At 36.7% G+C, this 62,888-nt stretch overlaps 1 protein-coding gene across 1 annotated transcript; it reads left to right on the top strand.

The window, feature by feature from the left end:
* Positions 1 to 3,367: 3,367 nt before the first annotated feature.
* On the top strand, positions 3,368 to 57,852 carry NUAK1 (NUAK family kinase 1). The gene is made up of 7 exons (XM_063309548.1): positions 3,368 to 4,389; positions 25,694 to 25,814; positions 40,439 to 40,590; positions 42,978 to 43,043; positions 49,941 to 50,060; positions 50,400 to 50,532; positions 52,990 to 57,852. The coding sequence occupies exons 1-7, from the start codon at positions 4,051 to 4,053 to the stop codon at positions 54,129 to 54,131; spliced, it is 2,073 nt and encodes a 690-aa protein (XP_063165618.1). The 5' UTR covers positions 3,368 to 4,050; the 3' UTR covers positions 54,132 to 57,852.
* The last annotated feature ends 5,036 nt before the right edge of the window (positions 57,853 to 62,888 follow it).

The following is a 62,888-nucleotide window of genomic DNA, read 5'->3' as shown; positions in this document are numbered from 1 at the left end:
CCCCCCCCCCCTTCTGATGCTCCACCACTCCCTAATGCAGTGTTTCTCAACATTAGCAACTTTAAGATGTATGGACTTCTACTCCCAGAATTCCCCAGCCATCTTCAAGTTGCCAAGGTTGCAAAATACAGCTCTAATGTATTATTTAAAGCTTTAAAGCAACAATTGTTTGAACTTTCCAGAATAATAAATAGTTCAAACCAGAATTTTTTAAGATCCGTTTTGCCTTTCTTTGGGATCAGCACAATCTCCAGTTAATAAACTCAAGTAGTTTAGCTGGCTAAAAGAGTAGCTTTGTCACATAAACAGCATATAAAATATGAAAAAAAGGTTTACATTTCAGCCTTGCACAAAAATAAAATCCCTAAAATGTAATCTATCATGTAACTATTTTCAGCCTCTTTCCAAGAAATGCATGCAAATTCTTTGCCCGTTTCACTCTTTCTTCTGTATCTTTTTTTGTATAAATCGCCCATCATAGAATGCTTTCAATGCTGTTATCATGTTTTATGGACAGTCTATTTACAAGCTGCATGCACCTGCCTCTAGAAATCGCTGAAGGCATCTGACTTACAGAAAGATTTTTCCTGACCTATAGTTGTATTATGAAATAATGCTATTATTAGATGCACTACTTCATGACTCACCTATTTGAAAAGTGACATGACAAGGCCACATATAATCTTACTGATCATCAATATTATTGCCATTTTCACTGTGATGCCCTGTGGGATAAATTCTCCAGCTTTCCAAAATATCTAATATGGTCAAGAAATCCTTTTTTTCCCCTTAATCCTTTTGTTAAAACCTTCCTGCTGTGGCTAGAGATAAGCAGATCAGTTTAAATCCAATCCATTTTGTGGGGCAGATTTCTATTCAAGCAGATTCCTGTCTGGGTTTTTAATAAAAACCTTCACACAGAAAGATGTGGATAAATTTGTAGGGGTGGAGGAAGTACTTTTGAAAATGTACAAGTGGGCGAGGTCCTTGGCTTTTCCTTTTTGTCGGCAAAAAGGTTCTGTTTGCTATAGCAGTGCAAGGCTGTTGGCGGATGTTGTTGTTCTGTGCAGCATCTCTCTGGGTATCCATGCAGCCACACAAAGCTCTGCCTTGGAGACCCATTTCATGTAACTCCCTCTGTTGAGATCAAATTCATATGCAGCTCTCCCACAGAATCACTTCTCACTGAACCTGGGTTCCATATATGGGGAAATGGCTCAAACATAGCCCATGCTAATGGAGAACCCTTCAGGGTACAGAGTATGCTTGCTAAAAAAAAGTCAACCTTGCACAAAATAAAAGAATTGAAATATTGAGCCACATGTTACAGGTTAGGTTTCTTTAGAGCATGGGGGCAAATTTGTTCCTCTTCTGGGAAGGCAGTTAAAGCAGGAAAAGAGAATGATATATGGAGTGCAAAAAGAGTGCTGAAGAAAATGTGTATTTCCTGAAGATTTAGAATATATATTGGTAAGAGTGAAAGCCTGGTAGCTCCAATTCATAGCTAATGATGTGTTGGTGAGAAAAATATATTACTGAAGCAAATCAGGAGCAAAAATGTAATGTTCTAAAACTTACAGCCTGCTGATATATATGGCTAATATTTTAAAGCTTAATGATCTGCTAGATTGTTCCTTATTCAGAGACTCATTAATCTATAACCGGAATTGAAAACAGATAGCCAAGGGAGGGGAGTACATAACCTAATTTAGGAATTCTAAAGAGGTCTCTCCTTAAATATATTTGATAGAAAAAGATGGTTTGGGTTTAATTCACAAAATCCTTCAATAGGAGCATAAGTGACCTGAAAGAAAGGTGGACAGGGGGGGGGGAGGGGGGCAGATACTGAGAGAAAGTGCTGATGATTAAACAGAAAAGAAAACCACAGAATGAGGGGGCAAACAGGGTCTGCCTCACAGCATTCAGGTTTGAAGGCTGCAACAAATGGTGGTATCAAGAAATGGAAAGTGATAATGATATGACTAGAAAGTCCATATTTTGGCTTCTCAGAAAGTGACTTTTCTTCCGAGTTAACTTGTTTTCCCCTCCATGCAAACCTACTAAACTAAACTAAATTGGGGAAAGTCTCTCAAGCAATTCCAAAACTTGGGAAGACTTCAAAACTGCAAGGGACAAACTTCTTCCCAAACCGACCTGTTTCTGAAAGCTAAAGCAAAGGGCCTCTGTAGTGGCATCCCTGATTGTCCAGTTAGGTATAAGTGGCTACCTGTCCTAACTGGAAATCCACACATTCAGTATGATGGGAAGGCCCATAGAACCATCACAGTTCCAATAATTAGAATATTTGAGAACTCTTCTTAGGGCTAAGATTTTATTTATTTATTTAGCAAACTTAAATACCTCTTCAATCCCAATAAACTCTAAGCAGCGTGCAATATATTTAAATAAAAACAGAATAATAAATTAATTATAATAAATTAAGATAAGACAAGATTCCAGTGCATTGCAGGGCAATAATATAATAGATGGCACATAGATTGCCGCTACCTTGTTCTCTTGCATGGCAAGCCTGAGGCAACATTATCTCTATTAATGGACTGTCCCATGCATCACCTGTGACACCTTTTCTAAAATATGCAACAAAACAATTGTTAGTTCCCACAAATAAAAGTGGATCCTTTTCATGTTATATAATTTTTCATAGTGGATAACCTCTCACCTCACCTAATCCAATGTGCCTTAACATAATGAAGTATACAAATGTATGAATCCAACCATTTTGGACCCCTCTGGATGCAAAGATATGGATCTGAGGTATAAATGCGGATGGAGGGTTCTTTTCTTTAACTGGGAAGGAACAAAAAAAGTACCCCTCTGGTGGGCTTGTCTGCGCACATGTGGGGGTGATACACCCTTCTGTACTGGGAGTCCCCCAAAATCTGTCATCAAATGACTGCTTCCATCTGCGTTCTCCATAACTATCTACAAATACAGAGCCGAGAGGCTCTATTAGGACACGGATGAGCACCCGCAAAGGCGGGGAGGTCCCTCCCCGCCCCCGATTTAGGCACGCAATCACTGCGTCCTTCGTTGCGAAGGGAAGCCAGACTATTCTGAAGAAAAGCTCCTAAATTATCTGTGGGTCCGGGCGGAATAATGCAACATCCTTTGGCACAAAGGCCAGCTAGATCTCCCATCCCCTAATCGTTTCGCGTCTCCGCCTTCTCCGCGCGGCGGCGGGGGTTGTCCGAAAGAGCCCGCCCAGATCGGAGGCAAGGCTCGGAAGGGGAGGTCCCCGGCTCCTGCCCGGCCCGTTAGTTTCCGAGAGCGATTTCTCTCCACGCCACGCCCGGCTCGTTCCCAGCCCAGGCACCGCGCGGGGCGGCCCCATCCGGCTCGCCCGCCCCCAGACGCTCGCAGGGAGTCGCCGAGGCGTGGCGAGCTCTCCCAAGCGCCTCTCATGGCCAAATCAGCCGCCGCCTCGCTGACAGCACGGGCGGAGAGAGGCGGCTCTGCGGCGCTTCAGGTCGCCTCGGGGGTCTCACATCGCCGTCCCTGCCCCCAGCCCCCACCGCTAAATTTCCTCTAAGAAGGAGCCGCGGAACAAGCGCCGAGGAAGCTGGGCTCTTAAGACCGCAGCCCGGGCGCGTTTAGGCTTCGCTCCGCATCCTTTTTTGAGGCAGCTGCGTAAAGACACACGGGACCGGAGGAAGGAAAGAGGGAGCGAGGAAGAAAGGAAGAGAAAGAAAGAAAGAAAGAAAGACGGAGGAGGGGGGTGCTGCCGCTTCTCCTTCCCCTCTCCAGCTGAAAAGAGCCTTCCACCAAAGAACCGGCTGTAGCCGAGACCCCTCCGGCCCGACCGCCTTCAGCGTCCCCAACTTCCCGCCTTAGTAATCGCCGAATGCCTTTCGGGCACCCCAGCAGGGGGTGAGAGGACGGCGCTGTGGCCTCCCGTTTCTCGGCCTCCCTCCCTTCCCGCCCCGAAAAAATGGGGGCAGCCCTTGCGGAACACGCCTGAAGGGAGGGACCCCGAGGCTCCTCCCGCGCTGCGCGAAGTGCCCTCTCGGCGCACGCCTGCCCGAGCGGGAGATGGATGGGACGGAGCTGGATGGCAGCAGCACAGAAGCTCCCGAGCGATGCTCTCAAGAGGCTGCGCGGGCTGTCGGTGAAGCAGCAGGAGCAGCTATGGAAGAGTCCGCAGCGGAGGCTCCTTCTTTGGGGGACTCCGCTGCTTCGGCCCCCAAGGCCGTCGGCCTCAGCGCTGCCCAACAGGAGCTGAAGCAGCAGCAACAGCAGCAGCAGCAGCAAGGGGTCAAGAGGCACCATCACAAGCACAACCTGAAACATCGCTACGAGTTGCAAGAAACGCTGGGCAAGGGTACCTATGGCAAAGTCAAGAGGGCCATCGAGAGGTTTTCAGGCAGAGTGGTAAGGGCTGAGGAGGCTGACCCGGGAGGGGGCTGCTGACACCTGCTCCAGGTAGAGAGCTGGTGGCACTACTGAAGCATCGAAGCGTGACACTCCTTGGGTAGGGCTTTTATTTATGGCAGCCTTTCCTAAGATGATGCTCTCTGGAAATTTTGGGACAACAATTGCTTTGTACACTGCCTCTGGAGCGATGGGGTTTAAACATCTTACAAATCAAAAAGAAATAAAATGAACTCCCAGAATTCCCAGCCATTAACCACAAAACCTGAGAGTTATGGGAGTTGTGGTTCTAACACATCTGGAGGGCACCAGCTTGGGGAAGACAACTTTGTGATATACTCAAAATTTCAAAGCTTGAAGGTGGCTGTAGTCCTGCTTTTGCTTTTGCTTTCTTTATCTGAAGTTATAGTCTTCTCTTAGCCTCCAGGAATTTTTTATGTTCTTCTTCCTCCCCACTTTCTGAGGTCCAGGATTCACTGGAGGAGCGTTTATCGAACACTCCAGAAGTGTTTGATCTTGGGATATTATTTTGAGCCTTTCTCTCCAAATGCCAACGGAGTTCATTTATAGAAATCAGAGGTGGTTCTTTGAATAAGGAGAACTGGATCACCTGTAAATTGGCACCATTTATATCTCTTCCCTGCCAGCAATCAGATATTGCTCTGCTGTTCAAAGTGTGGACATGACATCCATTGAAATACATGCCATAGTTTGCTAACTGGAGATGCCTTTGAGCTTAAATAAATTTTAAAGCCCAACAGTGTGTTGCGGGTGGTTATGACATGCACTTCATTGACCTCTATAACAAACACATCTATGCAGTTGCTCCTATCAAAGTGAAGTTTAGAGTCCACTTTATGTAGCAAACTTAATGTTGCAGTGTACTATAACTGTCTCCAGCTCAACTTTTGTGCTCTTTGCCACAAGATGCCTGCACGTCATAGAATTCAGGCACATGAGCGAAGGATTCATGTAGTAAGCTAAAAGTACTGCTGTTTTCTTCTGATGCTGTCTGGCTACATATGAGGGTTCTGCATTTCAACCAGGCACGCGTGTACCAATGCTTTCCCCGAGATTGTGCAATTGTTTGATCAAGTACTTTGCAGTAGATTTGGTATAGCTCCATGTTTTGTTCGTATTTACAATTTTTTCCCTGTTGCTTGCTCAACCAATATTTTGAACAAGAGACTGAAGTAAACAAGTAAGTGCATGCAATAGTAAAAAGCACCTTAGCTACATGTGGTGTGATTATGTATGTGACAGCCCCCTCTATTTAAGAACATTTAACCTTTTCCGTGGTGTGGTTTGTAGTAAAAACCCTAAATCCTAGTGCAGTGGTCAAAACAAATAATTAAATAATATCCCAGTGCTGTGTAGCATGAAAAGACTCTTTAAAGACCTGGTACAGATAAGTCTTAATGTTATATTATGCTCTCTGTCATTTTACTAAACCATTAAGATAGTTAATCAAAAGCAGAAGTGAATGCTCGTGTTCACTTTGACTGCCTGTTTTTTCTTTGAAAAAGAACATTGCCTGGAGTGTATCATATTGCAGGGTTTTAAAATTAGCAAAACATCCAGCTCAAAAAATGTACAAGCCCAAGTATCATTTCCTGATTGTATTGGTATGCTCCTTTCAATAACTTCACGTTTATTCATTTTAAGACAGCACTGGTAGTTTTTTTAAGATTTGTTTTACAGCAATATAACATTTGCAGCTAAAGAGACAAAACTGAGGAAGATGGATATTTATAATCTATTTACTTGTTTCTAGATTAAAGATTCTTGGCTTTGGCTTTGGCATCAGAATATGTGTTCCATGCCTCAGGATGATGCTTACTTATGTTAAAAATGGGAATGTGCTTTACTGAAAAACACATAAACATCTTTATCTGTCGACATGTGAAATATACTCTCTTCACATATAGGAGTGTTATGAAAAGTATTTGGCCCAGAATTGACACTGGGAACCCATTTAGCCCGTTCTTCTCTATCTGTGCTATGTTTCCTTTCTCCTTAGTCATAATCATTTATGGAATCATTAAAGAGCTTTGATTAGAGTGGCTCAGTAGTGTGGCCAGCAGAGGGGGTCCTCAGAGCAATGTAACCAGCTTAATTCCCATCATCACTTCATGTAGAAAAAAGCTTAGTACAGCATTAGAAATCTCAAGGTCATGTTCCCACCTATGTCATTTGTTCGCTGTCGTATTAGTAGGTCAGGTAGCATTTTCCTACACAGTAGTATGTAAATATTTGGAAACATAGGGCAACGTCTAGAAATATCCTTGGTAGCTTACTCTTACCGAGTTACCTAAACAAAAATATTTCCATTAACCTTTTATTAGTTAATTGTGATTTTGGTTTGAAGCATATCGTCATGGACTTTTTGCATAAAAATCAGACACCGCCAAATAAAATGTCAGGTGCTGGTTTTCCATTGGCTTCTGGGAGAAATCCTATGAAATCTGCAGGAAGTTCTCTTTTAGGTAAACATCCCCAAATGAGAGAAAAATGTGCTTCAAATTTGCATGTAATGCAAAAAAGATTGTATACTAACAATTATAATATAATATATGTGTATTTTTTCTTCTGCTTTCCTACATACACTCCCAAACTCCTACAAGCTACATATCAGTATCTAGGAATTTGATTATTATTTTTTTTACTTTGAAAAATGCTTAAAAGTTTGACATTTGTTTTGAGAAGTGCATAATACTTTTCCAGCTATAGCTTATATGATGGCTGTTGAACTGTGAGTTGGATTATAGATATGTTATATTTAGTTTGTTGTCAGCAGCAACTTGTTATTTACCCTTGTTTACTTAATAATGTAACAGAGATTAGGTTGCATGCTGAATGAAATGCAGGAATACAGCCCACTTGTACTTAGCCTTCCAAACATTCACTGGGCTTCTGAAGTCCAAGTATGATTTATATAAACATTTAACAGAAGTAATCTGTAAAGGAATCTGCATGGTAGGCTTGAATTTAAGGGTTTGTTATTTGCCATGGATGACATAGAAATATGCAAGGAAGAAACAGTCTTTGATATCGGCTATAGAATCATGTCTGGCCACCTAATTCCTCATTCTCTTTCAGTGATATTGCCTAGTCATGCCAGATTTTGAGTGCAGTTTTGCTCTTATCTTCCCAGTAAAGTGCTAATTGTTTCTAATAAACCAGGCATAGGATTAATTCTGCTGAAGAATAAATTGTGCCTTCTTGCAATTCTACCTGTTCTTACACAGACCAATACGTTTTTGTGGGCATACTTTCAAGGCTACTACTGTATACTGAAAAAACATGGACATTTTCTTAATTCACTCAGATGCAGTCCAACAAAATGTTGTGTATCATGCAGCCTTTTGGATTCTAAATATATCCATACATCATGAATTCTATACAGTATCTAATAATTAGAGAAGTAATGAACAGAATATGTCTAAACTGTTCCAAGGTCATTGTGAAATTATATTTGTTCCTGAATGATTAACCATTTCTCTTTACAACTTTGAAGCTTGTCAAGCAAAACATGATAGTTAGAATTGGAATTGCTATATACCTTTATAACAATAAGGAACTTTTTTTGCAATTTCCTCAATACCATTTTAAATTGGAATACAGGTAGTCCTCGTGTAGTGATCATAACTGGGGCCAGCAACTTGGTCATTAAGCAAAGCAGTTGCTAAGTAAAACTGTGACTGTGCTTATGATCTTATTCAGCTTTCCTTTGCTTACAGACCTGTGAAGATTATAAATGCGAGGATTGGTTGCAAAGTTATTTTTTCATCACTGTCGTAACTTCAAACAGTGGCTAAACGAGGCAGATGCTAAATGAGGACTACCTGTACTTCAGTTAATATGAACATTGATCATATTAATCTGTGGCTTAATTGTTGGAGGAATGTTTTGTAGAAATCATAAACAGAATAGAACACAGTAGTCTGATTCCTATAAAAACTAAGCAGATCTATATCTATATCTATATCTATATCTATATCTATATCTATATCTATATCTATATCTATATCTATATCTATATCTATATCTATCTATATCTATGATTATCAACTTTATACTACAGAAAGCTGAGCAGGTAGGATTGGATGGGAGGCTATAGGAGTTCTCAGAGCTTCATACTAGAGTGGAAAGTTTAAAAAGCATCCCGTTAGAGGGCCTTGGCAAATCACTTCTGCACTGTTGCCCGGAAACTACATGGACATATCTATGAAGTTACCAGGAGTTGAACTCAACTTGAGATATATTTTATTATTTGAAACCCAGACTAAGTAAGCAAGAATATTCAGGGAAGAAAATGGCATTCTAACACCTAAATTAGGCTATCAGAAAATAAAGAAACAAATGCATGAGCAAAAATGTTCTCTCATTGTGGTGGCACTGGGAATTCTCTTCCTTTCCTCCCATTTTCTTTTCCAAGAATTCTGCACATCAGATTGGTTGCTTGGCAGTATAATATTCAGTCTCTTTCTGATACTACTAAGGATTGTGTTTTAGTGTCTATTCCTCTTCCATGTGAAAAACTGTTTCCCTTATACAACATTGTTGTTCCTTTACTCCCATCTCCACCCATCACCCTGAGAATATATTCCTCCTAAAAACTGTACCTGTCAGTGAACCGCAACTTAAGTTTGGTTTCAAGTACAGATTATTAAAGAAAAAAGGAGGAAAGATGTTTTTTTAAATCGATGGACTAATTAGATGGGAACAATTTCAGGTCTCCTGTTTATTCAACATGCCTAGTTCTGCAGCTTTTATGAAGACCCAGCGAATTTGCAGCTGGCTTCTCTCTGTCACTTAGAATTTCTAGGAAAGAAAAGTCTGATTAAAAAAAGAAAAATAAATGGTTTGTGAATGGGAGCTGCTAAAGGGACAGAATGAAAATCTGGGAGATATTTCTTCAGAATAGATCAGTGTTTCTCAACTTTGGCAACTTGAAGATGTGTGGCCTTCAATTCCCAGGATTCCCCAGCCAGGAGTTGAAGTCCACACATCTTCAGGTTGCCAAGGTTGAGAAACACTGAAATAGATGAAACTATCTCCTAACTTTTCTAAACATGGTTTTCAATACAGATGCTTGCTGTGCTTTGTTGGGACCATGCTTGGCTTTCAGAAAAAGACTCAGACTTTATGGAAATAAGTATCACCTGTGCTGTTAACCATTATGTAAGAGAGGCAGGCTGCTATTTGCTAAGTGCAAAGGAAGGGCAGTCTGCACATGTTTAGGGGCAAATTTATAATATCCTTGCCATCAAGAAAAAAAAAATTGGCTGCTAACTCCAAGCATAATTTGTGGACTGTAGTCAAAATAATTCATATGATACCAATTTTACCTATTTATACCAATTTTATGTCTTAAAATCCACATGAATACATTCTTGATTCACTTGCATGTTACAATTAAGGCATGGAGACCAGGCAATGGTTGATGAGCTATATGGAGTAACCCAAGGCTTTCAATTCCAATTCCAATTCATTATGGTCCTGGATCAGTACAAGCAGAGTGCTCAGTCAATATATATAAATCTATCTTAGTAGATAATAAATGAAATAAAATTTAACACAAAATTAAAATACATTTATAAAACAACCTAACTAACATCTATGAGTGAGGTCCAGGGTGCAGTGTATATTTAAATTATAGAATAGACACTAAAATTATATGAAGTGTAATAACACCTAATATTACAAAAAAGTGATAATATCTAAACTTTAAATAAATTACAGTTACATAGAATGTGCTTGGCTAGTGGAAAACCCAAGGCATTTTAAAGAAAAATCTGAATTGCATAACAATAAAATTCGCATACAAGGCCATGCTGCAACAGCACACCTATGGATGCATAAAAGCTTTTGTTCTTGCAGTTATTATACTGAAAAAGCTACATATAGTAGGGATAATTCCCAAAAGGAAAGTTAGCAGCCGTAATATAGAATTATACTCAAGTATCATGCAAGGGTTAACAAAAGGATAGCCAGTCTCAGCTATTTTGTTTAAAAGAAAAATTAGTTTTATTTATTTTTAAACCAAAGTCAGTCTAGCTAACTTTTGGCTTGTCATATGTAGAAAGATGGAGAGCATGTTTCCATCCAAAGTGAAAAAGATTCCTGGGAATGCTGAAATACATATTTCTCAAATAACTCTTTGAGGACAATGTGTGACTGATTTCTTGCTTCAGTGACAGGAAGTTCTCTCATCTTGGAGCTTAGTCATTTTATTGAATGGAATCTTTAAGAGCTATTTTTTAAATTGGGAATCGGATCAGCTGTAATATAGATACAAATTTCTGAGGTAACTTTATCCCAAGAGGCGTTCTCTTAAGACTGTCATATTAGATCCTTTCTGACATTACCATTATTGACAACTTCAACTGACTTCTTAAGAAAGCATCCCTAGTGTTCTAAAGTTATTTCCGTCACCTATGAAAAATTGATGACCATTTGTCAGAAAGTACCAGTAGCATGAATTTGACAGCAGGAGATAAAATGAGTCTTTATGATCAGAGACTGGGGTTCAAAGAAACTAGGCTATGCACTGACATTAAAACCAGTCACACTTTTCATCAGTTAACAATTGTTTTTGCATCACTGAATGTAGCAATTTCTTTTAATGCTGAACCATCGGTATTGAGTTTGGCATTGGGAATTATGGGAATTGAAGTAATTGATCCGAAGGTTATCAGGTCGGATAAGGCTGGTATAGGTCTCTGGTTTGAAATCTTTGGATGTGTATGAAGGTGAGCAGTTTGGTTTATCAGTAGTGTGGGAAGAATAGATGACTTTTGGACTCTATTTTCATGGCTTTTAGAGTTAGAAACTTTGGCCAAAGTTTAGTTGAATGAAATGAATTCACAGTGGAATCTATTTGCCAAGTAGCTCTTAACTAAAAGCACTATTGCATTATAATAGATTGTTGCTAACAATTTCAAAACAACAGTTGAGAAAAAAAGATCATCATAAAATTGATAAGTAACATTAATGTACTTTGTGAGTGGGTTTCTTACATAATTAAATTTAAGGTTAGGAAATTATGCGACATATGGAAGAAATTTTATCTGAAAAGATATATAAAATTATGTTTTGTTATATTCACTTTGGGTGAATCACTTCGGATGAAATGGGTGGCCATAAAAATCTGACAAACAAACAAACAAACAAATAAAATATTTGTTGAATAAAGCTATTTGTAACAAGCAGTTCTTGCAGGGCAGTATTTATTCTTCACAGAATTCCACTCACACATTCTTTAATTGGTATACATTATATATAGCAAACACTGATTCTTTTTAACAGATGCTTTGTGAGTTCCTTTGGCAAGATTAAAAATGCATAGTTCTGTTGCTGGATATTTTCATAGGAAGAACAGTGAGATACAAGCATCTGTGCAATATTTGATGACTAGTTCATTAAAGCCACAAGTGTGCTTAGGCTTTCATCTGTGGTCTCCTGCTATTGTTTCCTGGGCTCAGCCTGTGCTCTCATTTGTCTTGCCCACATGAAAGTCCTCAACATCTGTAGGTTATAGTTTGTGAAGTATAGTTTCAAACAGCACCATGTTTATCACCATGTCTACACAGACAACACTGTACATTGTATAAATTAGGAGATTTCAGACGCAGAACACCAGGGGGCTGTGTGAGATATTGCATGGGAGTTTAGTGGTTGCCCATGCTGATCAAATATCTTGGATTCCTATCAGAAATTCCAGATGATTAATATACATAAAATCCCCTCAGTAATGTTCAGTTTTAAATGAAGAGGAATGCCTGTGTTCACTAGTTAAATGTAAAGTTATTTGATATTCAAATTGTAGCTGTAAAATGTATAAAAGAAACCAGCATGTATACAAATGAGTTATGTTTCCTTTACATTCAACTACATTAGGTAATAGTTATATGTCAATTGACTTTAGGATGAAAATTGGTTACTAGCTTTGATATTTGATAAAATAAGAGACCTTCCTTAAAAAGGAAACTGGTCTAATGTTGTAAAACTAGTGCAACTATCCTTACAGTATTCAGATCTTACACATTTGAGGGATATGAATAAGATCTGTTTGTGAGTAACTTTATTTGAAAAAAAAATAATGGCTATGGAAAAAGCTTCCAGGATTAGAATGATATGGGATCTGGTTATTGTCAAACAATATTTATACATTTATTAGATTCATATACCACCTTTACTTTGTACAACTCAAGGTTGTAGTTGGGCTACTAGTCCTAGTCTTATACCCCACACTACAGTAATGCTACACATTGAGCTAAACTTTAATGATGATTTGTTTAGTTGGCTCAGTGGGGCTTAGCATATTGTGGGAACCAAGTCAATTCTGATAGTATTAAACATTTTTAAAGTTGATCATGGCTTAGTAAAGCTTATTATTCTGCATTAGATGGACCAGGCTTTCAATAGCATTTCACTGTTTAATGAATTTTAAAGGCTTCCTCTGGTTTTAGGTTGTTCACACATATTCCCCAAATGTGATTCCCACTTATAAAATAGGGACTTATGTTAAGAGACAAAATCTGAATAGAATAAACCTGAGCATCAAGGCCAGAATTAGAGGTACAACCCACCTCTTAGTTTATTAAGATTGGAATCTTAATTTGTGTTGTGTGAACCATTGGGAAGCGTGCTCTGCAAAGTGACTAAATCATCCCTCTGAACCCACTGTCCCAAACATTGAGCTGGTGAATTCATTTGAAGGTTCAGTAATGCTTGAAGGGCCTCCTCACTTTTTGAGGACACCTATGTATGCAGAGATGTGCCACTTCACTATGGGAGCAATCTTAGTGAAAGTATCTGCACATAGATACACATGCACAGAAGGTCCCAAAATGGCCAAAGGGTGAGAATGTAGCGCTTGTCATTTTGAGCAGCAAACGGGCATGGACACTTTCCTTCGGCATACGTTTTTATTTCTGTTTCTATTTATTAAGAGATAGAAAGACGCTACTGAGAGCAGGGATGTGAGAGTTCCTGTTACTTGCTTCTGTGAATAATATTATGCCAACTGTCTGGATTGCTTTAAGAGTAAAGTCTGAAGTCAAATTTTGCCCACTGAGTCTGAAGTCCACTGAATGGTAGTTTAGAGAATCAAGGTTTTACTGTAGAGATCATGTGAAGCCTGTAGTGAAAGATCTGAAGGGCCTGCCAATTGCCTACTGATCATAATTTAAGATGTTGATATTGACCTTTAAAACCCTAAATGTCTCAAGATCTGAGTACCTGAGGAATTTGTCTTCTGCTATGAATCTGGCTGGTTAGTTAGGTGAGCAGGAGAGCCCTTTTGAAGATGCCCCTAGCGCCAGAATATTGTCTGCTTGGTACATGGGAGAATGTCTGCTCCAAGCTGTAGAATGCTCTCCCTATATGGGTGTATTTGGCCCCACTCAACCAATATTTAGGGAAATGGCAACAATTCATCTTTTTCACTGAGTATTTAACTGTTAAACTGAGTTTGTCTTTAATTTTGATTTAAATTGTATTAATGTTGTTGTGTTTCATATTTTGTATTTTTGCTGTAAGTTTCCTTTATATAAGCAGAAAGATGGGGTATACATTCAATAGCAACATAGCATGTTTTCTGGAGAGTGATATTTATGATTATAAGATGCCCACAACTTCATTAATTGGCAAGCATGGGCATGGTTAATTTAACAAAGGCAAAAGCCATTCTTTTTGCTATTCTGTTGCATCTAGTCTTACTACTGTATCATCTGGCCTACTCTGTTTGAAAATAGGTATGCCTTACTAAGAAGATGCTATCCCAAGGAAGGTAAAATATATATCCTCAACCAATCTGGAGGATACTGCTGCTCTTGTAGCCACCCTATTAGAATGATTTACAAATTGCCCAAGTAGCCCTAAAAGCTGTATTTTTTTGGAGCCCAGTTTATGATGATCAGGATTCCCAGCTATTATAAAACTTTTCTGTCCAGCCTTCCTTGGGAAAATTTCCTGACACCAAATTGCTTTGGCCCACTCTGGCTGCAAACTCCATCTCGTATTTCCCAATGCTATGCTGATTTGGAGAAGCCCTTGAGTACATTTCATAGTATTTATGCTATCACTCTTCTGCAATATTATTTGTTTAGTCCGCAAAATTATACAGTGAGTTTTTAAAATCTGGTAGGAAAAATGCTAATAGATTTGGAGCAAAAAGTATATTATTTGAACATTTTAATGTTCATATATATTAAAATTTCAACTTAAGCTTCTCCAGTGAGGGTGGGAATTTCAATGCAGATATATTGTAGATTGAATGTCATACCTTGCTTTCCAATTAAATATTTATAGAAATCTGGAAACATGCAAATGATGATCATTAGCATGCTTTAAATACCTATAATTAGCTTGTAATTACACTGTCAGTATGGCTGCCAAACCTGAACAAGTTGATCCCTCCCTACTTTACCTAAGAATGATTTTCAGTTCAGCCTTGCATGATCAAGCCCAGCAAATAATTTTAGAGCAGTGCTTATATCTGAACATCTGATGATCTGGTATTTTTAAAAAATAATCTTTTTCTCACATCATTGACCTTTCATAATGGAATGCCTTTGCTCAAGGCATAAATGCAGGTAGTTCAGATTGATTCTTCTTACTGCATTTTCTCTCTCTTTCCATCACTCTCTTTTTTCGGTTGACTTGCCCTCTGTCAGTATGATCAAAAGTTTCACGATGATTCAGGTTTATTTATTTGTTTGTTTTATGAAATATTGTCAGAAGGTCTTGGATAATATCTTTATGAGAAGAGAGCATGGGTTTCCAAGAGGTGATCAGTAATAAAATGTGCACCATGACATCATGACACAGACTCCCTGTTGTACGTGCATCATAGTGTTGCATGCAAGTATGCAAGGGCTGGAGCTTGTGTTGTGACATCAAAACGGATTATTTTGTCAGTTTGGTAAAATCTCAGCTTGCTGTGGACATCACTGGCAGGGAGTTGTGTTGTCTCACATAAGGCTAATGGACCACTCCTGCCTGAGGCTCTTCTCACTGGGCACCCTTCTTGGAGAAAAAAGCTTCTGAGTCAGGGCTAGTTTCACCTGGGATTGTGTTTGTTTGTTGCAATATTTATATACCACCTACATCACCAGACAGCTTACAGTCCACTAACATAAATCAATGTTTCCTTCTCTGATATTTAAATTAGTTTTGGTGTTGGGCCTCTTAACATTATCATAAGATAGGCTTGATGTGGTTGTTACTCATTACCTTTTATCTGTCAGTTCTAACTGAATATGAGGCTATTACCAGACAAAGAACAGAGAGATGAATTCAGATCATATGAATTCATATGTAAGTTTATTGGAAGAAATAGCTGTCACTGGGATACTGTGAGGATAAATGAAATCAATCACTATCTAGTGTAACTTGTCTTCTTCCAGCCTCCCTCTGATAGTAAGAAAAGTGCATTACCACATATACTATGAATTCCTGAGATTCTTGGAATTATCAGGAAAAGAAAACAGGAAATTACATGCCTGGTAGTATCTCTTGAGTTTTCAAAATTGGGTCCTTTGCTTCAGAGGAAAGTATTAACACAGAAAGCGTATTAATGATATATTTAAAACAGTCTGTGTTATTGTCTGTTGAGCTAAGTTTGTTCTTTATGAACTGGCTGCCATAAAGGCAGCATAAATCATGTAAAGAATTCTCATTTGCTTTTCTGCTTTTTGCAGATGGGGCTCATAGAGTAGAAATGCAGTCAGATGTGTGCTCCAGGATATTTTAGCTGAACTGTATGAGTCCATTAAACAAATGTAATGGCTTTTTGGAAAGACTTACTATGCATTTGAAACCAGATGTTTTACACAGAGAACATCTGGGAAGTATGGGTGTTTGTGCATGTATACAGCACATTGGAAAATAGCTTTATTGAGCCCAGCTGGGTGGCTGCTTGGGATGTGGTTGTAGGATATAACAATCCAGTTGTTATAAGAAATAATTTATTTGAAGTGTTGCCATCAAATGAATGTTTGGCACAGGAGCCAGCATCTTTGTTTCATTTTGTGCACAAATTCTTCTCATTATCATTCCAACAAAACTTGCTATGACATTTTATATCCTGTTATATAAGCTAATTCAATCATGAGCATGCTTTTAAACTGGTATGAACATTATAGAGCACACTGGAGAACAAAGTCAGTAGTTAAAAAAAGGGGTTGCTAAGATTAGGTTATCAAATACAGTCACAGGATTTATGAAGAATTTTTACAAATTCACTTGTCCTATTGGAAGATATCATTATTATTTATAACTGCATTTCTATGCACTTGTGAGAGGAATATAAAAGCCAGTGCATGGGAATATATGTTTCATCAGAGTCTAAGGAAATAATATACTGTAGTGTTTTGTAACTGAATTAAATATAAAGCTATGTTTTCATTTTAGCTGAGATGGGACCTGCAATTATTAGAAGACAAAACTGATACATGTAAAAAAAAAAGCCTAATCCTTGATAGAATCCTTTTTTCTTTCTGCGTTAAATTAGTTTTTCCACTTAACTTGATTTGCCAATTAGAGGAAAAATTGTTCTAGGTTCTGATGTAATAGCATAATCATTCCATTTTGGATATCTTAAATAGGAAGATTAAAGTCAGAAAGACTGGATTAAAGTGGCTGATTCCCATGGTGCAGTACAACTTTTAAGTAGTTCTCTACAAAATGGCATGATTTGTAGTATTTGCTGAAATTAAATTCTAGCTAAAATAGTCAGAATGAGGTATTGTTCGGTGCCCTGGAGATGGTGGTATATCACGCTTGTTGTAAGGTAATTGTCTTAGCTTACAGAAGCCTGAGTCACTGTTGTAATTCTGTGTATGCTTTTTTAAAAAAGGAAATGAAGTAGGCACAGCTTGTCCCCACATCCTTACTTATACTCTGCATAATATATGAAGCTGGTCTAATACTGCCATTTGGTTTTAAGAAAACAAATACTAAAAATACTATTTCCTTCAGAAGTATAGGTATTTTCTAGAGTATAAGTAATAAATACTTTCCCTTAGTAGTGCTTACAAAATACAGTATCCACAACGATTAATACAGATTGTCAGAATTTACAGCAACAAAAATGCAGAGCTATCAGATAGCGGTTTGCTTTTGAGACCAGGACTCAGTAGAATGAGGTAGTAGAAAACTGACACAATAGGGCAAAGGGTAGATGGAGCAAAGGGCACAGAAAAAAAATGAAGATGGAAATGTTTAAATACTGCCTTATTCATCAGTCAATTCTATTTATTTAAATTAGATTTATATGTTGTTTGTTTGTTTTTCCCCAGGAGCTCAAAGGAATAGCCCTATATTTTATCTCCCCAGAAACAGTGGAGTAGTTTGGGCTGAGAGAGAGTGACTGGCCCGAAGTCACCCAATGCATTTCCATGGCTAAGGTAGACCTGAACCTGGGTCTCCAGGTGCTAATCCAAAATTTTAACCACTACATCACAATAACCATGAAACAAAAATGAAAGTATTAAATTAAAGCACAGTTAATTGCCAGAATTTCAAAGAGCTAAAGTATTCCAAATGTTTTAAAATGACTTCCTAGATTAAAAATATTTTTGCCTAGCACCTAAAAGGTAGCAAAGAATCAGAGAGAATCCTGTGGAAGGGATTCCATGACTGTGATTATCATTGCCCAAACAGCCCTGTCATTTCCCCCCAACCACATTGAAGATGTATATAAATTTCATAAATAAAAAATGTAGACTAGACATGAGTTACAGGGACTCTATTACTAAATTACTGTATCTTCACAAGTTCCATAGAGATCTGTTACAGGAAGCCCTGTTGCATAGTTATATTCTAATGCAGTGATTCTCAACCTTGGCCACTTTAAGATGTCCGGACTTGAACTCCCAGCATGTTGGCTAAAGAATTCTGAGCGTTGAAGTCCACACATCTTAAAGTGGTCAAGGTTGAGAAACACTGTTCTAATGTATCCTTGTTTTATGTTATTTCACTATAAACAAACCATTATGCCTAAATTCTTTTGAGTCATACTTAATGCTTAAGCTTGGCTCCTGCTGTCAGTGAGAGCAGCTAAACTAACCAGGAGTTAACTGGAGCAGGAAAAAAATAGTATTGTCTAAATTGGGACTCCTGGTACTGCTGGCAAACTAATAATTGAAGTCAGAATTTGCAGTTGGCCTTTGAATCCAAGCTTCTTCGAGGAACAAGAAGCCGTGATCCAGATTTAGATGTGCCACTAGACTCTTGCTTAGTTCTTGGTTTATTTATCTTGGTTGCATGCCCCTAACCATGGCACAAAAATGACCTGGTAACTTATTTTTCCTGCCATGTCCTTCTGATGCTGCCTTTGTCTCATCCCCAGCCCTTATCTGAGGCAGCTTAAAGTCATCCTTTGCTATTCCAGTTCTGTAGTATGTTTTCCCTCTTCTCCTGGCATCTTTTTTGCTGGCTCAAGGACTACTGGATAGCACTTTAATTCAGCCATCTGGAAGAGCTTATTTTGAATTCTTTCACTTTTCTCTGTTTGCTACTCTTATAACGCTTGTGTCGAAGAGCTTATATATGTCGGATAGCTTTTCTTTTTTGAACAAATAGTTTTGGAGCACTTGGAAGTTGATTAAAAACCAAATTTAATACATGTAATAAATAAATATATTCAAATCAGGTTGGGAAACATCATGGATGAGCCAGACTGCAACTTCAGGACTGAGTTTCTCTGTGAGCAGAAGGCAGGGAGTGAATGCCCTGAAAAGTAACAGGTTTTATTTTAATTTATTTTCTATCCTGCCTTTATATAAACTACTCAAGGTGGTGAACATACCTAATACTCATTCCTCCTCCTATTTTCCCCAGAACAACAACCCTGTGGGGTGAATTGGGCTGAGAGACAGTGACTGCCCCAAGGTCACCCAGCTGGCTTTCAGGCCTAAGGTGGCACTAGAACTCTCAGTCTCCTGGTTTCTAGCCCGTTGCCTTAACCACTAGACCATCCTGGCTCTCTTATTTTATCCTGCACGTAGAAGCTGATAGTCTACTTCTCCTTGTGCAAAAACAAGAGAGAAAGAATTCTTGCTTATATAAACAGCAGCCCCTTTTCATATGTACAGGAAGCAAAAAATGATCGTATCACACCAGATGAAAGACTAAATTTAAAGTAGATATTTAGAAAAAAGGAGAAGCTTTTGTCCAGCCCTGTACAGAATGGATATGGAGGATTTGCAGGACATAGTAAGGCCAGGAACAAAATTTCTACCCCTGGTTTAGTTTATTACAAATAGGCACACATGGTCAAGTTTGGTACTAGTCAGCCATTTTCAACAGATGTGTAAGAAATGCCAACAATTGTTTTTGTATCATTAAAAATTGCTTGGATGATAGTAGTTACATATAAAAGAAGTCTTATGTTGCATTTGGCCCAAGTGAAAGTAGAGACCAAAAATAAGTATCTGGCAATTTTGCTACTAGCTAAATATAACTGCAGTTTTGTTCTTTTGGTGGATTTGGCACTCAGTATTGGTCAGCATTTGCTAAAGTCAAAATTATGGCTTGATATTTACAGTTGTGAAACAGTTTTTATTTCCATTCCAGTTATGAACTTTCTGAGAACTGCTCCACCTCTTTTTTGGATGAAATGTAAATGTGCTTTGAAAGATACTGGATACCTTTTTATTCATGACTCTTCTTGTGGGAGAGCTTTTGCTGCTTGTTTTCTAAAAAAGATTCTCTCTTTGATGTTTTGAGAGTTCCTCTTTTTCTCTTTTTTTGTTTCAAGCTGCTTCTTTCCTTCCTGCCATGTTGTCATTTAGAATGACTAAATATGTGAAGTTCTGATAATGATAGATGTTCTGTAACTACAGTTTGATTTAAGTTATTTATTGTTTTCAAATCATATCTTTTGCATTATCTTTTAGCTCATTTCTGTTGAGTACAAAATTTAGGAAATATATTAGCAACCAGTAGGTTGCTAATGTACTTTATTAAATTCTTGTTCCTACTAACTAGGCACCAAAATATGTGCTGTTTATATCAATCCTAAACATTCCACACACTATAATCATCACTGCTCTAAGAGAGAAGAGGAATTCAAGATGCTCTTATTGAACTTCTACAGTCTTGTCTCTCTCTCTCTCTTTCTTTCTCTCTCTCTCTCAAACAGACATGTATATAAGTATAAAAATCATTAGGTTTTGTTTCCTAGTAGAGGCCTTTAAATCCTTTAAACAAAGTCTGCCCTACCAGATTTACTTGAATCAACTAAAATATGGTGCATAATTCTTTCTAGTGCAAAAATATAATTTTACAGCAACTTTTGCTAGAAACAAGCCAGGTTGCATTTGTACAATAAGGTATGGCAAGTATGAAACAATGACGGGATATCATTCTTTAGCATGCAGGGTTCAGGAAGTGCGCATAAAAATCCGGTTATCACATGAGGGTAGGAAGGGAGTTGTAAATTTACCTTCCACCCTTTGGCTTGTGTAAGTGTAGCATAAATCATTTAGGATATAATTTCTTGTTTTAATTGCACAGGCTGTCTTTCAATCTGTGTATTATTGAGAGAATAAAAATATTCTTCTAATTCCTCTTTGATTGCCAAATCTCCCTGTTGAAAGAATAACCTTTCTTACAGTGAGAAAAATTGACAAAATGAAACTGAAATAAAGTACATACATTAAAAGTATCCTGGTTATTGTACAAAGAATACATCAGTTTATTAAAGTAACATCTTGTGTTGACGCTTGGTTTGTGATGTCTAGAAGGGAAGCTTTTTTTTTACAAGCTGTACACATGAATTGTAAAGCACCTTAAATTTTAAGACTTTTTTATGTTGATACATTGAGAAGTCAAATATTGTAGCAAATCGTTAGTTATTTATATGGATTCTCTTAAACCATCCCAATAAAATCATTTTCAAGTCAATGCTCAAAGAATGAAAATAAAATCTAAGGTGTTTCCATCTCTTTCCACCTATGTATATATAATAGATCTTTGCTTCTCGATGCTATATGCAAGAAAAATGTAATAAAACAGTTTAATTTTAAAAAGATTAATTAAATTAAAAAGTATTTCCACTATTTTGCAGTTTTATCTGTGTTCTTTTAGGCCTCATAGGCAGATGGCACCAAGATAAACACCTGCAGAAAAATGAAATATGTAAATTGCAAAAGAAAAGAACAGCAAATCTAAAACACCCAAGGCCATACTTAGATTGTGTTGAGTACAAATTGTCCCACTGATTGCTCTTTGGGATCACTGAAGTAAAATCTTTGACAGTCCCCCCAAAATACTAGGTTTGCATCATTTGTAAGTAATGACTTTGACTTTAGGTGTACAGTATGATTTTTCTAAAACAGTGTTTCTCAACCTTGGCAACTTTAAGATGTGTGGACTTCAACTCCCAGAATTCCCCAGCCAGCATGCTCTCAACCTTGCTGGCTGGGGAATTCTGGAATTCTTGCTCAACCAGCATGCTCTCAGCCATGCTGGCTGGGGAATCCTGGGAGTCGAAGTCCACATATCTTAAAGCTGACAAGGTTGAGAAACTCTGTTCTAAAGCTATATATGGAGACAATCTGGCTCACAGGATCAGAAAAGTAAATATATGGAAACAATTTAACTGTTCTAGCTTTACCTTTCAGAACCTTGCTTTTCCTAACAAAGGAAAGCCCTTTGAAGTTTGTGTGGCTTTTGGTTTGAAGTAATTTGGCATAATGGTACCAGGATGATATTCTGTAATTTGGATCAACCAAGGATTATAAATAAACATGCATAATATATAAATATAATACAGTATCTATATGTAGTGAAGGAGCTGTTAAAGGTGAAAAAGTTTTAAAGCAATTTGATACATTTTAAGCATATTTCCCAGCGACAGTAGCATACTTCTCTCTATCAGGGAATTATGTTTTATTTTTTCCTTTCTGAACTAAAATTCTGTTCCAAATACAGATTGGAATTCCAGCTGGATCAAATGACTATTTTAAAATCAGAAATCAGATGGGCTTAATAAAATGCACAAACTTAATTAGGATAGAGTTTTAGGGAAATAAATAAATTTTAAATAATTTTGTTTTTCATTGTAGTGTCTTCAAGATTAAATAACATTTATCCCTACCTATAATTTGGACACTCTTATAAAAAGAAAGTGATCTTTTTATGGTAGCACAAAATGTACATAAATATATTGAACTATATTGGCCTAACGAGAAACTTCTGTAAGTCTGAGAACTATTTGTACCTGAAATGAAAAAAAGGAAAAATGTAAAAGGATGAAACTAAAACTACAGAAATTATGACAAATCATTATCATAATTCAAAATTCAAATTGCCTAGAGGTAACTTCATTTGCTCATTCATCAAGTATCAAGAAAATTGATACTTTGATACTGTTTTTCATCAAGAAAAACAGAATCTAATTTTAGATTTGTATAAATAAATGTTCCTTCCAATGTCTTTTTCTTTTAATTCAGCCATGTTGACCATAGCTCTAAATCTCATCAAGAGTTGTTATACTCAGAGGTGTTACACCTCTGCTTTGCAAACTGCATTGGTTGTCAGTTTGCTTCTGGGTTCAATTCAAGGTGCTGTTTGCAACTTTTAAACACTTCATGGCATGGAACTGGTTTATTTGAGGGATCTCCTCTCCCCAGTTATGTCTACTGTCCCAACCAGCAGAAGAGGCATCCTCCATGTTCCACCTGCTAAGAAATGCAACCTGGTGAGGCTGAGGAAGAGAGCCTTTTCTTTTGTGGCACTCACCCTTTGGAATATGATTTCCCCAGAAATTAGATTGGCCCCTTTCCCTCTCGGCCTTTATGTCACCAGGCCTGGGGGTCAGGAAGTGGGGCTGGTTAGGTTAACTTATGATTGATGCGTCTGTTTTACCCCAGCTGCTGTTTCCATGTGTGTTGCTTTTTGTTCTCTTGTTTTTTGTGTTTTTATATTTTCTTTCAACAGTTAGCTGCCTAGGATCATGAATTTGATATGGGTGGCCATATAAATTGAAATAAATAAAACAACTTTAATGTTTTATAATTGAAGGGTAGCTCTTAAACATTATAATATATTGAGGTATTCTTCAGTTCTTCTGAAGAAAGAGTATAAAATAAGTCTTGATGAGATTTAGAGCTATGGTCAACATGGCTGAATTAAAAGAAAAAGACATTGGAAGGAACATTTATTTATACAAATCTAAAATTAAATTCTGTTTTTCAGGCTTGGATATTTTTGTACAGTATAACAGTTTATGTTATCATCTCCTATTTGTCATGTAGGCTGAGATCCCAAATATATTCCCTTCCCTATGTGGTATGATTGCCCCACTGACCTGAAATGATGAAGAATTTATTCTTCTCTCTGTTTGACAATAACATCCTTTTAACATTCTTTCTGAGAATCAAATACAGAACTCTACTATGCTATACTTATTTTTAAATCAATGTCTGTATTTTTTTCCTTAGGAATGCATGTGTGGATCCAAAAGCCACCCACATGCTTTTTCAATGCTCAGCATATATGCACTTTCACAGCCTCTCCCACAGAACAGAATGAAAGAAAAAGAAAAACCAGGCCTTGCTGAACACTTGAAGCTGCTTTCTGCCCCTCAGGAATTGCTCAAGCATTTGTCCCCCCCCTCCTTTTAAAAAACATGTTTAAAATTACATCCAGCCCTACCAACAGTAAGATTGTTGAGTTGATCCCTCTAACTAAAGTCATGATGTAAAAAGAATATAGAAATATAACTTATTGATCTTCACAGATCATAAAGATCATACTTTTCTTTTCTAGAAGGATAGATGTTTTATACAGGAAATCTCTAATCTTTGCAACCTTGTTTTTTAAAATGTGATGATGGTCTTTACTGTTCAAGGGCAGAAATTAAAATAATTGGGCATTGTAGCGAGAGGATAGAAATATTTTCTTCATATTTGCCATCCGAAATAAAATAAATTACTTATTTTGAAAATAACATACAATTCTACTCCTGAGTAATGTAGTAAACCAAAATTACCCTAAAGAAAGCTAATGTTTCAGAGTAATAACTCCATAATTATTCATAAAATATTTTGCAATGTTTGTGCACTAATAAAAGTCTAAAAGTCTAAAAAAGTAATAATTTATATTAAATCAAGTTTGATAGCATTTTATGTATTTTCCTCTATCGTCCAGTATCTAAGATGATAGTAAAAAAAAAAAAATCACATTATGCAATTAATAGAAAATTTCCTAGTTCATTTTAAGTTAATGACAAGACTTAATGATAAATGCTAAAATGGTCTATTATCCAATAATATCATGGAATGAATAGTCATATGTTTTGAACCAGATAATCTTGATTATCAAGCAAAGGGAAGCATTGACCAATAATTATATCTTAAAAGTCTGAATGCTCAGAGTTAAAATCCTTCAACTGTTGCATCTTGTATTTTAAAAGAAATTACTTGCACTATGTATATGGGGGCAGAGGTTTATTCATTCTGTATATGGTTAGCTCATATATCCACGTGTTGCCCAATTTGATATTGGTGGCCTTTTAAATTCTTGCCTTTGACATGTAATACACACTCCCGTGACTGCCCAATTATGATACAGGATTGGTTATTATTTCCTCTGTTCCCACGGGGTTTTTTTTTGGAAAGGTATCTACTCATATGATTAAGGAAGGATGCAGGAAGGGTATGGTTACTGAGTGATTACTAAATGCTTCAGGGAATATGGAAATTCAGAATTCAGAGAGCAATATGGCAAATAAGAGTTTATCAGTTCCTTCTGGAATCATAGCTGATGGAAATAGATCATGAGTTCATGTCTTTGGTTTTTTTAAATTTTGTTATACTACATAGTTACTATATGAACTTAGACAGTAACAAAAAAGAAATCTGGGTTCTCCTGAATTCTGGCCTAATTGGGAAACTTCCAATACTTAATTTTAGAATTAAAATGTGCACAATTTAACTCAGCTTTCATTTGATTTTTATTATTCTTCACTTGTGTTATTGTTGTGCATATATTACTTGAAGAAACACAAAAAACCATATTATCAGTATAATAATCAAGAATCTTGTAATATGTATTTTACTGGTTTGGGCGTATAATCATAAAGAAATAAATAACTAAACAAATATCTTAAATCTAGTATTACTAGCTTCTCCAATGTGGATGGTATTTGGCATAATTTAAAAAATTTATTTTGCTCATTCCATGTTTTTCCAGCATCTACCATCTGTATTTATTTTCTGAACTCTCCTTATAGACTACTTTTATGTGCTTTGTTCTACGAGTAATGATCAATTTCCTGAATTTATAGGTTGCAATAAAATCCATCCGTAAGGACAAAATTAAGGATGAGCAAGATATGGTTCACATCAGACGGGAGATTGAGATTATGTCATCTCTCAGCCATCCTCATATCATCACTATATATGAAGGTTAGTGACTGGTATTATTTCATCATTTATACCATTTAAGTTTCCCATTCACTTTAACAGGAGTTTAAATACCAGCAGATTTTTCTACAGTAACTAATTTTCCAATGTATCTGTCAAGTTATATCCATGGAAGGAGTGTCACAGGTATTTATCTTGGAGGCACTTCATTAAAATGTACTTGCCTTTGGAGCCTAGTTTTTCAAGGAACCTCAGCCAAGAAACTAGAACCAAACTGGATGTCACCATGCATACTGCTATATTAGAGTAGCATGTGACAGCAGTTATATAAGCAGGTAAGCCAGGTCCTCCTTCCTAGCACCTAGAGCTTTGACTTTCAGCTAGGCACAGCACATAGCAGTTTCCTTCCACATTCAAGCTTGAAGAGAAAGGATTCATGTCCATTTCAGCTAGTGTATCATATGATTTCTACGTCACCACCATAGAAATCATATGGAATCCAATCTTCCAGCCATTGTTTTTCTCAGGTAGTTCAGTGATAGATGTATAATCACTTCTACACTCTCCATATGTGTAGGAAAATCAGTAGTACTCTGACTTTGCTTCATGCCAAATGAACTTGGATGGTTCTCAGAACTGAGAATTCATGAAGCAGAGAATTTCTGCAGACATAGGAAAAATAAATGAAGGCCATAGATGAGGAAAGATTTTATTTAAAATTCTTTTAAACAGTGCACTTTGGATCAAGCTTTCAGCTGTTATGACAATAGTATAAACATTATCAACTAGAGTAGCTGGTTGGAGCAAACCCATGTGGACCTTCTAAACTGATCTTGGTTCTGCAGACTTCTATTTAGCAGATGAAATTTAGAAAGTCATCTCTTACAATAGTATATATTAATTCTCTCCAGATGCTTTGCTGAGTCTTTTTGTTTTCAGATCTGCCTAGTAGTGTCCTTCAGATAGAGAGTTAATTAAAATGTGTTCTTCTGGCAAGCAGTTTTTTCCTAAGCTGCTGTCTATGTCATTCACACTCGTGCTCTTATAAGGAACTATAAACCAACATAAAACATTTTTTCAAGTCCAACCTTGACAATCCCACCTAATTTGCTTCCATTTTATTTAATTTAATCCAGTGGTTCCAACTTGTGGCCTGGGCAAAGATACTGTAGGTGGTTGTTTGCTATATTTATAACCAGCACATTCCTGATTAGACAACTCTCATGGGAATACCAAACTCTCATTAGATTTGTCATTCTTGCAAGATTTCAGTCATTTAATTATTTACATTTTGTATTCTTTAATTTTGACATCTGCTGATGTCATTTAAACAAGCCACATATGCCATGGGTCCTACATTGGCAACACTTGGCTTACTCAGTGGTCTCAGAAGCTTTGATGATCATGCTATGGTCTATATAAAGGAAGGCCATTAACAGCTGGCTATTCTCCCAGGCTGGAGCCCCCTCTGCTGAATGTTAGATGTCAGTGGGATGTTTTGGAGTATCTATGACGTTCACCACCTTGTTCTTTTTTCTTTTTTTCTGTTCTAATTTGGGTTTTGTTGTTTCTTGTTTTTTATAGTTTGGTGTACTGTGACCACCCAGAGTTGTTTGGAGTTGGGTGGCACCAAATTAAAATAAATAAATAAATACATACATACATACTCATTTGATTCCTTAATTGCAGAGGCAGATATTGATTGTAATTATAAGTATGTATCCTACCTTTGTATCCAACATTTGTTCACAGATATTAAAGCAGTTAAGGATAGAGACATGATCATGAGTCACTTAGATTGAAGAGTAGTTTTGAGTTCTTGATTTATATTGGGCTGGTATGTCTGAACTGATTTGTGAAGTAAGCTGGTTAGAGGGTACTGTAACCAAAATAGTATGCTTAATCCCCAAAGTTTAGTCTGCCAGGCTTTCCAGAGAACCAGAATACCAATAGTACAAGAGGTCACATACTGGTTACAGGTTGTTGGAAGCCATGGTCTATGGCCTTACCCCTTCAGTACAGTACCTTAATTTCAGTTTAAATGTTGTTATTCATTGCAAAGACAAAATGGCATATTTGAATGTAAAATAGAAATATGACATATCTTTTAGCTTGGTTTCAAACTGGGGAAGACCTTTTAACTTTCTCATTCATCCAGGATGGCACAAGGAGGAGAGAACAGGCATGTTTTGGAAGTACTTCTTTTTGTCTCATTCTAATGATAAACTATGGGAAGGAATTATATTGTAATTTGCAATTAGGACTGCTTGTCCCAGCACAGGGACAGATCATCTTTCATTCTGGGAGTGCAGGAACAGATAACGTTGTCTTCAGACTGCCCTTAGCCCTTAGGAAGGCAACCACCACCTGAGTTTTTGTCAGCCTTTTAAGGTAGACCAGGTCAGGAAACAGACATCATATGAACTATTAGAACTCTACTTTATTGTTATAGGATGTAATACAAAATCTTGAAAGCCTGATAAAGATCCTCTCTCTTCTTTTACTGAAGAGAATCCGGGAAATCTTGATTTTTTTCCCTCACCCCTCCTCTCTATTTAGCTAAGCTGATATTTGCATAATGGTTGTTGAATTCTTTCCTCAAGGCCATCTCTGTCCTCCTCTGCAGTTTTCTTATTCATTTTCCCTCCCCTACTGGCACAAGTAGGGCAGTCTGGTCCACTGGCTGTGCTTCTTTCTGTCTTATGCAAATGCCTCTGCTCCAGTTGGCTGGTGTGGGCTGTGGTGCCCCCCACTGCCCAAGTCCCTGCTCTCTGCCTTCAATGGCCATTTGGCACTGGGTTGCTGAGCTGCCTGCCATGAAAGGCTGGGCTCTTTGTTTTTTTCTCTCCTTTGTTTTTAAACAGGTTCATCAGCAGACCACTTTTCCTTTCCTTTATTGGGTGGCCAATAAATTTAAACCAACCAACTGGGTAACTGGTTCCCTTTCCAGTCCAGGTGACAGAAAAAACTATAAAACTGGTGTGTATTTTTTTTAACAGGTTCAGCAGCAGAATGTTGAAATGCTGACCATTTCTTTGTTGTTGTTTGAACTGGGTGAAACTGGCATGAGTTCTGCCAAGTTGGTCTTTCTAGTCCAAGTGACAGGAAGAACTGTTATACTTAGTGGGTTTTACACACCAGTCCTCCAAAGACACACCTAGGGAAGGGAAAACATTTGGCACTTGCTTTCCCAGCATGGGTGGGACAAGAGAAGTAGCAGGGGAATCCACCAGTTGGGGGCTATGTTAACCACAGTCTGGGAAGAACACCTGGCCATCACTATGGCCAAAGTGGAAGAAGGGGCTGAATCCAGAAAAGCCTTTCTTAAGCCAATTTCATTTGCAGCCAGTTTACACACAAGGGACAAGCCATGTAGAAAACCCCGAAAGTTCAATTTCTCCTTAATCCAGTATGGCAGTGTTCTTCAACCATGGCAACTTGAAGATGTGTGGACTTCAACTCCCAGAATTCCCCAGCCAGCATTGAGGAACACTGCAGTATGGCATAGGGAAGAAAAAGCTGGCATATTTTGGAGCCTCCATAGAGGTGTTTTCTTTTTGTCTTATGCCCATTGAAAATATTGGGAAGGAATTATACTTTAATCTACAATTAGAGCTTTGGTTGCTGACCTATCAACTGAATTAGCTAAAGCTCACAGCCTTAATGGAAACCCCATTCCAATTGCTTGGAGTCATTTTACAGGATCAAATATTGAAGTATTCAGAAGGATTTTTGTTTGTTTGCTTGAAGAGATGAATATCTGACTTTTTTTATTAAGTAAAACTTTAACAGGCCCTGGAAACAGAGAAAGGGAGGGTTGCTGTGTCAGCATGAGCAAATCTTCTGTATATATCGAGGACTTCCAAAATTCTGTTTAATGCAAACCTGTATCTTTTTTAATGCTGTTCATTAAAATAATTACATTACATAATGGCCCTTTCCAAGGCAGAATCAGGCAAACTTGAACCTATATTTCAGAGGTCTGTCTGTAGACTGAAAGATAAGCAAAAACAAAGAAACATATTTAAGAAAGTCCATCCATAACATAGCCAGTATACTGTAGCAGTTATACTGCTTACACAGTGAATGTGACTTACAGTAGCATTGCATTTTGAAAATAATCTTATTCAGTTCTCCCGTTTAATTCTCCTGTTGGATTCTCTTCTTTAAACAAGAAATTTAACTCAGAAAATCAAATTTTATAACAGGAAATATTGTCATATATCTAATTGAATGGTTATTGTAAACTGCTTTGAGATTTTCTATAATGAAATGCTATAGAAATAATTTAATAAATACAAAATGAATGGAATGGAATAATAAATAATAAGCGCATTGCCGTTTTTTTCTTCTATAACACACTATTTTCTTTAAATGTATCAGTGATGAATAAAGATGGGTGAGAGGAAGAAAATTGAAAAAAGAGAGAGAAATAAAAAGTGAGGAAGAAAGATGAAGGAGAGGAAAAACTGACATCTGGTATAACCCACCCATGCACCCCCAAATAATAAAACCTATATTGGAGTTGAAGGTTGGTTCTACATCTGGAAAAACTGAAGACTTCTAGTTAATGGATGCATTGAGTCTTCTTAGTATGAGCTGGCAGGCCTTTAATAATATCAGGATCCCAAACATGTGCTTCCTTTAAACAGAATCCGTGTTTTTGAATCTTTTAACCTTGCTTAGTTAAAGATGATTCACTTCTGCATTTATCAACTCAGCATCAAGACAAACTAGCCATTTTCATTTGTAGCCAAATCCACACGTATGTAAAAAGGATTTCTTGTTTCAGAATTCTTTTTTGAACTTGATTAAGATGAATGTCTATCTTGTATTACCTGTAAGAAGCAGACTTGCCATTCATAATCAGAAGAAATTCCATCTTCTCCGCAGTATTGTAATTGGCAGCCTTTTGACTGCAGCTGGAAGGAAAGTGCTTTCAAGTAATTTTTAAGGATTGGATGGATTAAGCTGGCTTCTCCAGAAGTGTTTTGATTTTCAGGGCATAAATTCTAACTTAAAAAGAAAAGCCCTTACTTTTCTTTTAACTTCCCCCTCCCTCCCCTGATTCCTGTACAGTTTTCAGTAACTAGATGAACAGAAACATCATGCTATAGACATTAAAAAATAGAGAAATAACCCATTTGGCAATTTTATTTATTTATTTGTTTGTTTGTTTATCAAATTTGTCACCGCCCATCTTCTCCCACCAGGTGGACTCTGGGTGGTTTACAACAAAATAATAAAATAATAGATATATAATTACAATATTTATATACTTTTAGAATTTGAAGAGAATATAATATGTAGATCCTTATTCATATAGAGTGCAAAAGTGATATTAACTAAGGTGGTCCTAGATAGATGGTTTCAAAAACAAAGTCATTCATTCATTCCATTCATTCATTCAATAGATTCATAGCCCACCTTTTATTTGGGATCTCAAAGTGATATATATAGTGCACCGTCTTCTTTTTTCCCACAACAGTAACCACCAAAATGGGTTGGGCCACAAGAGTGGATGGCACAAAGTGGGTGGACTTCTGTGGCTGAGAGTGACCTAGTCTATGGGTCTCCCTATTCCTAGTCCAACACCTTAACCTTGCCCTCTTTAACATGTTCTGTGACAAGAAAAAAAGATGGAAGACAATATAGAAAGGTTACAAAGGGAAAATGATAATGTCTAAAGTATATAATATTTCCATTGGCATGGGATAACGTATCACTAATATGCAGATGATACCCCATTTATACATCTCTACATCTAGCTGATAGGAAATGCAGCATCTGGAGGCTGTTAGGGTCTGGGTGGGGAAAGCAAACTCAGACTGAACCATAGTGAGATGGAGTGACTGTGGATTCAAATCAGCTGAATCTGCAAATAGTCTATCCTTAGCTCTGGAGAGTGTTGTGCTCTCTTGGACAGAGATTGCAATTTTGGAGTCCTTCTGGTTGAACAGCAGGTAGAAGTTGTGGCCAAGAGGTCCTTTATGCATCCGTTGTGCCAGTTGTGGCATTTTCTGGATTAGGATGCATAGTGCATGGTTACTCGTGCCCTTGTTATTTTGTAACTAAGTACTGCAGTTTGCTCTATATGTGTCTGCCCTTGAAGACTATCCAAAATTTCAGCTGATGGAACATGCAGCAGCCCGTTTCGTTATAGGTATCCCTAGATTTGTTCATAAGACTTCACTACTATGGGAGATCAGTTTGATTCTGGTACAATTCAACATCATGATTAGCACATTTAAAACCCTACACGACTCAGGGCCTGGATGCCTTCATGGCCATCTGCTCCTGGCTGATTCTGATCATCCAGTTAGGATTAGGAGAGAAGGGTCTCATCATTAAGGGAATGGCATCTGCAAGGAACTCAAAATCAAACCTTCTCATGAGGAAGAACAGTATTTATGAAGCATAGTATGAAGATAATCACTTTAATAAAAACTCTGTTTCCAATATATAAATATTAAGTTTGTATGAAAAAGGAAAAAGTCCTTTAGAAAAATAGTATGTGCTAAATTATAATATAGCAAACATGAATGCGTACTTCAAACTAAGTGGTTTGAAGACACTTAGTGCAGAATCCTTACTGAAGTTAATAGGGTCTAGGAATAACCATTGATTTCTTTAATCAACAGGGACTCCCAGTGGCTACAGTGGGATATAGCCTAAGGTCTCTTTACATTTTAGGGTAACGTATGCTTCAACAATGATTTGGAGTAAGTGCATTGAATCTTATGTCAATGAAGCATCTCTCTGCTATTTATTTTTCACATGAGCATGAAAAGAATATGCCAATTCATCAATTCAGCCAGTGAGAACCCACTTGCCATCTTAGCCCTGCCTCTCTGCATACTCTGACAACTGGTTCATGAAGATGGATTAGTGGTTGAAAACTGGTTTGTTGAAGCATGAAAGTGATCATTCAAGTAGTATTGTCAACATCAATATTCAGAAAACTGACAATAGTGAATAGTTTTGAGTGCAGTTACCAAAGGTGAGTCTGTTCTATGCTAAATAGAACTGTGATCTCATACATGCTATCCTCCATCCAAGAAATGTAGGAAATATGATGCTCTATATCTAAAAATGGGATATAATTGTGCTGGTGATGCATTCACTTCAGCCCCTTACTACTCAGGGGTTTCTATTGAAAAACATTATTTATCACCAAATTTGTGCTATGAGCTGTTATTTTGGAATAAGGTATATAAAATGATTCAGGTGATGAATATATGGTTTTGGATTGGGGGGTTAGTGTTGGTTTAAAAGCCTTTCAAAAAGGAGTGGATGAGAAAGCATACACCAATGCAACCATAAATTCTAGCTTGTTCACCAAAAAATGTGAACTCCCATGTCCTTAACACAAAATGTAAGGTAAGGAAGAGGGTGTTTATTAGTGTGAATAGTTTAATATTCACACAATGTTCAAACATTGTGTGAATATTTATTTAGTGGTCATAACTGCAAAAATTTTGAGAAAAGTTTGGCTTTAAGGAGTCATTCTTTAATGTGAATCTTAAAGCAGCTGCAACCCTTCCTTTAGGCTCACTGAAGAAACAAGGCAGGCTGCTTCAATGAATAGCAAAGAGATGCTGTGCTGGCAAGAAGTCCAAAACACTACTTCTAAATACTGTAATTTCTAAATGTGCAGGTCTCTGACTGATACTGTGTTCAAATTTGCAATGGAAAAAGATGAAAAATAAATTAACTGAATGCATGAAATCAAGGGGACATGTTTTCATAGTGGGTCTGAGATATAAATAATTTAACTGTTAGAAAAGCTGGAAAAGTTGCTTTGTGAACAGAGTGTATAGATTAAATACACACATAAAATGCTGAGCATGTTAATATATTTGAGAATATGTGTAGAATTTCATTCCCAGTACTTCATTCTGGATTTTTAAAAAATAGCACACCCAAAGTTTCATCCTGAAGGCTGCTTCTTAAATGATTTCAGTGCCTATTCACTGATATTCTTCATAAAATAATATCTTCATTGACTAAAACAGGAAAAATCCTGGAAATGGGGCGAGACTGACCTCTGTGAACTCTATAAAGGAATGGAATGGAAGGTCAGCCATTTAGTTACTTTAACAATAGTACCTAACAGTTAACTAATTCAGTTCCCTTTTAGTTCAACTTTTGACACTCCTATTTCCCTTGTTTATACATAGTAACACCCAAAGTTATAATATATATATTTTTAAAAATTAGTGATTGAGAATGAATGAATCTAATCTCCAAAATCACACCCAGCACAGTACTTTACATACTTGCTTTCAGCATAATTTAACACTTAAAGCTGCTTATTCAAAGAAATCCAGGCTATCAAGGTTAAACAAAATTGGCAATTTGCCATGTTTTCTAAAGATAGCATAATTTATATTATATACTGTGAGCCAATGGGGCTCAACTCTGGGTTTCTCAGAGCTAGGCCCCATTCATACATTTGTTCAATTCCCTCACCTTAGGAATTTTTGTAACCTAGTGGTAGGTAGAAAAAGCATCTTGTCTAATGTCCGGATATATTTTAAGGAAGTTTGTGGTGGTGGCGAAATAATTTGCCTGAAAATCTGAAAACTTGCTATTGTACATTGGTGAAAGAAATATTATATATATTGCCCTTGAGCTCTTGGAGGAAAAGCCTATAAAGCTAGAGAAAAAATAATAAATATTACAATAATTTGTTCTGAGAAACATCATTGTTGAAAAGTAGGCAAGCACTGTATTTTTTTTTTTAGAACTCATGCTGTAAGAGTGATTTTCCTTTGCTGAAAGAGCTAAGACCTATGGTATGCATATGAATGCCAAAACTAGCTGATCTTTCCCCATTTGATTCTCAACTTTCTTAATATATATTGTACTATTTTGAGAAAAGTAGCATAAGGGCCTCTAGAAAGAAATAAAAATGGTATCGGTCATGTTTAGATGAAACATCTTATTGTTGTATTCAGAAAAAAAAAGCTCATAAATATTTGTTAAATATCATGACTGTGGCACCTTGATTTGGAAAAGGTACACTTGTGAAATGTTTAACTTCTTTAAAAGATTCTTCTTCTTTATTAATCTTCTTTAAAAGATATAAGAATATGCTGGAATTCAGGTCTGGAATTCTAGAACTGATAGGAATCTAAGTCTTACCATTATTTTTAGGATTTGGGGCATGAACAAAACTAATCAACAAAATATTTCCAAATGTGGTGGTTGTTGTTATTGATATTGTTATATTTAGTATTCTGTATCTAGTTGAGTCAATTCCTAATCTCACAAAGAAAAACAGTAGAAAACTCTTTCTCGTCACAAGTAAGCCCTACAATATCAACACTGATGCTCAAATATCCCCAAATTCAATAGCATAGAATTAAATCTTCACACACAACTGTTTTAAAAGCTGCCAATAAACTGACAGAAGATACTGGTGCAAAAATAAGTATTTCTGCTTACATTGGTTAATGAGTAACCTTACTGACAAATGCTTTATGCCTAACATTAGATGATGATGATGATGATGATGATGACGATGATGATGACTTGGATGGTATATAACTAAATGGAGATTTGGGGGACACACATTTGTACCTATTAAATTGTGTAAAGCATTGTTTGATAAAGTTTAAAATATTGATGTAATAATTTGAAGCAATGTTCTACAGCATTGGTAAAGTCATATTCTAGCAATGTTAACCATATTGGACTGAACAGATAAATTGTAATAGATTTTTGATAATATTTTTTCCAATTATTTAAATGTATGGTAGAAAAAATGCTTTTTTTACTTGAATGCTTTTTAGCATTTGGTCAATGAAAAAGTTATACTATCAGATACCTCTGAAATTAAGTTTACTTGCTGTTCTGATTTGACTGACCTCTAATATAGGAGCACTGTGTATCATTGCAAAGGTACTTCTGACTATTGCTATAGGGGGAAATAAAAACACCCCTTTATGGAAAGACACCAGATGGAAGGAATGTCAACACACTGGAACTAATTTAGGAGATTGTTCTGATATAGAGCAAAGGCACGAGGAGAATTCAGATGTTCCAGTGTGAGGCGATTGACTGCCTCTCTTAAAATAACAAACTAAAATTCTTATCCTGAGGTTACATGTAAACAAAAAGCAATCAGCTCTCAAGGTAGATATCTGTTTTTAAAAAAATTAAGCATCTGCAGTTTTCAATCAAACTTTAGGATTCCAAAATATAGAAATAAAATCCCATCTTAGATATAAAATAACAGTTATAAAAGATCTAACAAGCATGTAAGAATTAGGCATAGTGGGCCATAGCTGTTCAAATTCAGTTTTGTTAGGGTATGTCACTATGCATTTACCGATTTACCATTTTTGCTTTAAAAAAGTGTTGGCTTAATAATGAAGTCTTAGTTTTCTTTTTAATGACCAAGTATGTTTTAAAGAGGAATACGATGCCTCACTGGATGCAAAGGATTCCAAAACTCTGAATAGGCAGATGTAGAGGGAAGTCTTTGTGCTAGCAAGGTTTTCTGCAAAGTTTAGAGCTCTGAAGAGAAGCTGAGCTCATCGTTTCAGATATTCTAAATATAGTTAAACAGATTGCATTCAGGAGTTATTATGAATCGTAGAATAATGGGCTGAGAAACACTGTGTTACAAAAAGTACTTCCACTCAGACATACCTTTGGTAATGAGAATTAAATTCTTTCCCAGTTTTACATTCCTTATGTTTTAGTAAAATCCAAAGCCAAAATATGCATTTTCAGTTAGCTGTTCAGAAACAAGGAATTAAAAAATAACACAGAGACACAGATATCAGAATAAACAAATTCCTTCTTGGAGTCTAAATAAATATATTCAGTGTTTGAACATAAACTCTTTATACTAATTGCATAAAGACCTTCATGGAACTATTAAAAGCATACATACATATCCTATGAAAGTATTGTATCCTATTTTAGGCTTTTCCTGCAGTATAATCCCCCCACATGACTTCTATAGGGATGACGTGAAATTTAGTTTGCTGCAAAAATAGCAGTTAAATATGATCTTAACACGTAAATAAATATTTACAGGCAATATTTATTCATCCTGTAAATTCTTCCAGTGCTGCATCAAGAAAAGCCAAGTTCTATTTTAGAGCAATATATTTACTTACATGACAAGATTCTTATTTAAAGAACATACGTTTTGGAAAGGATTTGGGTTGAAGGGGGCAGGTGAAGATAGAATACAGTTTGAACATGGAAACAAGATGATTAACATGGTCAGGGTTTGTCAAGGCTGAGATGTAGCAGCTGTTAGAGATTAACCAGGAATCAGAGCCAAAGAATACCACATAACCAGGAAATCCATTGTTTCTCAAACAGAATCCCAGCCCAAATAGGAACCCCCTTCTAGGCCTTCCAGGCCAGTGGCTCTGTAGTAATCCTAGGTGGATGGGACCAGTTTAGGGACTGAGAATACTTCAGTGCCTGGGGTGGGGTTCTGGGGGCTTGCTACAAGGGCAGCTGTAGACAGAACGGAAATATAGCCATAGTAAATTGAGGTTTTTGATTGGCTATTATATTATATTATATTAATTATATTATTATATACCTTCCTATTCAAACCCTTCAAAAACACAACTCCGTTGCTTACGTATTATTTCTTATATCATGGAAATAATTCAGAGATTAAGAAATAAAGATTTTTGTCTGACCTTACAAAATCCTGTAAAAAAAAAGGATAAATGAACCCCTTCTGGTCAGCAGATTCCTAACACCTATTTTAAATAATTTGCTGTGCATCACAGTCACTGATTCATCTCTCTCTCTCTCTCTCTCCCCCCCTCCCTTCCCCACTCCAAGCAGACATTTCTAATTAAATTTGTCTCTATGAACTAGGTGGTAGTAGCAACAACATAGAAACTGTCCCAGATTTAGAATAATCTGCATTACAATGACAGGTCATAAATCAAATGTGGCAAAAAAACAGCTAAACATTCCAAATAGTTATATTAAGTTGGTTATAGTATAACTAATACTATACAAAGCTTAAAGTTTAGGTTTTAATAGGGAAGAATACATATTTACTTCATATTTATTTGTAATAAATAATATTACAGTTAAATAAATTTGCATAAGTCTTTTAGAGAAACACACCCATCATGTAAACATTTATGCCATCATATTTCTAAGATATTGATGTGTTGTAGCAATCATCATGTAATATCATAGGGAAGAATACACATTTACCTCATAATGATTTGTAATAAATAATATTAGCAGTATTACAAAATACCATATTATAAGATGATTGCTACAACTTATCAATATCTCAGAAATATGATGGCATAAATGTTTACATGATGGGCGTGTTTCTCTAAAAGACTTGCATGGACCTATCCAGAGAGATTGTTTCTCTAAATTCACTTATGAGTAGTTACCATTTTACCATTTGATAATTTTATTTTACTAAGACCTGGAAAAGTATCTACCAGAAGTCTTGGAAAGCTGATGTCAGTCAAGACTGATAGAAATTGAACGTGGTCTCAATAAGTACAGGACAGTTTTGTCACAAACATGGAAGGAGTTCTACACTCCTGCTCACTAGCAGCTCATATGCAAGATATGATTCCAGAGGTAGCAAACAGCCTTCCTAAGATTTGTAGCCACTGATAGCCCAATTTTCCATCAATTTATCCACCTCTTTTAAAATAACCCATATGGCCATCACTACATCTGATAGTGAAAGCTCTGCAATATACTGGTGTAGGCTTTCACAGCCAATATCTGTTGGGCAGTGTTGAGCTTCAAACAACAGATTTGCTGATGTTTCACCAGCAACTGTGGCTGACAACTTCAGAGGCAAGCTGGTTTGCATAGTGCATAACCCCAAAGCTCTACAGTTTAACTATGCACAGTGTAAAGATTTCATTGGCCTTGAACATCCACACATTTAATTTTAATAGGTGCCCCTAAGTTCTAATATTGTGTGAGAGAAAGAAGACCTCTCTCTTCCACATTCTCCATAACAGGCAAGGATGTACATACTTGCTTTCATTCCCAGCAAAAAAGGCTCTAGATGCTATGGCCTAGTGGTTAAGGCAACAAGCTAGAAACCAGAAGACTGAGAGTTTTGGTCCCTCCTTAGGCATGAAAGCCAGCTGGGTGATCTTGAGCCAGTCACTCTCTCTCAGCCCAACTCACCTCACAGGATTGTTGTTGTGGGGAAAATAGGAGGAAGGAATATTAGGTATGTTCCCTAATACCTGAGCTATTTGTAAAAACAATAAAGGCAGGATAGAAATAAATAAATAAATAGAAATAAATAAATAAATAAATAGGCTGTTCTAGTCCCCTAATCATTTTAGTTGTCCTTTCTAGTTCTGTAATATTCATTTTCAGATGTGGCAACAAGAACCAAGGGAGGGAGGGAGGGAGGGAGGGAGGGAGGAAAGAGGCAGACTAGCACATTGTTCATATCTAAAAACAACAACAAGGGGGACCTGACAGAATCTTGTCAATTATTCCCCTGCTCATTTTCCTTGACAGAGGAATGCACATTTACTCCATAGTGAAAACCTGGATCTTGAAGTCAGGCAAGCAAGCAGAGTACGTAAAGCACTACAGCATGCTATTATTACTTTGCAGCCTCCTATGATAGCCAGATGTATGTTCAATGGGCACACTGGATATTGTGCTTCCTTTATGAAAAATTGCTCTAATTAGTTTTGTATAAGTGACTTATAGTTTATCCTCAATGTACATTATTTTACATTTTACCGTTGACTACTCTTCAGAAAGCATCAAACAACAGCGTAGGCTTCGTATCACATGCCGGTGCTTGTAGTAGTCTGTTCTTCTCAGTTATGACAGCATGACCAAGAAAAGGGTGTGGTTTCAGCTTCCAGCTGACCTCATTTCTGCTACAAGTGGGAAATTCATATTTTTTTACTAGGCAAGGAAGGAAATGTATTAAATATTATATTGGTAGTTTTTACTATATTCCTGAAGAAAATTCTGCAGCCCATATAAATTACTTAATTGCTAGCCTGTAGTGCTCAAAATTATTCATTAAACATCTTTGCTCCATTCACAATGTCTCTTTTTTTGCTTGTTCTTTCCAAATTTAAAGACAGGTCTTCAAATAAAATGTCTATTTATTTTTATGAAAGTGAGAGAAAAACTAAATGCAGCTGCAACTATTTTTGTATGAGGTTAGTAGAGGAACCTAGGGAAGCATTATGAAATAATGATGTTACTGCATTTTTATTTTTATTTTTATTTGCATTTCAATGCTATCTGTATCTCCTTGATTAGTAGGCAGATTGGAATAAACTTTTCACTATTCTAAATCCTGTGGTTCAATTTATGACTCAAACTGCATCACAGGGTTTATAAGGTACCTATTCGATGACAAAATTTGGAATGAAATACTTATTTTGATAGGACATATGCTTAGAGTTGCATTATCTTGTGAAAAAATGTTTCAAAGTAAATGTTTAAAATGTGCCTAATTCTGCATCTAAAATGTAAATTAAGAAAAAAAGAGCATGCATGAATCTGCCTTTGAGTTGAAAATGAATGATTTGTGCATCTCTGTACCGAAAGATGCTAGCTCTGGTTGCATGTAAGTGTATGTGAGTATTTTGTATTTAACTCATCAATATAATGAAATAAAAGTGTTTGGTTTTATTTTATCTCAGTATTTGAGAACAAAGATAAAATAGTGATCATCATGGAATATGCAAGTAAAGGGGAATTGTATGATTACATCAGTGAGAGGCGAAGGCTAAATGAAAGGGAGACAAGACACTTCTTCCGGCAAATCGTTTCGGCAGTTCATTATTGTCATAAGGTGAGTAAAAAATATTTGGAAGGTATGTGGTGATAATGTTTGCACTGTGTGCACTTTCTTTTGTACCCAATGGATCTTATACTATGAAGTGAAATTATGCCAGAGCAACTAAAACTAGGTTTCAATTCAGCGTAGGGCTTTCTCTCAAACATGATGACTTCTGGATAAATAGCGACTCCATCTTGTTAAGATTCAATTTCAGTCTGTTTTGTTTCATCTAGTCCCTAACTGTTTCTACTCCTTTTCCTGTCCAATATAGTGATGATACCTCACCTGAACCAGCCTTTCTTAACTGTTTGAACCTGGAGGAGCCCTTAAAATATTTTTCAGGCCTTGGGGAACCCCTGCACATTCAGGCTCAAATACAGGCCAGAAGTTACAAAAATATTATAGTTGTTTCATGTGTAGGCCTGCATATATGCAGTAACAGTGTTCTTAAACTAAAGAATGAAACTTCCCTCTTTAACGTGAAGTTGCCCAAATTAAAATAAATTGTTGTTTCCCAGGGGACCCCTAGTGACCCCTCTTGGAACCCTAGGGTTCCACAGAACCCTGATTGAGAAACCATGCCCTGAACTAACCAATACAGGTAGTCCTTGCTTACCAACCACTGAAAAAGAGTTGCAAGTTCAACCGGTCCTTGAACTTGCAACTGTCTCAGTGTCCCCGCAGTCATGTGATTGCAATTCAGGCATTTGGCAACTGGTGCACATTTATGATGGTCACAGCATCCTATGGTCACATGATCACAATTTGAAACCTCCACAGCCAACTTCCGACAAGCAAAGTCAGTGAGAAAGCTGGCAGGAAGTGGCAAGTTGCGGTCATGTGACATCGTGCTTAATGACTGCGGGTGATTTGCTTCACGACTGCAGCTGGAACTGACTGCTTAAATTGGATGCAGTCACATGATGTTTCACTTTACGACTGTGTCGCTTAGCAATGGAGTTGCCAGTCCTAGTTGTGGTCGGTAAGTGAGGACTACCTGTAACTTCACACTGTGGTTTCATATAGATGTTAAACAACTTTGGGGAAAGAACCAAGTTTTGTGACCATCTATAGAAGATTGACCAAGAGCTTGATTGCTCATTCCCTCTCACCCCCCAATTACTACTGACTTAAGTTGCTCCCAACCCTTGCAAAACAATGCACCCTCCCAGCTGGTACTGGAAGTCCAAAACAATGCCATGATCAATGGTATCAAATATAGTCCAAAAGAATACTATGGTCAATGGTATCAAATACAGCTGAGAGGTCCAGGAGGACTGTACTCTTCTTATTCAGGTCTTAATGGAGATCATCCATAAGAGTGACTAGTGCCTTTTCAATCCCAATCCTGGGTCTGAAGCCCAACGGAAGGGACTTAGATTTTTTCAGGACTCCTTCTCACTTCAGTCCAAGAAGGAAGGTTGGAGACTGTGCAGAATTTATCCAACATGGTTAGATTGAAAAGTGGCCTCTTCAGGAAGGGGTGCATCACAATCTTCTTCAAGACAGGAAGCACAACCCCTCTCAAATTCAAATGCATACATCCTGTCTAGCCTCCTGTAGGAGCCTAGTGTGGCGTGGGTCCCACCACGGGGCTCATGTTGCCAAGAACCCTGCCCACGACTTCAGAGTTCACAAGATCAAAAGAATCCCTGCAAGTTATTCTTGCATAACAGTGATGTGTTAAGAGAATCATGCTTCCAGGCTGACTATGCTGTTACAAAGTGTTTCCAGTAGGATTAATTTATGCAGAAGGGAACATAGCATCTACAAGTTATAGTAATCTTTCATTCTGAAATGAGAATATGCACTTTCCCTAATTTTTCAGAGATCCTTACATACCAAACCAAATAAAAATGCCTCATAAAATACAAAAAGCATTTTGAAGGGGAAAGGCTGATGTTTTTCCACTTAAAACACAGATTATAGTTTTTAGTTTTATAATTTTAATGTTAATGAATTTTAAGAAGTTATTAGATTTCAGTCTCGTGTTTAAGCAGCCTTTGAGGGATATAAGTCATCATGCTGAAAGGCTAGCCATTAGAATTACTGGGCCTTTTGTAAGTACTAACACACATTGATAGGGCTTGTTTGCTAGTGCCTGGGAAGAATAGATTACTTTTACATAGTGAGGGGCATATTGGGGTTGGAACTAAGTTCCGAAAATAGTTCCCCTGCTGTTTTACAGGCTTTGTGGGAGGACAGATTCCAGTCATTCTTCTCCTAACCACACAGCAAGTGACTAATACATCTCCTGTCACTAGTTACTAGTGTTATGACTGAAGTGTAAATGCAGAGACCACCCTGATGGTTTGCTTCTTTAATCCAGCCAATATTAAACCCCCCTCACAGAATCTCCTTTCTATTCATCCGCACGTTTTCTTTATTTCTTGCTTCAGAATGGTGTCGTTCACAGGGATCTAAAACTGGAAAATATTCTTCTTGATGACAGTTGTAACATCAAGGTAAAGACCATTTCCATTCTCTGTATATTGCCTTAAACATTTTTTTTATCAAAGTTGCTACTGTTAAACTTACGCAGCATCTGTCTAAAGAATATAGGGACTAACTCTGTGATGATTTAAAAATGAATTAGGCTTTTATTTTATTTAAAGCTAAAGAAATAGTCCCCCCCCCTTTTTTTTTTTTTAAAAAGGAACAACAGCAATCAACACAAGGATCAGTAGAACCTCTTCACAAGATAATGTATTTTACAGATGGTATTTTTGCTGGTTGCGGGAACTATGCACAAGTTCTTGGCTTACAAGTTTCAAGTGCTTATTTCACAGCCCTCTGAACATTCCTTTGATTGCATCTGAAAAATAAGCAAATCCACTTTCAAAATAAACTCAAGCAGAGCACATGTCCTTCATTAGGAAATGGCCTTAGAACTCCAGGTACAATGATAGCCTTCAGATTAGTTTTTGGTGATGTCATAACTATGTCAAAAATCCTTAGTAAAGCATGGGAATGACCTTTTCATTCTTCTTGGAAAAAAGGGATGGCTAAGATACAAGCTATGTGATGCTTTTCTGGGAAACTAATGCTGCTTCCAAAATTCACATTCCATTATTTAAAATCCCAAGTATGCCTAATTATATAATAAAGGTTTTTCTTGTATTGGATCAGGTTCCCTAAGTATAGCATGAAAGCACATGGTGCTGCAACCAGGCTGATACAAAACAGATCCCAGTCTGGTCAATAACTAGAATTGGAATACCATCTGAGAACCCCATTAGTGCTACTCTGAATGTAAACAAATCCATTTTTCCTCATATATATGTAATACTTAATGGGAGGCATTGGTCCATATTTATGAAACACTCTCAGTAATGACTCTTTCCATACAACAGGGGTTCTAGTGATTCCTGAAAGACCAAGAAATTTATTATTACATACATCACACATTTATTTTCTAAGTATTTCCAACGTGAAGTTAGAGATAGATGTCCTGGGAAACGGAAATACTTCAGCATTGCAAAGTTGCCATTTGGGATATCAGATTTGGGTGCATTTATTCTTTTGCATAGGGATTGATCAGTTTGTCCAATGTAAAGTGTGTAGGAGATGAACAGAAGATGCATCTGATAAAGTGAGCTGTAGTTCATATAAGCTTGTGCCTTTTAATAAAATTTGATTGAAAAGGTGCTACCAACTTCATCTGATCCAGCATAAAGTATATATGGATATTGATTGCATATATTACATTGAACTATAAGTAACTGTATGGCTCTTCCCTTGAAATTACCTTGTAGTTCTGGGTGATATTAGTGTTGCCCAGTTAGCCATCTGCCAGAAGTAGCATTGAAATCTGCCTTAGGACATGGGTGTCCACAGGAGAGCGGGTGGGCCAATTATGAAATGTGCCTGGCGTCATCATCTAAATGTGGCAACCTATGTGGTTGCATCAGAATCTGGGACTCAAGCACATAATGATGGCTTTTGCGTTATGATATTACTGCACACATCTTGGCATCATTGTAGTTTGATGCCGAGGGCGCTGCCTAGTATTTGGTTCCTATATTTGTGTTAGCATGAACAAAGCATAGCATAATGAAGCAATGTATTATACAGATTAAATTATTCATGAAACGGCTGCACTAGAATTAATCAAAAGTTCTAACATCATTTTTGTGAGTTAAACACAGACCAGTGTTTCTTATCTTTCATACATGAATGCCTCTGTCACACCTAACTACTGCTTCAAGGTCACTGATTCTCATTGTCTCATCTCTCCTTTTATATTCCTTCCCCTCTCTCTCTGCTTCTCTCCTCCCTGCCCCCCCGACAGCTGTATGTATGTATATAAAACATTTCTTTTTCAGTATTATACTCCATGAATCTGGCAAAGTGAACTGAGATCCCACAAAAATATACATAATATACATTTAGATATTTTTAAGATTCTTAGGAGTTTATTTTTTTTTCTACAGAAGTCTATCATGGCTATCCCTTTGGGGGAAAAAGTCATACAACCCTTTTTAAAGTGTAATTTTAACATAATATAAGCAGGTGCTCTTTTTATGTCATGGTAAATCTCCTTGTGGGGGGAGATGGGCGGTGATAAAAATTTGATAAATAAATAAATAAAGCAGCTGATAATGCTACGCTAAAGTAAAACTGCCAGCCTTTGACAATGTGCTCTGAGAGACAGACCAGTGTTTGTTTTTTGCACTATTGCCTAGTTTTTTTTCCTTGATGTTTGGAGTGAGGTTTGTATTTTGCTACATAAAACATGATTCCCCAAAATAATTTGGCCAGACCAGGACCCTTCTGGCAACAATCTTTCTAGCCTAATCATGGAAATTGGATTCATCCCTCTTCCAAGATACCCTTTGTGGGATCTCACCTTACCTATTGCTTCTCTGCAAGGAATGCAGGATGGGAAATGTCCTCCTCCAGCCTCTGTCTCTTTTTCCATTGCAGCTTGCAAGATGTGAGTACATTTGAGGGGTCTTAGCCAACAAACATTGAATTTTTTTCTGTGTCTCTCAGTCTGAAAGTGAGCAAGTTTGTTGTGTCTGCTAGGCAAGGAGTCCCCTGCTGTTATATCTCTTCCCCTCTCCCATTATGTCGTTTTCCTAACATGAACTTCTAAAGGAAAGAATGAAATTTTGTGTAGCTTCTTCCTGATGGCCCAAATACCTGAACTAGGTATGAGAAATAACTAGTCAACCATAAACTCTTTCCCATTGACCTAAATGGGTATAGCAAAGGTACATAATTGCCCTGTTTAAGGAGAAAGAGAAAGAAAGTATGGACAGGTTTTTTGGTAGCTAAAAAAGAATTGAAAGGCCAGTTCAGGTTAAATCCTGCTAATTAAGCAGGAACCAAAACACAGCACAAATGTTCTAGAACATCCATGCTGCAAAAATCCAGACAACCCCTAGATGATGGCAAAAAGTCACGAACAACTAATTCTTTAATAATTTATTAAACGTGTATGCTGTGCAACTCCAAATGACTCTGGGCAGCTTATGACAATCAAAGAAATTACAATAAAATCACTAAAAGACAAAAGATGGCAAGTGCGGCAGACCAGATGGAAGGAAGCGAGAGGTCTCACTCTCCCTTGCCAAAGGCCTGGGTGAAGAGCCTGGTCTTCAGTGCTCTTCTGAACAACAGCAGAGTGTTGTTCAAATCCACCATCTGGATTTTGGGGTGGTGATTCATTCCAGAGGCCAGGGGCTGCTACAGAGAAGGCAGACTATCCCACTTTTTGCAGTTCAGTCATTAGGCTAATGTTAATAAAGTATTACTGTCACAATTTATTTACTGTAAGTGGTGAATACTGAGAAACCATCTCAAATTCTGTTTTGCTTATTATATAATTTCTTTTTCATAAAGGCAGTAGGAAACTATATGTACAGTAACTTTGCTTCTGCAATATATGAATTAGTATGTTAATTCGTTCTTGAATACTGAACGTATTACTTCAAGAGAGCAGGAAGTAATAGTCTTGGGAATGGGTACACGTAGGAACAAGTTTCCTTAGGCCTGTATTAATTAACTTTGTGAGAAGTTAGAATTGAACAGTGCTTTTTCTCTTCATACTTAACTATGCTAGTAATGGAAGGTTTTCAGATGAAAGTATGTTACCATACCAGCATTGAGATTGTAGGATTAGGCAATCTCAATGCTGGTATGGTATTGTTATTTTGTTTTCTTTTTTGTTATTTTGCTGTCTTCATTAATTATAGGGACAGGAAACACATCTGGGATAATAAATCATTGATGTGTACAGTTGAGTAAATCTGGAAAATTTCATTTCTGTATTAGTAGATGTATATTTCTAGGAGACTAAGAATGCACTGCTTTGTAAGTGAATAGAATTGTTTTGTATTTCCTGTCCTACTAACTTAAATGGATGTAATTAATTTTTCATCCAATAATTTTCAAAACAGTATATATTAGTAATGTTTCAAATGGGTATAATCTATCAATTTAAGCAGATACTTATGTGGAAATACTTAATATCCAACTTGCTAGACTGATATTTTTTGCTTTCAGTGCTATAATTATTATATTATTATTATTAAGTTGTGTTGTGGCATGAATAGAATACCATCACGTTCTTGCACATTTCTACCTCTCCCTTATTTAAACTGGATAGACAGGCTTCTGCACCTATAATTTAAAAATAATAACAGATATTGGAAAATGGTACATGGATACAGATAAATAGAACAATCCAAAAGGAATTCAGTATAGTTGATGGTACCCTAGGAGTAGGGGGTCAAGTAAACAACAATATGCATAACACAAAAAGGGAGTAAGAAATAGTAAGCCAAAGAAATTAGAGGCATAAGAAATGAAATCTAGCTAAATTTTATACCAATACCATTCAGTAGATGCCTCCACAACTTTATCTCATTGCAAACCATCTTTGCTTCTACTATGTTCATACATGGCTTCATACATTGCCTTTTGTGCTTTGAAATTCTCACCTCTTTCTGAGATTTCATCAACTTCATCCAGCCATGACTTTCTGAGTCTTCTCTGTCCTCTCAACCCATTCACTCTACCTTCATATATTTATTTTGTGTTTCAGTCCTCTTTCATTTTTCCAGTATGACCAAACCATGTCAACATACTTCTTTCATACTGGTGACTTCTGCATTCAATCCACATTCGTTCAACCCTCAATCATTCTAGACCCTCTCTCATTTTGCCACTCACACTTGCACTCAATTTGCTTTTATGTTACTCCTGACGTAGTCAGCTCTCACTTCCGTATAACAAAGAGAGCAGTAGTTTTCTACTATCTTAACATTTCTCCATCCATTTCCCCATCTTTATAAAACTCTGCAAGTACACAAATTTATCTGCTTGCACTAGTTTTTTGCCATTGTTCACTCCATTTTCCCTGTCAGACACAACTACCTTGATCTTTAGTATGTTCATTTCAGATCCATACTCCTCACTGCGTTATACACTCTAAGATTCACTGTACATCATTCAGGTTCTCAGCCTTTATCAGCCTACAAAAGTACATGAACATTCATACCCCCAACTGACGCTCCTCCCGCATCATCACGAACATTCCTAATATTATACTAAACAACCAGAGGGACATAATATATCTTTATTTTATTCCCTGTTCTGTGTTGAATCCATTCACTAAACTTTCTATTTATTTTCATGCATCCTTTATTTTCATATTATACTGCTCTTACCACATTCAGCCATCAGTCTTCAACTCTAGACTTGTATGAAATATTGTATAATTCAAGCCTATTCACTTTATTATGTGGCTTCTCTAAATTAGATGTATAATAAACCTTCCCACATTCATACATTTCTTAAGAGCAGAAATCTGATCTGCACATCCTCTGCCCAACATAAAGCTAAATGTTGCGTTTGTTTCCTTTTGTACCCTTTCAATTGCAAAACACCTTTCAAAACACACATAACAAACTAATATCCCTTTGATTTTTGGATTCACTTTTGCTCCTGTTCCATTTATATAATGGAACAATATTAGCATTTTTCCAATTGTCAGGTACAAATGCAGCCCTATTTTGACATTTCTATATGTACACATCTACACCTGTATAGTATAAAGCTAGTGTGCTTTCCAATATTAGAATTCAGTATAATCTGAAATTGTTCCTTAGAAAATGATTGTTTCTAGTACTTATATTAAATACAATGAAATTTATTCATTTAGTGTGAAGCTTATGCTCTCTCCAATTTTGAGTTTATTCAGATTACACTAAACTCAAATATTGGAGGGAATACAAGCATCATATTTAGTGAGTAAATTTCATCACATTTAATATAGGTAGTGGAAACAGTCATTTCCTTGAGGGTAAGGGAATACAACATCTGGTTTTTTTAGGAACCCCTCCCTGTTTGGAAGACATTCAAATTCTTTGGCTCCATTTAAGTGACAAGAACTTTAAGGAATCTTGGCTACTTTGATTTTTTTTCTCCTTGGTGGGGGAGGGGAAACAACAGTTTTAACTAGGAAATCTGATAAACTTATGATTATAGGAGTTGGCTAAAATAGAAATACTTTTTCCTGAAGGTCAAAAATGAAAACACTTTGGAGCCAGTTTGGGATCTAAAATTTACACAAACATTTGCATGCCAGTATCCATGTATTTTGTAGATTGTAGGATAAGAGCACAGATTGTCTTAATAAGCTAAACAATGAATGTCAGAAAAATCTGCTCTGCAGCCTCTCTGAATAAAGGAATTCTACTGATTAGCAGCAAGCTCTAATTTTGGGAAAAAAATAAATTTTGATTCACAGAGTAGTGATCATTAGCTCAAGATGGACTTCCAGCAAACTACTCAGAGTGACTTGATAAGAACTTAAGACAACTACACTCTGAACTTCGAAAATCCATTTGCAGACTGAAGTTCTACACCAGCTGCTTCCAATGGAATTTGAGACATACAGTGAATGCTTTATAGGGACTTTTTTTCCAGGATTTCCTTCCCGCATCTAATTCCAAAGCTCTGGAACATGAATTGAGATATTGACTTTATTTTAACATTCTACTGCAAGTCCACTTAAAGAAAGATGAAATTCCATAGACTGTAGTTCAGCATTAGGAGCAGTGATATACATAAGCAGCAATTACAAATAGCAGAAGCGATAGAGTGAATGACATATAGTAGCATATATTGTAACAAATGATAGTGCTATTCACCAGCATAGCTACTGTCTTGTTCAAAATAATGAAATATCAAAAAGTGCAGCCTGGAAAATGCTGCTCCTCATGCTACTATTCTGAAACTAAGAAAGGAACAGAAAGGAAGAAAGCTTTTATTAATGTTAAATATTATTCATCAGCCAACTGCTTCCTAAAGTCTATATCCCCTAACTACATTTATTGAATTTGCTCTTACAGATTGCAGACTTCGGGCTTTCAAATCTTTATCAGAAAGATAAATTTCTCCAGACTTTCTGTGGCAGTCCACTGTATGCATCTCCTGAAATTGTTAATGGAAGACCTTACCGAGGACCAGAGGTAAACAGAATTGAGAAGAAAGGATTGTTTAAAAAATGGCATGAGAAATATCTATAAATTTATTGATTGATTTATTCAATTTATGTAGCTGATTTGTGTATATATTATGTACATATGGAATTTGATTAAATGTCTCACTTGATAATCAACAAAGTAATAATCTTTGCTATACAAGATCCTTAAAGGTCTTGTTTTCATTTTTGACTGGTTGTTGGATTTTCTACAGAATACTTATATGTTCTTTAATAATGGTGGATAGATGTTTTGTTCATTTAATAGTTTCAAAGACTTCAGAAATCACCTTTTTTATGCCTTATGTTTCTTATCTTTCTGCTTTAGGTTGACAGCTGGGCTCTTGGTGTATTACTTTATACTCTGGTTTATGGAACAATGCCCTTTGATGGCTTTGATCACAAAAATCTGATCAGGCAGATCAGTAGTGGAGAATATCGTGAGCCAACACAGCCCTCAGGTATCAAAAGATGTGTCATAGTACATTGAAATAATAGGGGTTTATAATGGCTTGTTTTACTTTCTTTCTGATGTTTGGTATATGGGAGAGTTGGATGGATGAAACAGAAATACTGCAATACAGAACAAATGGTTCTCAATTCGCATCAAAAGCTATCTGGCTGCTTTTTATTTTCAAAAGGCTATTGTGAAAAGTCCTGGGAAGACCTCTCAAAGGCAACAAGTATCTCTGATGTATGATAGTTGGAAAGTATTATCAGCTGCCCTTCAGGGGCAAGGAGGAGACTCAGCAGATTAGAAACCATACATTATTTCTCAAACCCGTATTTCCAATTCACCCAAGGTTCTGAACGAATCCTGACCCTGTGTATGTCCACAGTCTTTCTCAGCAGGAAGAGAAAAGCCCTTTGGAATAGTAAAAGCAAATGGGTGGATTCAAGAGGGTTACAAGTACCACTAGTTAGGACTGGAAACCCCTTATAGACTTTTTGCATGAAACAGAAAAAAATGAACTTTTGATTTGTGGTTTTGATGATTACAAATTTTTGGTTATAGAAAAAAGAGAGATTTTTTTTGTAACCATAGAGGAAGTGATAATTTTGTAATCATACTTGTATTTGCTGCAAGGAAATTGGAAGCTTCTTCTTTCTATTTCTTTTTATCTTTTCTTTTGGCATGTTTGTCCGTTCCTTTCTTTGTTGTTTTCTCTTTCTTCTTTCTTTACTTTATATTAGTTTTTGTGTTTTTATCTTCTTTTTAAAACTTTTAATACAATTTATTTTAAAAAAAACCCCACAAGTAGTACTAGTTAGGCAGAACCACAAGCCTACTAGATGGAGAATCCTGGTTCTTCAAGGAATTAAGGCACCAAGACCATGACCATACATAACCTGGCTTTCCCCCAGGTGCTGGGTCAGGAGGATTTGGGTTCCTGTCCTGTTCGTTGGATAGAATTTTGTTATTAGTTTTACTATATTTTATATGGAATTATTTTTGTTCCATATAAACAATTATTTGTTCTATTTGTACACTGCCCTGAGTCATTCTGAAAGGGCGGTTACAGAAATAAATAAACATATAACCAGTTACAATCCAGCTGAATATTTGATACATTTTAAAGACCTCTTTGATGTTTAATTTTCCCTCATTATTTGTGTACCATAAGGACTTCATGTTTTGTGATTCCTTCTCAATTGGCTTTCACCCTTGGAATAAGAATGGAAGCCCCTATAAAGCAGCCAGGATTTCACCAGGGAACATAAATGTTCTATTGAAAATTATTCACCAAAAATCAGTTTTTCTGTTCTTACATATTTATGGGTCTGAGCTAGCATTATACCAACTTGGTTCAAACAGATATATATTAGGCCTCATTTTTGAAACGTATTGCTTTAAAAAAATATGTTCATCTGGTCCAGATAATAAAGTGGCAATATCTGAATACAATGAAGGCCAACTGACTTTGGACAAGATTGATAAAACAGTGAATGGCGAGCATTGTAACGTCAGACTTCAGTCATCACAGACAAATTTTCATTTCTTTTCAACAGACTTGGGGTACTTAGGTTATAACAGTGTCCAGGAGTTATTCTGCTGTCTTGACTTGAAAATAAATTTCTAATCTTCTATCTTACTCGCCAATCATTATTCAGTCCTTTATTTCTGTAACACAGAGGTCCTATAATAGGCAGCCTTGAAGACAGATTGAGCTGTATTACCGCTTCTCTCTTGATATGTTGGTTGCCAGGTATTTATTGCCATGGACTTTAGTATTTAAGCTTGTCCCTGTTGGCAAGCTGAAATGTTGTTGCTGATCATATCCTCTGATGTCGTAAATGTTGACCAAGAGATATCTGGGGCTTTTTTGTCTTTTGTGCCATAGCAAATCTGAGTGACAATGACGTTTCAAATTTGTTTTAGGTAATCAGTGATGGTTGAAAGTTTCTTAGTCTTTACAAGGAAGTGATGAAGTGTTACCTGACAGAGATTCATTTCAGCCATTAGAATTGGGCAGTATGTATGTATGTGTGTGTGTGTGTATATATATATATACACACACATACATACACACACACACACACACACACACATATACATATATACACAGTATAAGCATTTTATGAATCTGCATTTGTTCATATGAGCTCCCATTTACAATATTGTTGAATATTGTTGATTCAGCAACCTTGGAAAAAACAGACCAACATGATTAAATACTCTGTATATACCATTTCCATGATACAGAAAGGTATTTTAGTGCCAGTTTGTACCAGTAATCTACACTTAGGAAATCAGTCAATCAATCAATCTACCTACCTATCTATGTCCTTTCCTTTCAGGCTGAAATATTGTCTTGCATAATTTTGGTGTAATCTGCAACTTTTCCATAACATTTTAGCTTTGAATTAAAGTAAAATCTTAAGATCAAATGTATTTAATGTATTTTATTTGTTAATAGATGCTCGTGGTCTGATCAGGTGGATGCTGATGGTAAATCCTGAGCGCAGAGCAACCATTGAAGACATAGCCAACCACTGGTGGGTTAACTGGGGCTATAAGAGTACTGTTTGTGATTGTGATGCCTTGCAAGACTCTGAGTCCCCTCTGCTGTCTAGATTCATAGACTGGCATCATCGTTCCAGTGGCCTCCAGCCAGAGACTGATACCAAAATGAAGTGCCTTTCTAAGCCAAAAGGATCTGAAGTCCATTTAGAGAGACAGAGATCCCTAAAAAAATCAAAGAAGGAAAATGACATTGCACAGTCTATCCAAGAAGGAGTTGACAATTCATGCAAATTAAATTCCAAGAGGCCAAAAGGTATTTTGAAGAAGAGGAGCAATAGCGAACATCGATCTCACAGTGCAGGATTTATAGAAGGAGTGGTCAATCCAGTTTTGCCCTCCACTTTTAAAAAAGAACAAGAATTATGTAGAACAGGTATATCCATTAAGAGTGTTTTGGAGGGGGATATAACGGGTAAATACAGCACTAAGCAGTCTTCCTTAATGCCAAAAAAGGGAATCCTCAAAAAGACTCAGCAAAGAGAATCTGGCTACTACTCATCTCCAGAACGGAGTGAATCTTCAGAACTCCTGGATCATAATGAGGAGGCAGGAAACAGCGACACCTCCCCAAACATCATTGAAACATTAAGGATAGAGTCTCATAGTCATTCCTACAGACGGAAGGGTATTTTAAAACACAGTAGCAAGTATTCCACCACTACTGCACATTCAGCTTTGACCTGCTCTGATAGACCAGTACTGAAAGGCAAGGAGGAAGCAGGTTTGTCTGGAGATGGATTGTCTCGAAGTTACAGTCGCCCTTCTAGTGTGATCAGCGATGACAGCATTCTTTCCAGTGACTCTTTTGACTTGGTGGACTTGCAAGAGAACAAACTTAGAATAAGAAGCTGTGTGTCAGCTGAAAACGTCCTCCAGATCCAAGATTTCCAAGGACTCCAAAAAAACCGCTCACGACCACAGTACCTGAAGCGTTACCGAAATCGGACAAGTGATAGTTTTTCCCTTCTTACAGACATGGATGATGTCACTCAGGTCTACAAGAAAGCTCTGGAGATCTGTAACAAGCTTAATTAGCAGACGGGAAAAAGTAGGACTGGAGAGAAAGGGTCTTGGGTACCTTTATGATGGAGTTGCCCCAATTGTCACTTAGCTGACAGTGACAACATTATTAACTAAGGAGAAGTCCTTCAGTGATATTAAGAAAAGACACCTCATGCTTATTATGCAAACTTGTAGCTCATGCAGTTAAAATACTACCTAATGTCCAAAGAAATTAGGGTAATATATGAAGCAAAATCTCTGGTAGATAGGAAAATATAATGTTCCAGTGGCGTAAGTTGAAGCTAGATAAAATGTAAACTGGAAAAAGGTACTTTTATTTTTTGTTAGAGAAGGTAACTAACCACTGGAAAAGCTATAATGCTAAGAGTAAAAAAAAAAAAAAAAACAGCTGTTAAATAAATCATTGGCAGATGGATTTATCAATATCCATAACTTTAAGTTAATGAAATTTTCTGATTTTCAGCCAAAGGAGACCCTGATTCAGAAATATACACAAACAGGACTGGGCTGCCTACTAAAGACATTGTGAGCATACTTGCCCAGCCAGTTATTGGAATTGCTGGTTATCAGGTGATGATGCTTTCTTCTGAAAAGCATTTAGCAATTTAAGTGGGAAATGTTTCATTTTTATAGAACTTCAGTTAGCAAGAAATAGCAATGTAGTTAAATGATGAGTTGAGAGAGACAAAAACCATATTATTTTCCCATTAGCAGGGACTCTGAAAATCTGTATGTCTGCAATAAAAAATAAATTGTTTGAGGTTCCAAGAACCTTTAACAAATTTCTTATTACCACTTGTTCATCTATGCATATTGTATGAACCGTAAAGATTTTCTAAAGGATAATTTATGAAACCATAAGCGTGTTATACAAATTGATCTAAAATTAGTTTAATCAGTTGCAGAATTTGAGTTTTATCAAAAACTTTGAGTTTAGTTCTTGAAGACCTCAGGAATTTTAGGACAGAATTTCAGAGCCCTTGTTAATAGGCAGTGGTGTGGGGGGAAGGAACACAGTGATGAGGATGACTAGAAGGAACACAGTTTATGAGTAAGAAAAAGATAATAGGGTAGTAGACTTCATGAGGAATTCAGTTTAAGAATATATACGTATTATAGATGCTAATGGAATCAAATTGGAGAAGACAAGACATGATTCATGGATGTAATTCTAAAATTGCAGTTAAAGGTTTCAACTCCCATAAAGGTACCATTTGGGTTTACTGGATTATATGAATGTAAGCCTCTTTTTAAATAGGCACTATGTGATTGATAGGCCTGGGCAATTGAGACTTTTGACTTACTTTAGGTCATAGATATCCCAGTAAGCAGTTCAGAGTTTCAATACAGTAACATTATTAAAATAGTTTACAGAATCAAAGTGTTGCAACTTTTATAAGAGAAAAAGACAAACTCAAATCTAACTACAATTAATAGGCTGAGAGTATTCCTTTCATTTAAGCTATGCCAGCTTCATTACAAAGAACATAATTTGGCTCCCTTTAATTTGGGGCTCCAAAATTACAGGAATCTAGTGCCAATTCCAAGGGATTTCGAAGTAAAGTGTTAAAATATTAGAGTTAGCGGACAACGTAGCTGTATATTTCTCATAATTATACTGAAATTATTTTGTGTTAAAACCTTCTAAACACACAGCTAGATCAGACGTAGGCAATCTTTTTGGAAAAGTGGATGCATTTGGAATTTTGGGAATATGTTGTCAACGCTTTTATGAAATAGCTGGGTGGGGAGGGGACTTAAAAGTTCCTAAAATGGATGCTGTATGACCCTGCTCAATTATAAAACATACTGTTACTAAAAGACAGACTGTCAAGTTACTTCCAACTGCCTTCTCTAGCTTCTATCCACAGAATGATGTGTACTCCAGCTTAATTTTGCATTGTTTCTGAGCAATGTGCACACGTCCAAACATTTTTTTTGTTCTAAGAATGCATTTGAAGCCTATAGAAGTTTACTTTGTAGTAATCAGCTTTCCCTTTTAAAAAATTAAAATAATGTCTTAAAAATTAAACAGAAGCATCAGGGAGCCTGATGGGCACCATGGGAAGTGTCTGTAGGGACAATATTGTTTCCATTAAGACTAGTGAACTAATTAATTTCCTTTTCCAGAGTAACAGGAAGATGGTTGTATCCCTCCACAAAGCATTGGATCAGATGATCCAAAATGGCACTAAACGCCTACAGTATCCCTACAAAACTTGCCATCTTGACCTGTATTAGATACTAAATAGAAACGCTTCCAAAGATATTCTAGTAATTTAATAATTGATCGTATCTACCTACCACATCCTTTGTCTTCCAGTTCTTATACTTCCTTCAACCTTGCCAAGCAATTTTTTTCTGTTCCATCATTTACTTGTACATATGCCTAAAGTATGTACATGTTTGCTTGCTAATCATTGTCTCAGATGAGAAATCAGGTTTTATTTGGGCTTGGACTTATTCACTGGTTCTTCCAGCAAGTCATGGTATGCTTAATAACCTCAAATCCATAGTTCAAAGTCATCTGTCTTCTTACTGTCTCTTAGTGTCCATTTTCACAGCTGTCCATTACCACTGCAATTACCATTGCTTTAAGTATTCTGAATTTTGCTGACATTGATGTATCCTTCTCTTTCATGATTTTGTATAAGTTTGTTACTGGCTTCCTTCTTAATCAATCTACTCTTTAGTTCTCCAGCATACAGTTCACCCTTATTACTGAGCTCAAAACACCAAAAAATCTTTATGCCAATGCTATCTTTGTCTTCTTAATATTTAACATTAATTTGGATGTCTCACTTTTTATTTTTAGTTTCATAATGAGCTCTTCCAAGTCTTTTTGAATTTTAATTCCAAATGCTAAATGTGCAGCCCAAAACTATGTTTACTTAATCAGCCTCACTGAGTTCACCGGTGAGATCTTAATGTTTGCTATGCTAAGTGATTTCTGCCTTAGAAGGGTACATATGTTTAAAGATACCGCTTAAAAAAAACAGTGTGTTTCAGTAATTTTGATAAATTTTGCTTTAAGATAAAGACCATGTTTTGATCCAGGAATATGCAAACCTTTCTCCTTTGAAGATGAAGACAGGACTGATCTCAGTTGTCTTAGAATAGAACACTGCTAACTTTTGCTACCTGTCTTCAAGCTCAGTTTAATATGTGGTTGATAAATATTGAGAAGAAAAGGGAACTCTCAACAGCTCGTGGGAAGAACTAAGAATTGTCCTCAAATGGAGCTTTATCTAAGTTGTGGCCCAGGCCTGTCATCTTGTATACAAATGTGAATGACTGATTAATGGATTGCTGCCAAACTGGAAAATGTTCTGTAGGGACTTACTGGCATATTATCATTCCTAAAAGAACCAGAACTCTTGACTGCACATTGTTTTTACTAGTGCTGTGTAATTTTTTTTCCTTATTTAATTTGAAAAGGGTTTTTTTTTGTCTTTAAAGTTGACTTTTTATTTGTTTTCTTTTAATTTATTGGTCTAAAAGCCATTTCAAAGGTATAATAATATATTTTGGTATAATTTAATTGGTTCTGCATTATTTTACAGCTTTGGCCAAAACATTACCTTAAAAAATGTTTTGTTTTGTTTTTCATTTTGCTTATTGGTTGGTTTGATTACTTTGAAGCAGAGGGAAACGCTGGATAATCACCCCAAGTGTTTGTATTTTTAATCTGATCCTGTCTTTTTTTATTAAATAAAAATCAATAAAATGTGAATGGCATCAATTTCCCATCTTCATCACATCCTCTGTTAGAAATCAGTTGTGCAGTAATATTTAATGGTCATTTTAAGGAATGTTGGCGACAGTCTGGTCAAGCAAGGTGCACTTTCCTCAAAAATACACTAGAGAATTGATGTCACCCTGATATGTAGCTCTTGCAATGCTCTAAAATCAGCTTAGCATCTTTGTGATCTCACACCATTGTTCGGCAGCTGAGCCTCTTAAATTTCAGCTTAAGGTGTAGAGTATCTGGAATCACACTGAAGTTGATTGAAACGTGGAAGTTCTGCAGAGCATGTGAATGGACTGTCTTCCCATTGACAGGAACTCTTGCCTCACCCCATTTTTCAGCTGTTGAGTTTCACCAAGCGTCTTCTCACTCTCCCTGATAAGAGGTTCGGCCATCATTTTCCACAAGCCTTTTAAATGTTACTAAGGGATACATTTGCTTCCTTGATGTCTTTGCACATCCCCCTCTTTGCAACTTCCCAAACTTTTTGTAAATCTATACCGTGAACTAAAATGTGGGATGTGAGGCAGCCATTGATTAAATGCCATTCTTACAGTTTGGTCAGATGTAGGGAGCAACAATGGTATTCTCAATGTCAGAGGCAAAAAAAGATAATGTCCTGCTTCAAATTGCTTTTGAAGGATTGGAGAGTGTGGAATGTGGCAGTGTGGAAATGACCCTTGTTTTCTATGGATATATATCAGAAGATGATCCCAAGAATTTTGTCTTCATTTACAGAATTTATATCCCACCAACCAGTTGTGTCCAGAGATGGTGTGGGGGTAGTTGTTGCAACATGAATGTTACAAGAAATATAATGGACTAAAAGAACTGAGATAATTATTTCCATCTGTAGAATTTATATCATATCATTTAAATGTGAACAGTTTAAGATGGTTTACAAAAATAAAAAAGTTCTAAACAGTAGCAAATTAAAATAAACAGAATTAGCTGAATAGAGCAAACAGACGTTTAAAGAGGTTTCTGGTTCCTGATTTAGTAAAAAGCAGTGTTTCTAATGAGAGCACAGGTTAAGTTTTTAGCAGAAATATTTATTTAATTTATAATCTAATACATGGACTTTCCTAATACATGATATAAAAGAGCAGAAATTATACATTATATTAACAGAAAAGCTGTTAGTGCCTGTATAATACAAGTCCTAATTAGACAAAATGCTGGCTACAGTCAGTCATGATGTTCAGTGACTGAAGAAAAAGCATTTAATTTTCAGAAACATTACCTGAAAAAATGTCAACCCCCCTACCAATCTTACTGTTCCATATTTTATTTATTACAATGTTTTTTATAGAGTAATATTCCTGAAAGTCATTTTGCTTTGTTCTCATATATCCTTATTTGATTTTATTGCCATATTCTTCTTCTTTTTAACTTTGATGCAGAAAGATCAGATGGGATATTTTTGTTAACAATGACCCTGTGTGCCTTGTGCCATGCCATGTGAATATGGGGCCCCTCTAGGACCTCCATCTTTTTATGTTTCATCCTCATGAATGCCACCACATTTCTTTTTTTATATATTTTTTCACTTGGGGCAGAATGAATTTGCAACTTCTGAACTTCCTTTGCAGCATCTGACTGGGTTATGCATGATTGTGTGCTGCTGGCCCACATAAATGGATCAGTTGCCTGATGGAGTGGCTGACTTCTTTAGCTGCATACTGTGAAAAGAGCCACTGACTTCAAAAAGGCAAATCATTAATCTAAATAGCCCATTCAACAAAAGCCTAACAGATGACTGTCATGCAAATCACTAGCTATGGTACTGACAGAAAATGGTAGACATGTAAATTGAAAAGTGTGTTCACTGTATTTTGTGCAGAATAGGATAATGCTTATTAACACTGACCCTGAGCCTCTATAACTCAATAGTTACATTTGGAGGAGGTAAGGCTTACTAACATAGCAGGGGACAAGGTTTCCCTTGACCGACTGTCTAAATTATGTCAGAAATGCAGACAAGAATCTGAAAATCTCCTTTTCTTTTATGTTGTAAAAATAGAATCTCTTTATCACATGAATTCTCTTTAAATTTTCAAAATAGAAATAATTTCTTAATCTCAAATGATTGAGAATAGCATGAGGTCTGGGGATAAAAATAGTTATGATTGTACCCAAATGGAAGAAGGAATATCCAGGCACACATTCGTGGAATAATCTTGGACTGTGTGGCCAATATAGTTACTTAACTAATCCTGCACTTAAAAAATGAAGCTTAACACACATCATACCTTGGCATGTGTTACTTGCTAAGGTTGCATTGGTGGCAGAACTCTAAGCAATTTTGAAATGAAACGTAAATTCAGTCCAATCTAATGTTTATTAACAGGTACACAGTTAACAGATTTAACTATCATGTGATAAAATACCTTTTCTCCTATAATACACTTTTCTCTGTTGTTTTTGCCAGTGGCAATCTTCTCTGAACTCATACTAAAGAAACCTTTACTTAAGAAAAATAATAAAGGGGTTCTTGGAATTTGGAATCAAAGTGAATTTAAAGGTTGTTCATAATGCAGTATATTTCTAAGGTTAGACAGCTGTGATGTCAGGAATGTGGGTCTGACTTTTTATCTTCCTCCATGTGGTAACTTCCAGATATATTGAGAATGTGAAGCTATAGATTTATCCACAGTAGTCTGCTCTGTCTAATAGATAATTCTTCAGAGTATTAGAGGAGTTTGTCACACATAGTATAGCTTCCGTACAAGTCTGAAAAATTCTATTTATGAGGCACTGATATTCCAGAAATGCAGTTCCTTTGAATTTATGAGTGGAGCCATAACAGCTAAATTAATTCAGGTGTAAGGTAGCAAATGGCAATCACATAACTTTTGCTTTCAGTGCATTGAGAAATGCTTAAAGAGAGGAACACAGAGTGCTCCATTTTTTTTTAAGTGAGGGAGAAAATGAAATGACCTTGTTTCAGTGTAATTACTGAATTGTTGTAGCTGTAAGTTAACATCTTCGCAACAAGCCTCAAGACTATGTTCATTCATGATGACTGGAATTATAATTTGACTCAATTTTTGTCAGTCAAATAAATCAGATGTACTTCAGTAAGTTTCACAAAGCTTAAGGAATGAGAACATTTTGAGAACTGAACTACCCTTTCTGAAATTGCAACAGAAAAATAAGAGAGGAGGCCATAGAGATTTTTCAGTTAGGTCATCCATTGCAAAGGTCATGAAAAGCCTTGACTTTTCACCATAGAAATATCTACAGCTGCATAGACATGCATATGAAAGAGAAAGCTTTTTGTTCAGACCCAGCAGAGCAGAAACAAACTATTGTTTAAAGGTTATCTCCATTTGCTTTGGTCGTTGAAGAGGGACAAATTGCAAAAAATAACACATTTTAAAGATGTTATTGCAGGTCCTGCCTCTAAAGATAGCAGAACACTTATTTCCAGAGAAAAAGTCCTTCTTGGGTCAGATGGTAGCCTGGGCTTCTACCCATTCCTATGTCCTTATATCAAGAGCTTGCTATAATAGAGGCAGGCATAGATAAGTTAGTATCCCAAATAAAAATCATGGTTATAGACATGTATGCATCCTTTGTCTGAGAATGCAGGGTTCCAAACCTTCACTGTCCATTCTGACTGGCTTTCTAAAAATATTTCCTATTATGTTAGCCTTCTCCCTCCTGCAGTTGATAATATCTTCTCTCAGTACTGGTCGGTGAATTTTAAGAACTGTTCTTGTTCACTTTAGTCTGGCCCATCGATTCCAATGTGAAGTCTGGCTGCTGCTGGGTTTCTGTGGCCTTCGCTTTTCTCGTACCTCTACACCCACACCCACACCGATATATTGCCAGAAACACATGAACCAACAAATCATTGAGAAGGAAAGACTTACCGGTAGTCTGCTTAACATCCACTCGTTCAGCAAGTGAAATTACAACAGTGCTGAATGAGGGGGACTTATGATGGGTCTTCGTAGTTGCGGCCGTTGCAGTATCCCTATGGTCATGTAATTTGGGATTACATGCGATTTGGGTGCTTGGCAACTGGCTTGCAGTTATGATGTCACAGCATCCCACAGTCACGTGATCACCATTTGTGACCTCCTGCCAGCTTCCCCATTGACTTTGCTTGTCAGAAGCCAACAGTGAAGGTAGCAAATGGCAATCACATGACTGTGGAACCCTGCAATATGGTAACCATGAGCCAGTTGCCAAGTATCCAAATCGCAATCATGTGACCACAGGACACCGACTGCAGATTCGCCTAACAGCAACTGGGACTGCTGGAACTGCCATTGCAAGTTGGCACAGTCATGTGACATTGCGCCTTATGACCATGTTGCTTAGCAACAGAGTTTATTTTTATTTTATTCATTTTATTTATCAAATTTGTCACTCCCCATCTCCTCCCACCAGAGGGACTCTGGGTGGTTTACAACAAAAGTTCCTGGTCCCAATTACCATCAGTAAGTGAGGACTACCTATATTTGGTACTGGGGTATAACACTGATGAACTTCTTTTTTTCAGGGATCATAGCTTTAAACTGCCTCATAACATACTGTATGTAAATACATGATATTTTAAGAGCATTGGGGAACTTGTCATTTATATTTTATAATAAACAGAGATGCAACTATTTCTCAGGAATAGATCTCTAGTCAGAAACTTTGCATGCCTTCCCTAAATGATGCTCCCTGTATATAGTAGCCAGCAAACTCTATTCTCCCTACACTGATGATCTTACCTAGCCTGGTAATGGTATCTCTGCAAAAATCCAACCAAGCTCAGACAGCACCAAGAACCCAACAGCTACATATATCTTGTGTCTTGTATTGTATCTGAATTACATTGTTTCCTGCGTTATGGGCCTGGGATATTAGCTTCAAATCACATTTCAGTTATGAACTTATTAGATGATCTTGGGCTAAAGGTACACGATGTCAGCCTACCTAGGTTCAAGATAAAATGAACATGGGGAGAGGCATGTTCATAGCTCTAATTCCAGATAACAAGCCCATCCCTTTCAAAAATTCAA

This window comes from Candoia aspera, chromosome 7 (genome assembly GCF_035149785.1).
Source record: "Candoia aspera isolate rCanAsp1 chromosome 7, rCanAsp1.hap2, whole genome shotgun sequence".
NCBI classification, from domain to species: Eukaryota; Metazoa; Chordata; class Lepidosauria; order Squamata; family Boidae; genus Candoia; species Candoia aspera.
This window is presented reverse-complemented; position numbering and strand designations above follow the sequence as displayed.

Bases quoted from the DNA above. Each gene is read 5' to 3' on its own strand.
- NUAK1 (XM_063309548.1), top strand. From the start codon at position 4,051: ATGGATGGGACGGAGCTGGATGGCAGCAGCACAGAAGCTCCCGAGCGA. The intron at 25,815-40,438 runs GTTAGTGACTGG...ATTTTATCTCAG, and splicing joins TATCATCACTATATATGAAG to TATTTGAGAACAAAGATAAA. The intron at 43,044-49,940 runs GTAAAGACCATT...TTGCTCTTACAG, and splicing joins ATGACAGTTGTAACATCAAG to ATTGCAGACTTCGGGCTTTC.